Raw genomic sequence first — 71,212 nt, 5'->3', positions numbered from 1 at the left:
TTTTTCATCTGTTTCTTCTAGCTTCTTGCATAAGTAGTTGAGTTTTTCATCTGTTTCTTCTTGCTTCTTGAACATCTGGTGCATGTACTCTAGGAACCTTATTCTGAATTCTTTTTCCGTCATGTTGCATATCTCTGTCTCACTTAGCTGCTTTTCTGGCGAGTCCTCCTTTTCTTTCCTTTGGGGGTTTCTTTGCCTACCCATGTTTGATCTCGCTGACATATGTAGATGTTGAGATGTTCAGTGGCTGCTCCCTGGATGGCAGGGGCTCCTTGGGTTGTGGTTGCTGCTCAGACGGTTGCGGTAGCAGCTGCTTTCCAGTTGGCAGCAGCTCCTCTGGTGGGTGTTGTTCACAGCTGTGTTGGTTCTTCTGGCTGGTGGGGGGAGGCTTCACGTACAGCTGCTGTTCCACAGACAGAGGGTGTGGTGATCAGGAGGCTGCGGTGATCAGGGGGCTGCTGTTGCTTGGATCTGCTGCGTTGATTTAAAGGCACAAAATACAACAGAGCAAGGCACAACGTACCAGGCACTGAACACAAGTATATTCACAATATTAATAACCCCAAATAAAGGTGACCACCCGAATTAAGAGAATTAGGGGATAAGGGAGAAAGAAGAGAAGAAGATAAAAGAGAGAACAGAAAAGAAAAATAAGAAAAAAACAAACAAAAAAGGAGTGCAAAAATAGAATTGGGAAAAAAGAGAGCGAAAAAAGAGAATGAAGTAGAAGCGGGGAAGAGACTATTGGTATGAGGAGCAAACTCCAATAGAACTGCCACTAATCTCAACAAATTCCAGCAACAGATCCCTGGAGATGAATGCAAACTACAAACCACCAATAATATCCAGAGGGGTAAGGGAAAACAGAAGCACAAAAATAACCGGGGTGGGGTGGGGGAGGGAAGGGAAAAACCAGCAGAAAAAAAAAAAAAAAAAGAAAAAGAAAAAGAAAAAGAAAAACAACCTCACAACCAGTCCTAAAAAAGAAGAAAAAACACAAAACAAAACAAACAAACAAATAAAAATAAATAAATAAATAAAAAAAAGCCCAATATATTCAACAATCAAGAAAACAATAGAAAGATAAGAGAGAAAAACATGTTTGGAAAGTGAAGAAGGATAAAGAATAGGTGTATAAAGATTTAGAGCAGTAGATTGGAAATAGGATATATAAGTAGGGTGGAATTAGACAGGGGGTAAAAAGAGGGAATTGGGAAAGTCTGGAGCAGGAATAGGGTAAGAGAAACAGGACACCAAAAGGGGAAAAGTAAGGAAGAGGGTTTTAGCAAAGAGGTGAAATTGAGATAGGGAAAATTAATGCTAAAGGAACGATGAAAATAGAATGGAGAACACTAATCCCAAAAGAAAATAAAGAGAAAATGGCACTTTAAAAAATGGTAAAATGGTAGCAGTAATAATACTGGTTAAAAATAAAAATGTGGTAATTGAAAGGGTAAAATCAGGAGATGGAAAAAGAAGAAAAAGAGAAAAAAAATTGGTTTCTTAGTAAAAAGGTGAAAAAATTAAAAAGAAAAAGAAAAAATTTGCAGTAGTGATGGTCTTTCGGTTCTTCTACTCTTCAGCCTGGTTCGCCTTAGTCCTGCCAGGTATTTAGGAGAGTGTTGAATTTGCCTGCATTACACTGTTCCTCCGTGTTGTAAATCACAGTCCTGATTTTAAAGCAGGCCGTATTTGTGATCCAGTCTGCCTTAATTTGTATTCCCCTAAGAGTCAGTTTGTGGCTCAGCCTCTGGGTGGCAGTGTTTTTGGGTTGGCCTCTGAGGCTATACAGCTTCTCTATCCTTTTTTAATCCTTACCCTGCTCTGTGTTGTTGGTGGGACTGAAAATCCCTCTATAGGCCAGACCCTGGTAACTCCCAGGGACTAATCAGCTTGTTTTAATCCTTTATCTCATACAGGGTGGAATCTGGGTGTGGCTGTGCTCCTTGCCTGGGGGGCTGGGGGGAGGAATTCCACCCTCTGGAGGAATGGCTGCCCCAGTCCTGGGCCCAGGGGGGTCTCAGCACTCAATTCGCTGCCACCTCCTCCGGCTCCCCCTCTTTCCTCAGCCTCTCCCCAGATTCCCCTCGTCTGCACCTTCACCCTCTCTTCAGCACAGGTGAGTGTCTGTATCCGAACTGTCCTATGAGCAGGGTTCAGTGAAAACAAAGAAACAGACAAACGCCGGCCGGCCGGCCGCGGAAACGCTCCTCTCTTACCAGTCTGGGAAACGCTCCTCTCTTACCAGCACTGCATGGTCTGGGAAACGCTCCTCTCTTATGGGCACTGCATGGTCTGATCAGTTCCTCAGGATGCCCCCTTTAGTCTCAGTTCTCCGCAATCACAAAATCCAAATCTCAAATCTCCCGGCGCCAGCAAACCCGCGGAACTCCTTACCCTGGTCAGGGTCTGTGTCTGTCCCAAGAGACGCGGCTGTCTGCCATGCGGTCTCCCTCCGACCCTCTGGGCTCAGGTCTGGCAAACTTTCCTGCCCAGATCCCTGGTTTTTAACCTTTCCAGGGGAGGTCTGCCCTTCCCGGCTGCAAACCGTCTCACCAGCTGAGTAAATTTGCCAATTCGGGGTGGGTGTTATTAGTTTCAGCTGCTTACTCCGTTTGCTCCGGGACAAGACCTGGGACGCGTCTGCCTATATCGCCGCCATCTTGCTTCCTAATCGGAGTCTACATTTTTAACCCAGTGGTTCAATAGGAAATCTGCAAAGTCTGCAACTACAAGATAAACTTACTTTTAAGTAATGTTAGTTACTAAAGGGGTTTTGGCACCAATTCCAACGTGAGGAGGGGATTTCCAAGCAATGCTCTGGACACCAGGTGAGTCTCCAAACAATTCAATTAAATTCTGACACTATATTCCCAGAGATAGCTTCAGTTCCTACAGGTGAAGGGCTCACTCCTGCAAAACTGCCCCACTTCAGACACCGTCACAAGGTTCTCACCTGTACTTCCGACCTACGGGCTACAGATCAGAGGTTCCCACGACCCTGTCCTTGGCTTCAGTTCATTTGCTAGAGTGGCTCACAGAACTCAGGAGACCCGTTTACGCACTAGATTACCGGTTTATTATAAAAGGATATAACTGAGGAACAGCCAGATGGGAGAGATGCATAGGGCAAGGTTTGAGGAAAGAGTGTGGATTGAAGCCCCCAGAAGCAGAGCCTGAGACAGGGGTTCAGGTGTGGGTAGTTTATTGAGGGGGTGCTCTTCAGAAACAAGCAAGCAAACAAACAAATAAAAGAGGCAGGGAGCCCTGGTCAGCATGACTCAGTGCTTAGAGTGCCAGCCTGACACCAAAGGGACTCAGGTTCGAATCCCAGTCAAGGCCACGTATGTACCTGGGTTGCAGGTTTGATCCCTGCCCCAGTTGGGGCCCATGTGGGAGGCAACCAATTGATTTCACTCTCTCTGAAAATCAATGGGAAAAATATCTTTGGGTAAGGATTGAAATTTAAAAAAAAATAATAATAAACGTGAGAGAGGCAGGGAAGCAGGATAGGGAGGGGGGAAGAGTGAGCAAGGACATTGCCTGAGGTAAAACCTTGGCCTCATCCATCGGATGGACCCTGGAGCAGTGCTGTCCAATAGATATTACGGCAGTGATGGACATGTTTGTATAGTTGGCACTGTCCAGTCCAGTGACCACTAGCTACCTCTGGCCATTGAGTGTTCGAAATATGGCAAGCTGACGAACTGAATTTTGAATTCACATAGCTACATACGGCTAATGGCTACCATACCAGACAATTTAGTTCTGGGGTATAAACCTCACGACAGAATTGAGGGGAGGAGGCTGGCCTCTTGTGCTGTCATTGGCTATGGGCCACCCTGGCCTTGGTGGGATTGGGTGGGGCAGGGCACAATTTCCCAGGCAAGGCTGGCAGGACTTCACAGAGTGGAGGGGGGTGTGCACTGGCCAAGTAAAGGGGAAGGAGCGCACCAGAGCGCCCACTACAGGTCGTTCTCACCTGGGTCACCCTGTCATCCTATTTTCATCCAACTTCATAGTTTTCTCCAAGAATTGAATTTTAACCAGAGAATAACTCAAAGCTGACAACTGGCTATGTACCTCATACAGCAGAACAACCTTCCTAACCCTCCACCCCGACCCTGGGCTGTTGGTTCCTCTCCCCACCCCACTCTCAAATCTCTACGGGCAATTCTTCTACTGGTTTGGGAGTTTCGAGGGGAGAGGAGGGTGATGATCTTTTGCATACGTACACAGAAGGAATTTTTCTGTAGACTTATGATTTTTAGCTGTTTCAGCCACAGAGCGGAAATCTTTTGATTTTACAATATCTCCTATAATCTTAGAGACAGCTAGCCCAACAGCGCTAAAAAAAAAAAAAAAAAAAAAAAAAAAAAAAAAAAAAAAAAGAAAGAAAAGAACAAAAACAACTTTGCCTTTTCTACACTGACATGTCTTAGATATGAAGTTATAAATGAGGAAATCCAGGCTCATGTTTTATTTATACCTATTGCACATAATTTATGGTGTTGATACACCCATTCAGCTTAATTTATGCAGAAATTAACTTTGGTAGAGATTAATTTTGAATCTATGGCACCTTCCTAAAGTATATTATCTTTATTCATAATCTTGGCTTGCAGATAGAGATGATAGTGAACAAAAAAAAGAAGTAAAATAAAAACAAGACCATAAATAAAAAAAAGAAATAAAGCCCTTAAAATGAGGATAACAAGTTGTTTTTTAAACTAAGATAGCTTTGAGTTCACTGCCACAGCCAGAATTTAGATTTAATCTAACTGTCCTTTCCATTGAGTTTACGCATTTCAGTAGAGAGTTTTATGTGAAAAGTCATAAAAGAGAAGAAAATAAAAACAAGACCTTGCACATATTAATTAATATATTTATTATTTATTTGTGGGGTTTTTTTAGAGAGTAGAAGGGAAAAGGAGAGAAAGAGAAACATCGATGTAAGAGAAAACATTGAGCCCTAGCCGGTTTGGCTCAGTGGATAGAGTGTTGGCCTGCAGACTGGAGGGTCCTGGGTTCAATTCTGGCCAAGGGCACATGCCTGGGTTTCAGGCTTGACTAGGGGCATGCAGGAGGCAGCCGATCAATGGTTCTCTCTCATGATGTTTCTATCTCTTTCTCCCTCTCCCTTCCTCTCTGAAATGAATAAAAATATATTTTTTAAAAAAGAAACATTGATTGTTGCCTCCTGCATGCACCCCAACCAGGGATCAAACCGCAATCCTGGCATGTGCCCCCACCTGGATCTGCAACTCCTGGGTGCATGGGATGACGCTCCAACCAACTGAGCCACACTGTCCAGGGTACATATTAATATTTAGTAATAATAAATTAAGAACTCTGAAATATTAACCAGTATTATATCTATGTTACCTATGTCACATCTATACAGACTACCAGGCAAGTGTGTGTGTTAAAAAACAAATCAATAATATTGTAGACGTCCTTTTTTCTGATGCTTTTTTTAGACGCCCCCAACCCTGTATTGCCTTACACCTGGTCCGTTTCACTCCCTGACAGCTAGCTGCCTGTGTTTGTGACCTGTGGTCCTGGGGATGCTGTTCAGAGTTTATCTCCTCCCCTCGTCCTCCCCACCCCCACCCCCACCCCCACCCCCCAGCCTCTTCCAGCTGAAGCCTAGGCCGGTCAGAGTGCCTCAGGCAGGCGGAGGAGGAGACCCAGTGAGTTGTCCCTCCCCCACTTCCCATGCAGATGACACTCTCCCCACAGCTATTTGGTTTCCCTGAGGGTTCCCCAGCCCCCAGGCACTGTGGTCCCCCGCAGCAGCCAGCCTGGGCCCAGAGCGCCAGGCCATCTCTAGTGATGGGCTAGGGGTGTCCCAGGAGGGTGACGGAGGGCACCCAAGAGGTCTCCCTCACAGATGGGGTCTTGTCTGTTAGTTTTTACTTGGTAAAAAGGTAGGGGCATTCTACCTGGCCATGCGTTTTGCTGGACAAAAGAGGAGAGTGTAATTTTTTAAAAAATATATTTTTATTGATTTCAGAGAGGAAGGGAGAGGGAGAGAGAGAGAGAGGAACATAAATGATGAGAGAGAATCATGGATCGGCTGCCTCCTGCACTCCCCACACTGGGGATGGAGCCTGCAACCCGGGCATGTGCCCTTGGCAGGCATCAAACCCGGGACTCTGCAGTCCGCAGGTGGGGGTGGGCGCGCTATCCACTGGGCCAAACCCGCTAGTGCCAGAGGGTATAAACCAGCCCAGACTGGTTCATCTGTTTAGTCCATTCTCAATCTCGGCCTCTGGACTCCGCCGGAGGGAGTGATTCCAGTTGGCTTCCAGTGGTTCTCAACCTTCCTAATGCCGCGACCCTTTAATACAGTTCCTCATGTTGTGGTGACCCCCAATTTCATTGTTACAAATTGAACATAATTAAAGCATAGTGATTAATCACAAAAAAATATGTAATTATATATGTGTTTTCCGATGGTCTTAGGCGACCCCTGTGAAAGGGTCGTTCGACCCCCAAAGGGGTGGCGACCCACAGGTTGAGAACCGCTGGCTTAGACGGAGTCCTTCGCGGGGAGAGCGCCCCTTTCCCGCCGGCCAGAGCAGTGCGGGCCGCGGTCGGTGCGGTCAGGCGTGCGAGCCTCTGCTGGGAACTCCCTGCCACGGAGGGGATGGCTGGCCCCTGACAGCTCTCGCACGCGGGTAAGAAGCAGGTGGTAACGCGACTGGACACGGAGGTTCTCGGCCCCGCTCAGAACGGTGCCAAGTGCAGCCTCAAAGGCAGCATGTCAGGAGGTTCGGACTGGAAAACGTGTCGCTTTATGCTGCCGTTTTCCTTTCAGGCTCTTCCTTGGGCCTCGCCATGGCGCCTCTGCCCCGTCCTTTCTCTCCCCGGTGCACACACCAAGGCTGGCAATGCTTCTCGCTTGCAGATTGAGAAGAGCCGAGTGAATTCGGTGTGACCCACGGCATAGTCCCGGCTCCTCGGCATTTGCTTGCTGCGGGAGGAAAGCACGCGAGGAAAAGACGTTGCCCTGAAGGGCTGGGTCTGTCTCAGGGCAATGGCTCACTTTTATCCATCCCTGGGGTCTGAAGGAGTAGGTTACTGAGGAGCTGGCCCTGCGGTGGAAGCCCTCCCTGCAGCAGCCCTGCTGTGGGCCCATCCCGGCCTCCTCCTCTCACCCAGGCTCAGCAGCACAGGCCCCCACGGTCTCCTCTTAACTCCTGACCCTCCCCCCCCAACCCCCCCGCCCCCGCTGAGGTTCTCCCCAGGCTCCAGCCCCTGGGCTCCTGGCGGCTGAAACAAAACCGCAGAGAAATCTGCCTAGCTCTCTGCACAGTGCTGAAAGCCCTCCACAGCGAGGGGCCAACCCCTTCATCTCGGGTCAGGGGGCTGCTGGAGCCACCGGGCGCAGAAGCCTGAGGTCATGGCCCTGGCGAACAGGAGGCCAAAGCCTACATCCAGAAAAAAAGAGCAGATTCAGGCCCCAGCCCAAAGCCGCCTGTTTCCTGAGAGCAACCTCCCATCTCAGACTTCCCAGAGTAATCCTGCTCCAAGCGTCCTTATGTTGGGAGCTCCGAAGGTTCCCCTGCCTTTATTGGAGCACGTGTTCTCACTGTGGCTGGGCGGGTGGAGCGGTTGGGAAAGATGTAGGTCTAGGAGTTAACAGAAATCCAGGTCGCAGTTCATAGTGTGCCTGGGGAGTCCAGCCCAACTGTTAGGTCACTGGGTTACTAAGAAGGGCTGCGGGCTGGGACAGCAGCTTCCGTTTAGCCCACTCTCAGTCTCGGCCATTACACAGAAATTGGGGCTCTGAGGAGTGTAGGAGGATGAAGCCCAGCAGGATGTGGAGCTGGGAGCACTAGGAGGGCCAGGAGCCTCTGGCAGGATTGCATTGGGGCGATTCACAAGCAGAGCGCCCCCCGCCCCCCGGGGGGCCTGGGTACCTGGGATAGAGGCTAAGAGGGAAGGGAGACCCAGGGAAAGGGAGGACTAGGATAAGCTGTGCCTGTTAAGTCATCCTTAACCCCTGGGATTTAACTTTTCATCAGGAATTAAAACTCTTACCACAAACAAATGACCTCAGACTTGGATACCGATGATGTGACACATTGCCAGGGCCATTGGTCAGTTCTTAGCAGTCTTACTGGCATGTGTGTTCGAAGATGAAAAGACACCACTGTGGTGTGTGTGCCCCAAAGGGTTTGGCAATCTGGCCCCAGCCCACCTTTCCCAGTTCATCTTTCCCACCTTCCCATCAACCCCTTGATCTTTTCTTAAAATTATTTTTTATTGATTTCAGAGAGGAAGGGAGAGGGATAGAGATAGAAACATCAACCACAAAAGAGAATCATTGATTGGCTGCCTCCTGCACAGCCCCAGGCTGGGGTGGAGCCCACAACCCCGACATGTGCCCTGACCTGGAATTGGACCGTGACCTCCTGGTTTATAGGTCGATGCTCAACCACTGAGTCACGTCAGCAGGGAACTCTTCCTGGTTCCCATGCACACCTGCACTCGCACTGCTGTGCTGAGAGGTTGTCATGCCTGAGACAAGTCCCTCTGGAAATTTCTACTTTGGAAATTTCTTCTTTTTTTTTTTTTTTTTTAAATATATTTTATTGATTTTTTACAGAGAGGAAGGGAGAGGGATAGAGAGTCAGAGACATCGATGAGAGAGAAACATCGATCAGCTGCCTCCTGCACACCTCCTACTGGGGATGTGCCTGCAACCCAGGTACATGCCCTTGACCGGAATCGAACCTGGGACCTTTCAGTCCGCAGGCTGACGCTCTATCCACTGAGCCAAACCAGTTTCGGTTACTTTGGAAATTTCTTATCTATTCTTCATGTTTCCCATTGAGTTCCTTCTATCATGATTTTTCTAACTCCCCAGACAAAATTAATCCAGTCCTTCTCTGAACTTTCATTTTTATGCTACTTTAGCATATGCAGAATTATAATTATTCTTCATTGCTATTGTTCTGCTAGATCACGTATACTTTAACCAGGGAGACCAAAGTTAAACTGAGCTGCCTTGTCCTTCATTAAACTAAATAAACAGTCTGAGATATGCAAGTGCTCTCTCAGTATTTGGCAGGAGGGGAGAGAAGGGGGGTAGAGAAACTCTATCTCTGCTATCAAGGTTGCATTTGGCATAGACACACACTAATCTAAAAATATTTGTGTGTATACACACATACACACATATATAGATGTATAGAGATACTTACTATGTACCATGTATGCGCTAAGCAATTTTACAGGGACATTTTTATTTAATCCTCACAAGGCAGGAAATAGTACTGCCTCCATTTTAGAGGTGAGGAAATAGAAACCATTAAGGATTTAAGTAATTTGACCAATGTTATATAGACAGTGATAGATACAAATTTAAGTTCAGATAGTCTGGCTCCAGAGCCCAAGACTTAATCTGTTATTATTTACTAGAGGCCTGGTGCACAAAATTCATGCACTGGGGTGGGGGGAGTCCCTCAGCCTGGCCTGTTCCCTCTCACAGTCCAGGAGCCCTTGGGGGATGTCCCACTGATGGCTGCAGAGAGCAGGCTTAAGCTGTCAGTTGGACATCCTTAGTGCTGCTGCAGAGGTGGGAGAGGCTCCTGCCGTGGCAGCTGCACTCACCAGCCATGAGCCCGGCTTCTGGCTGAGCAGTGCTCCCCCTATGGGAGCGCACTAACCATCAGGGGGCAGCTCCTGCGTTGAGTGTCTGCCCCTGGTGGTCAGTACGCATGATAGCGACCAGTCATTCCACTGTTTGGTCGAGTTGCATATTAGCCTTTTATTACATAGGGTTACCTCCCTTAATCACACCTGTAATGGGCAGCTGTCATTTCCTTAGCTGCCTGTCTCCCACTTTAGAAGTTGGAAAATCCAGACATTGTCACAGCCTCCCTTGCAGCTAGGGAGTAGGCATGTGGCTCAGGCTTGACTAAACGGATGTACCTGCTAATGACTTTGGCTTGGGAGCTGGTGACATAAAGAGGCAGAGCCAGTGGGGAATCCAGAAGAACCAAGGTGATGGCAACAGGAACAGCATCTCCCAAAGCTCAGTGCCCGTGTCTGCTGGGCAACCTGCAGCATTCATTGTTCAGTGGTCGGGGCAGTGGTGGTGGTTCCCTCACTAGAGGCATTAGGTGGTATGCTTTTGGCTGGGTTCCACCTGCTGCCCAGTTTTCCTTCTAAGGTCTCTTTTCTAGCCTGGTCTCAAGAATGTTGAACTATTCAACAACAAACACTTTTTTTCTGCTTAATCAGCCAGGTAGTTTCTGGTGCTTGCAGCTAACAACCCCAGCTGCTATAATATTGCATACAAGTTGACCATCACAAACATCATTCCTACCTAGAAGAGAAAACACATATATATCCAGAATTTTACCAAAGTTCAACAGAGTGGAGGGTGAAGGTGGCAGATTGTGTATCACTGGGAACGCCTTCTAGCTCATCTACATGACTACCTATTTATAATTTATATTGCTGTTTGCATGGATGATTACGAGACTTTTCAATATGTTGCAAAACTACTATCCAGACATGGATTTTCACCTTCCAAGTGGAATTTGATCTCCAAGTCTAAAGCTCTGGGCTTTAACATTTTTGTAATGAATTTGGCTTTTACTTTACTAAATCTTGCCTGCTCATTACAGGCAAAACGGCTTCCCAAAATTGTAGTATTTAAAAAACTAAGATCACAGAGACAGTTGAATTGCTGAATTATGTAATATAACCTGACTCATTAGAGCCTTAGCTTCTGAGATGGAAAAGATATGATAGCTTAAATAAAGGTTATCGATAAATTCCAAGATGAAATTCACTTTGAAGAGAATGAAATGTGGTCAGCGGGGTAACTAATCTCTGTGGCCTAATGCGATGAGGGAGTCAAGTTTAGAGTTTGACCAAAGGTTTATAATTACAAGGCATCTCTAAACTTCTGGAAGAAGCTCCTGAATCAGATGGCCAAGTGGTCTACTGAGATGTCAGATAAGAGATAGGAATAAACCTTACAGAAGCCAGGGGTTTGACCTTGGTAAGTCTAGACATGCTAACCTGATTATCATCACTCTAATCAGATTATGAAGTAAACACACACTCTACAAAGCAAAGAATCTCATGAGGTTGTTATTTAGAAAACGATGACAAGCTGCTTTCTATCTCTGTTGAGGACACGGCGAGAGGAATGGGTTGGTTTGCAGCATAAGAAAATCTTGGTTAGATCAATGGCTCCCAACCAGGGGTGATTTGGCAGTGACGGTGGGGGGTGGAAAGGGAAGGCGCTAAACATCCTATAGGGGAACCCCCACCACAAAAAGTTATCTGGCATCCAAAATATCAGTAGTGCCAAGGGTGAGAAACCTCAGGTTAGATGCAAGTAAGGAATTTCTGAATCTGGAGTTATATCAATATCGAAATGGGTTTACGGGTCCAGGGCTAGTGTGAGGTGAGGAAAGCACTTGACTCAGGGTGCCCTGAACTTCAGGATTCCAGATAAATGACATTTTAAAAAATCAAAATCAATGCAAAAAATCCCTTATGAACAACATATCAAAATTTTAAGTAAAGGCAGCATCAACAGAGATGGGGTTTGGGTGGAGGAAGTGAAAATATTATTTATCTTGATTACTAAGGTTTGGGATATCTCCCCTCTGCGCCCCCCCTCCCCCTTAAATTTTGTGCCAGAAGCAAGTGCCTCCATCTCCTCACCCTAGTCCTGGCCTGTTGGATTATGCAGTATGGAATCGTTTCAGCTAAAAGGTGATTTCATGTGATTATTACTAAACTGGGGTAATTAAACCTAGTGAAGGCAAATGAGAAGGTCTTTTTCAGCTCTAGACTTTTAGGCTTTTGTGACTATATTAAGGAAGTGACCCCCGTGTTAACTGCATAGAATTCCCCTAACATGGATTTTTAACTTCTCTGATTTATAGCCTGACTTGATTAGCCAATAACGTCTTCATTGTGGAGGGTAATATATGAATGGCTTCCCAAAGAAATATGTGGCTTTAACTGTGGTCTTTACAGCATTCTTCTATTGTAATTCATACTTCCAGAAAAAGAACCATGGTGTGACTTCTCCACTTTACTTCCCAAGTAAACTAGTCTCACTTCGTTGATATTGACATTATTCCACATGGCTTGCCCCATTTGCCCCCCAAATGCCTTCAATGGAATTTTTTAGGGAGGTATGTGAAATATTTTTTCTTCTAATAGGGTTAGGGAAATCGTCTGTCTATATCTAATTACTAGGTTTATGCATGCGGAATACAGAGTACTTACAGCATAATGCTGACCCCATCAGAAATGTCAGATGAAAGATTCAAAAATAATTTACTATCCTGGGCAAGGCAAGATAGACAGTTATAAAAAATTATAGCAATATTACTGATTAGGAGAAATGTGGTCTTGGATCCATATCAGAGCAAACACTCTAGCTATTATAGATCGCCCTCCATTAATTTCTTGGTTTCCGTCTATGCAAGGCTAGCCGGTTAAAGGACCTGCATTCATTCAGCAAATGCACTTGTGCATAAAGTAACTGGATATGGGACCCACCACTCCCCCACATCCTGCCACTTAATCTGACATACGTACAATTCTTTTTGATCTATGCTAACCATCTTTATCTCAATGCAGATCTCAGCTTCCTATCTGTTACTTTAAAAAATGCTTTAATCAGAGGGTAGTGACAAGTTGGGTTAAATTATAGGGTTCGGGTTTGGGATTTTTTAAAAATCCTGTTAGAAACAAGGCAACATCAAACTTGGATTTCTTCTTCCCAACCTCTTAGTCATTGCTATTTTGATGAACTATTTTGTGTTTATTTCTTTTTTAAAAAGAACAGAAAGAAAGAAAGAAAAGAAAAAGGACCTAAGTGGTAGATGGATGGATGAAGAATAATTCTAATTTAATGTGAATTACCAAAGCTAGACATATCCAAATGATTTCTTCTCTTTTTTTCCTTATTCATTTCCCTTTTTCTCCTCAGTCCAGAGGTGAATGGAAGTTCATGTATGTCTGCCCACTTACTGCTTGAGCAAAGGTTGCATGCAATTGCCTAGGATTTGTGACTCTGAGCTACTTGGATGTGCCCTTTACTTCACCAGGAGAGGGCAGTGAAGAGTACTAAGTGGAAAGACTTAGGGCAGAAGTTCTGTACCCACTTTGAGGATAATGCATTTTGACCAAGGACACGTTATAGGATCTATATTATATTTCCTATTCACAAAATGGTGATGAAAATGCTTAAAGGTTCTTCTACAGTAAACCTTCTACGTGAATATCAGGTTTGTGGGCTGCCTACTGTTCTGTGGCACGAAAGAAACTATGAGCCCTGGAGAATTTCAGTTAGATTTTCAGAAAGATAAAAAAAGACAAATTGGATGTTTGTTCTTGTTTTCTATATTCCTGTCCTCTAAACAGATGTTACTCCACCATTTTATACAATCATATTAATACTAGAGGCCTGGTGCATGAAAATTCATGCACTGGAGTGGGGTGTCCCTCAGCCCGGCCTGCCCCCTCTCACAGTCCAGGAGCCCTCAGGGGTGGGAGGTGACCCGGCGATCAGGGGAAGGCGACGCCCCCATCACACTTCTACTGCTGCCACTGCTGGCAGTGCAAACCTCAGCCGGCCCTGGTTACCTGTGCCTTGGGTCGGCCCTGGGTGGCTGGGGGGCTGAGGGGACTGGGGGACTCCAAAGGTAGGCATACAGCAAGGCCAGGTCCACCTATGGGAGGGCCTGGCCTTGCCACATGCCTGCCACCCTGGAATGGCTAAGGGGACTGAGCGCCACCATCTTATGGCTGTGGTGGCTGCCATCTTTGAGGGTGTGACAGTCAATTAGCATATTCCCTCCCTATTGGCTGTGGGTGACCACCTTTGTGATGGTGTGAGGGTCAATTAGCATATTCCCTCTTTATTAGATAGGATAGACTGAATAAATAAAGGAGCAAGTGAGTAAATCAGAGTTCCTTGTAAATAGTAAGTATTCTTTCATCAAACTGTGGTCTTGGTAATACATAAAGTATGGATCATAAAGTAATATGTGTTTCTTACTGTGGTTCGTGCTAATCACTGCTGATAAGAGAGTATCGTACAACATTTTTAACAGAATCCTAGAACTACAATTATCCCTTAAAGGACACTGGGGGTTAGGAGTGCTATGTCCCCCACAGTAGAAAATACATGTATAATTTTTTTTCCTCAACTGAGGATATGTTTTTATGGATTTTAGAGAGAAATGGAGAGAGAGAGAGAGAGACAGAGAGAGAGAGAGAGAGAGAGAGATCAATGTGAGAGAGAATCATTGATCAGTTACTTCCTGTACACACCTTGACCAGGGATTGAACCTGCAACCTAAGTATGAGCCCTGACCAGGAATCGAACTCGCAACCTCTGGTATATGGGATGACGCTCCAACCAACTCAGCCACCGGCTAGGGCTCCACATATAACTTTTGACTCTCCACTATTAATCTACAAGTGATAGAAGAGTAGTGGTTGCCTAGGACACCAGTAGGGAGATTGACTGGAAAGGAACATGAGTGAACTTTCCCAGAAATGCCTTATAGCTTGATTGGAATGGTCTCACATTTGTCAGAATTAATTGAATCGCACAGTTACAAAGAATACATTTCATTGTATTTAAATTATACCTCGATAAAGTTAATTTGAAAAAAAAATCTTGCCACCTAAAGTACTTTCCCCCTTAGGTGCTCATAATATGTTCTCAGCTTTTGATACATCTTTGCGTGTGGGCAGGCATACACTGGTTTTAGGCCTAAACTTCCTGTTTGGGCCACCTGTGTAGTCCACAAAGAAAAATCATTGTATTCATTTCCTAGGGCTGTGCTAACGAAGTACCACCAACTGGGTGGCTTAAACAACAGAAATCTGTCTCAACTTCTGGGGCCAGAAGTCCAAGAGCCAGATGTTGGCGGGGTTGGCTCCTTCTGAGGCTGTGGGGGAGAATGTGGTCCATCCTCTCCCCTGCCCTCTGGTGACTTTCCGGCAGTCTTCCATGTTCCTTGGCTTCAGGTGCAGCACTCTGATTTCTGCCTCCCCCCTGGCTGTCTCTGTGCCCATTTCCCCCCATTTTATAAGGACACCAGGCATAGTAGATTAGGGTCCACCCTATTGACCTCATCTTAGCTGGATCATCTTTAAAAAGTCTTATTATCAGATAAGGTCACTTTCACAGGTGCTGAGGGTTAGGACTTCAACATCCTTTGGGGGTGAGGGGGCAGGAGGCCACAATTCAACCTGTACCAAGTGCTTACAAATTAATGTAGAGATATGGGATGTGGCCTTATGACTGGTCGTCTCAACTAGTTCACTTTTCCTTAAGCCACAGTCTTTGGAATCTTTGACTGTCTTTTCTGGTTATTACATTATCTTGATCTAGGCCAAGTTCTACAATGTTAGCATAATTGAATTGATTCAGTTTGAGGCAAACATTTAAACAGAGAAAAGGCAAACATAGGTACTCAATGCTCAACTGTACTGTTCATTCATTGATTGGTTTACATTAGGGCTTAATGTAAATACCACCTAGTCTGAAAACTTGCTTTATCTGAAATAGTATGGCTGCAGCTGCAGCTGCCTTTACCAAGTCTATTTTTGAGACCTCTGACACTGTAATATCCCGGACACCCTCCACTGGGGATTGAGCCTGCAACCCGGGCATGTGCTCTTGACTGGAATCAAACTCAGGACCCTTCAGTCCACAGGCTGACGCTCTATCCACTGAGCCAAACTGGCCAAGTCCCTTTATATTTCTTAATTTCGACATAATAGAAAACTCTCAAAGAATATTTGGGAAATAGAATAAAAAATTCATCAAAATGTCATTACATTATAGAACTAGGAATTTTTTCTAAAGTTCTTTGCACATTACATTTAGATGTACTTATTGAACAAAACATATTCTTTTCCTTCATAATATGGATGTACTTCTTCCTGCTAACAACTTTATTAGTATAACGTTTCCACTCTATTTTTGTTCAAGGTGAGGAAAATGATGCCAGGTTTCCTCTTTTATACTAACCAGTTTACACACTTCTTAGTCTTTTCTTTGCATAATAGCTAAAAGGATCAAAATCTAATGGTCAACTAACCAGTCAACAACTAGACGGGATTATAATAATGTAGCAGGTACTGAAAAAGAGAGGCAGAAAGAGGTCACTGTCCTTAAGAACCCCAAATCTAGGTGAGGAGTTTACAAATGAAGCGCCAGATCTGAGCACAGATCGAATTCCCTCCTGTGTTTATCTGCGCATTATACTTTTATGCCACCTGCTCTCAGTTGCTATTAGATGATTGCAGCGATGGCCAAAGACACTGAGGAAAGTGAGAGTGAGAAGGAAGCCATCAAGGAGTCAGCCTGGGGTGGGGGGCAGGCTACCAGAGGAGAAACACTTGACCTTGTCAAGATTTTTTTCTCCGGAGACTAACAGGCACTTGGGGGAATGTAGTGAAAATAGAATTAGGGCCATCTAATTACTTGATATGAAAGGAAAAAATATGCTATTGACATAAGATATAAAAGCAGATATCCTGGCCCAGCCAGTGTGGCTCAGGGGTCGAGTGTTGATCTATGAACCAGGAGGTCATGGCTCCATTCCTGGTCAGGGTACATGCCCAGGCTGAGGGCTTGATCCCTAGTGGGGCATTCAGGAGGCAGCCAATCAATGATTATCTCTCATCATTGATGTTTCTATCTCTCCTTCCCTCTCCCTTCCTCTCTGAAATCAATTAAAAAAAACCCCAAACAGATATTCTACCCCCATTTGGAATTAAAGAAGCAGGATGCTTGCTAGTGAAAATGAGAAATGTCCATTACCCATTCTGTAAAACAAAGCAAAACAAGCAAATAAAGTTACACAACACCCTATTCGTCTTTCGAATTAAATACTTTGTGTCTGAATGTGGAGAGTTAATTATTTTGCTGATAAGATTGAGCCAGTTTTGGTAATTAGAATTTTCAAAACCATTATCTCTGGTATCTAGATGCAAGCATTTTACTCCATGGGATTTTATAGGAGATCTATCAGAGAATGAGGCCCTCTTCATGGATAGCTATTTATTTATTTATTTATTTATTTTATTTTATTTTATTTTTAAAATATATTTTATTGATTTTTTACAGAGAGGAAGGGAGAGAGATAGAGAGTCAGAAACATCGATGAGAGAGAAACATCGATCAGCTGCCTCCTGCACATCTCCTACTGGGGATGTGCCCGCAACCCAGGTACATGCCCTTGACCGGAAATGAACCTGGGACCTTTCAGTCCGCAGGCCGACGCTCTATCCACTGAGCTAAACCGGTTTCGGCAACTATTTATTTTTTAATTAGCAAAAATCATGACTTACAGCAAGTCTGAAATAGTACAAATTACTTCAAATGCCTCTACTCAAACATTTCCAAGGTGAGGAAAATGATGGCAGGTTTCTTTCTTTATACTAACCAGTTTACACACTTCTTAGTCTTTTCTTTGTATAATCGCTAAAAGGACGAATCTAATGATCAACTAACCAATCACCAACTACATGGGATTATAGTAATGTATCAGGTACTGAAAAAGATATTAGAGAGGCAGGAAGAGGTCATTGTCCTTAAGAACAAACATTGTTTGTTACCAGGATAATCATTTCTACAATTTAGTTTATTTTAGCATAAACAGGTTTTTGAGTTTATCTGGATAATTTTTTCAACTTCAAAGTTCCCTGGCTTGTCCGGTCCCAGCCTTTTTCTGGGAAAGGGCACAACCCAGCACTTCTTCAAATATTCATAGTAATTTATGATTCTATAAATTAACTTGCTTGATAAGGGCTACTGGGGCTTGAGTTTCCAGCAAGGGCACCCCAAGTTCCCAATACATTGAAAACATTTGTGTTGACCTGCAGTTTTCCCCTGCTCATTCCCCACGCCCAAGTTTTGGGGTGTGTGAGATTTGCCTCTCAGAGGTTTTCTGTTTTTGTGGAAACTGGCAGATAACCCGTCCCTCCCTTCAACATTAGCCCAGTTACTGAATCACAGTCATAATTAGCAACATACCCATTTTCCCATTTATTTTGAGAACCAGAAGTACTTTGTAATCATGAATTACTGAACCAGGCCAGGTCCTGGTCTTGTTGTCCTATTCCTGCTGCTAAAACTAGCCATACTGAGTCAACTAAGGAGAATATTTAATATATATTATCATTTGCAGATATCTTCTTCCAAACATTTATTGGTAGAGATGTATGTACTACCTCTATGTGCTCTGCAGCACTATTCAAATAGCCAAGGCATGGAAACAACCTAAGTGTCCTTTGGCAGATGATTGGGTAAAGAAGAGGTGATAAAGATGAAATGGTGTCCTACTCAGCCATAAAAAGATGAAATGTTACCATTGGCAACAATATGGATGGATCGTGAGGGTATCATGCTAAGTGAAATACATCAGATGGACAAGGACAGAACAGTATGATTTCACTCATATGTGGGATGTAAAACAAAAAGCAAAAAACAAACCCATAGATGACAGACAACAGAGTGGTGGTTACCAGAGGTGGGGGGAAGAGGAAGAAGATAAAAGGATTCAAATATATATGGTGACGGAAGGAGACTAGACTTTGGTCGGTGAGCACACAATGGAGTATGCAGATGTTGTGTCATAAAGTTGTACACCTGAAATGTATATAATGTTATTAACCGATGTTGCCGAAAGTAAATGAGAAAAAAAACGCCAAAACCGGTTTGGCTCAGTGGATAGAGCGTCGGCCTGCGGACTGAAAGGTCCCAGGTTCGATTCCGGTCAAGGGCATGTACTTGGGTTGCGGGCACATCCCCATTGGGAGATGTGCAGGAGGCGGCTGATCGATGTTTCTCTCTCATCGATGTTTCTAGCTCTCTATCTCTCTCCCTTTCTCTCTGTAAAAAATCAATAAAATATATTAAAAAAAGAAAAAGAAAAAAAGAAAAAAAAGAAAGACCCAGCTTCTTGGTGGTTCTGGAGTCATGGTCACAGACTGCAGCGGGGAGCCTGAGGAACCACGGAACACGTTTGGAAATAGAGCGGTAGAATTCCCTCAGCCTCAGAGAACCTGCTCTGGGGCAAAATCCCCAAACGAAACAATTCCTAACCACCCACTCCTGGAACAAGAAGAAACCCTGCTTTAAGAGACGTTTAATTGAGCCACTAACACGTAGCAAGGAGCAGAAGAAGCTCATTTCAGCCTCTGGACTCACTCACCTGGCAAACTAGGCATAGCCTGTCATAACGGTCTCGTAAAACACACCCAGTTGTCCTTTATTCCTTAAGGAACACCTTAAAAGCTGACAATGTGAAGATGATCGCACCAAACCAGAAAGGAATTGGCATGTTTATCAGCCAACACCACAACTTCCTCACAGAAACAGAAGAAAAGGTGTGGAGAGGAAAAGGGCTGCTGACTAGAGAAGGAAAAGGCAAAAAACAGTGTTATCAGGAGCTCCTTTCAACCTCTGAGGAAGAAAGTAACGAAGTAAACGCAAGTGAATGCTGTCCAGTGGGAAGGAATCTTAGCCCTGTGACCCTTTCGTCGGCTTCCCCTCCTTAGCATAGACTGGCTGAGTGTGGAGCCCTTAGGGGGAGTCGGCAGTGCCTTCCTCTCTTAGATTGTCTCATTTAATCCTGCTAACACCCCATGAGGAAGACGCCATTTCCACCCCCGTTTACAGAGGAGGAAACTGAAACACAGAGAGGGAAAGTAATTTTCAGAAGGTCACACAGCTATTAAGTTCCGTGCCAGGGTTACAAGCCAGGAATTCTGATTTTATAGCTGTGTTTTGTGCCACTACACTATACTGCCTTTTCCTCTGCTACCTCTTCAAGCAATCTTTCTCAACTTGGGAATTAGCACTTAGCGAGCTTTTACCTATTAGGATAATCTGAAAACAAAAACAAACTAACAAAAAAGACAGCGAACACAAGCCTGTTTGGGGGACCGCATTATACCTGGGTATGAGCCTGTGTTGAATTTCCATTTGCCTGTGTGAATTCCTGCCTTCTATGGAGCCATAGCCTTGCAGAGACAGGGATTTGGTTATTGTTGTTATTTGCTTCTGAGAGTCTCATGCCCTAATTCTCCATGGACTGAAGACAATCTCTGAATCTAGCTTTTACCCCTTACTTACATCTCTCCTGGGCCTTTTGCCTTTTTTTTTCATTGGCTGTCAATTCTCATCAGCTGTTTTATTTCCTCAGTTCTTTATGAATTTAAAGTGTAGGGAAAGTGGAGACACAGGGTTCCCTGCCTTCCAAACATTAATTAAGTATCTGTGTTCCTACCGTTTTGAGGTTGTACAAGTCATTTTATAAAAAACTGACCACGTGTAAAATCAGTCTCCTCTCAAATATCCCTCCCTTCTTAACTCTAGGTCCTATCACCTTCCTTCCCAATGCCCTGGAGGAAAACGCAGCATTACTGCAAAGTGCAATCACAAATGTTGCAAAAGATGCTGTATTTTACGTAGTTGAGCAAAGTGATGGGGGAAATGGCAAGTCATGGACAAATGGGGACAGGGCAGAGTTAAACCAGGTATTATTAAAGAGGAGGAAATCTGAGAGAATTAGGACAGATTAATGATTCAAAAGAGAAAGATTTATTTCAAAGGACTAAGAGAGACCCTTGGGAAAACTGCTACACCTTTCACATATATAAAATAAATCTCTTTGTGGTTGTGTGGTTAAAGTAAATGAAGAATGTTATGCCACCAAATAATTTTGAAATGAACTTTTAATTCTGGAATAATGCTATATTTATAGAAACATTCCAACTATAATGCAGAGAATTCTTGTCTACCCCTCACCAGTTTTCCCTAATGTTCCATTAACATGGAACATTTGTTAAAACTAAGACATCTGCATATTATTATTAACTAAGCTGCAAATTTTATTCAGATTTCACCAATTTTTTGTTATAATGCACTTTGGTGTTCCTGGATCCAATTTAGAATACCACACTGCATTTAATATCTAGTAATTTTGTGAGAAAATATAGTTAACAAAAATCCCAACCAGAAATTGATTCTGTTCTGATTCTTTCTAAGAATTAGTGTGCTGCAGTTAAAATCAGAATTATGTTAATATATGATAAAATAAAATTTTAATCCTATTACTTTCTTTCAATTTTAAAACTGGAGTACCAATCAGACCATTTTTACACAATTTACTTCCCATTTGAAGAAATTTAACTTTAATCAGGTTTTTTTTTTATGCTTCTAACTATCGTTAGATAACTACAATAGATGGTTAGCGAGGCTTCCTTAAAATACGCAAAAGAATATGTGATTAGGATCTGTGGATAAAAAAAGTAAGTAACCTTGATGTCTGTATAATCAGTGGAACTGTGTGTAATATGCATATTGTTCCTTTGAGCTACAAGTTAAATAAATGAATAAAGCAAGACTAGTTTTGATACAGTGTGGAACCCACAGATGAAGCAGTGTCAGGTTATTCTTGGGAATGGCGGGAGGCAGTTTTAAAGTCACAGCACAGAGCTACATGCAGTTCATAGGAAGGATTCATTCTGAGTAATAAAAAATGTATTTATTTTAATTATGCCTATAAACATTGAATTTTGAGGGATGGCTACTATTATGTGGCAAGGTTTTAGGGGATTTGAAAGGCATATGACAGGATTTAGTTTCTTAAATAAGCACTGCTTTACCACTATTATTTTTCCAAATGGCTAATTTTAGGAAACTTCAAATTCTATCTTTATTCCATTTTTTGTTGTTGTTAATCATCACCTGAGAATATTTTTCCATTGATTTTTTTAGAAAGAGTGGAAGAGAGAGGAAAATACAGAGAGAAACATCGAGGTGAGAGACACACATGGATTGGTTGCTTTCTGCAGGAGCGGTGACCAGGTCTGGGCCTGCACCCAAGGTACATGCCCTTGACGGGAATCAAACTCGGGACACTTTGGTCCGAAGGCTGTTGCTCTATCCACTGAGCCAAACTGGCTAGAGCCCATTTTTCTAAATCATTTAGGACCATAAAGCACAGTGAAGTGAAGGTGAGTGCTATAGTCTGAATGCTTGTGACTCCCACCATGCCCCAAATTCATAAATTGAAATCCTACTGAACCAGCTAATGGGATTAGGAGCTGGAGCTTTGGGGTGGGATTAGGTCCTGGGGGTGGAGCCCTCATGATGGGATTTGTGCCCTTATAAAGGAGGCCTGAGAGAGCTGCCTGCCACATTCCCCAAGTGAGAATACAAGAAGTCAGAAGTCTGCAATTGGAAGAGGGCCTGCACCGACCGACCGACCGACCATATAGGTACCATTTTAAGATACGATTTTTGCCTTCAGAGTTCATAGTGAGCCCCATGTGGTGTGACTAGTTATGTGCAGGAGGACCACCTTGCACCTTGTCATATTTTAAAATTAGTTTGATTGTAACACTAGCACTGCATAGAATCTTGACTTCATTGCTTTCATCAAAAGATGATTTAATTCTAAGGGTAAGTTGAAAGGATAATTGTTGGAGTTGGCAACTGATGAAAGATTGAAAAAGAATAGTGAAAATATATTATTTGTTTCATTTTAGATAAAAGTTAAAGACGAACATTCGGAGAATTTCACTCTTCTGCTCCTGTGGAGAGGATGTCTCTGAAGACGGTGCCCAAGGACACGTGGCATCTGCGGGCTTGTTTGTTGTGTTCGCTGGTCAAGACTATCGACCAGTTTGAATATGATGGTTGTGATAATTGTGATGCACACCTTCAGATGAAGGGTAACCGAGAGGTGGTGTACAACTGCACCAGCTCTTCCTTTGAAGGAGTCATTGCAATGATAAGTCCAGAGGACAGCTGGGTCTCCAAGTGGCAGCGAGTCAGTACCTTTCAGCCTGGAGTGTATGCAGTGTCAGTCACTGGTCGCCTGCCCCAAGGAATCGTGAGCGAGCTGAGAAGTCGAGGAGTGGCCTACAAATCCAGAGACACAGCTACAAAGACCTAGCAAGATGTATGGCTGCCAGTGTCTTTGCCACCGCCTCCTGCCTCTGCTTATTTATTGTTGTGAAACCAAATGGACAGAGCTTCAAATACTCCTCACTCTCCAATTCTGAGGCTCAACAGACTGAAAAGAGAGCAGCACAGCGTGTTCCTGGGCCATTTTCTCTTTTTGGACTACTAGTTGGGGTAGTCGTCCTGAACCTCAATGAGGGTCAGAGTCGGTTTGAAGTCAATGTGGCAGAGCTTCCTGAAGAAATGGACATCTCCACATACATGGAGCCGAGCCGCTAACCACACACCTGACATCCCGGAGCTGCCCTGCTTCCCACGTGCTGCTTCAACTCACTCCTCTTTCTAGGCGACAGTGGGGCTTTCTTTTTCTGTTCAAACGCTGTACATTTGTGTAACAATAAATTTGTATTATGCAAAAATAAATCAAAATATGGCCTTGTAATTTGCTTCTTCCCCCCACTTTTCAAGTCAGTCAGATATATATATATATATATATATATATAATGCTAGATTTATAGAAACATTCCAACAATTATACCGAGAATTCTGGTCTACCCCTCACCAGTTTTCCCTAACGTTCCAGTAACATGGAACATTTGTTAAAACTAAGACGTCTGCATATTATTATTAACTAAGCTGCAAATTTTATTCAGATTTCACCAATTTTTGTTATAATGCAGTTTGATGTTCCTGGATCCAATTTAGGATACCACACTGCATTTAACATCTAGGAATTTTGTCAGAAAATATAGTTCAACAAAAATCCCAACCAAAATTGGATTCTGTTCGGATTCATTCTAAGAATTAGTGTGCTGCAGTTATAATCAGAATTATGTTACTATATGATAAAATAAAATTTTAATCCTATTACTTTCTTTCAAGTTTCAAACTGAAGAACCAATCAGACCATTTCTTACACAATTTATTACCAAATTTACTTCCCATTTGTAGTAATTTAACTTTAACCAGTTTTTTTTAATGCTTCTAACTATGCTTAGATAACTACAATAGATGGTTAGCGAGGCTTCCCTTAAAATACGCAAAAGAAGATGTGATTAGGATCTGTGGATTAAAAAAGTTAGTAAGTTTGATGTCTCTATAATCAGTGGAACTGTGTGTAATAGGCATATTGTTCCTTTGAGCTACAAGTTAAATAAACGAATAAAGCAAGACAAGTTTTTTTTTTCCAAATGTATTTTATTGTTTTGTGGTTTGTTTTTTTTTGACAGAGAGGAAGGGAGAGAGATAGAGAGGTAGAAACATCGATCAGCTGCCTCCTGCACATCTCCTTCTGGGGATGTGCCCCCAACCCATCCACATGATCTTACTTCGCCAGAGGAGGAAAGCGTGACACAGAGTGATAACCACCTTGCCCCCAGTCACCAACTTGGCTCCTTAATGTCTGGAGAGGGGGGAAAAAGTCAATGATGAGTCTTCTCCGGGATATCCTGCAGGCCTTGCAGTTCTCTAAGCCCCTCTAGCAGCATGTGGATATGGGCTTTGATATTCATCGAGTCCTTGGTGAGTCTGTCGCTGAGCTCTGTGAGGAGATTGCTCTTACGATCAATAAACTTGAGAGCTTCTGCCAGTGTCAACTCCAGGAAGAAACCACATCCAATGGCCACATAGATCCGTGAGGTGTCTGAGACAACTGTGTCAACGAAGAAATTACATCCCAAATCCACCTGCATATGCAACTCTGAGCAGTTAGCTTCCTGGAGATGCTCAATGACATTTCTCAGTTGAAGGTATTTGGACAGCTCCTCATATACCTTGTCACGATGATCCAGTACCTTTTGCAGGTCCCGCTGCAGCACATCAGAGATGAAGGCTTCATAGCGCAGCACTTTCTCCCCCATGGGGTCCAGGGCCTGCCGAGTAGGGGGCGTCGCCATGATGTGCTCCTTAGGGCCCTGGGCAATAAGAAAGCCCCAGCAGGTCCAGGGGTCCCCAAAGGTGTGGACGGAGTCGGCGAAGCAGGATGACACGGAGACAGGGTTCAGTTGATCAGCAGCCTCGCCAGGATCTCTAGCCAAGCTCTGTGTTGGATTGCCTTATTACATGTGTATTTATGCCGGTTGATTTTAATCCTGTCAATCTCTATTGCAAAGGTTAGGGCGTTTCTTATCTCCATTCCAGGGAGTAAAGATTATGTAGCTTAAGCGTGATTGTTCTTAGTTAAAGTGATTAACTACCCGCCTGGCACTTAGTTAAGGGGTTTTATTCCCTCCCTAACTTCAGGGAAAAATCCCTACCTGGGGAAACAACCTTTCTTGGAGAGGTGACCTTGGTTAAAACACATAGTGCCAAGAAGTTGAGCAAACATATTAAGAACAGTATGCCATATACGCCAGGTCCCTTGAAACATATGCTGTGCAGATGTTTCTTCCCTGCAGCGACTGTGTCAAGCAGCAAGGATGGACTGGCTTCCGGTACATAGTGAAGTGAAGATGAGTGCTATGGTCTGAATGGTTGTGACTCCCACCATGCCCCAAATTCATAAATTGAAATCCTATTGGGCCAGCTAATGGGATTAGGAGCTGGAGCTTTGGGATGGGATTAGGTCCTGGGGGTGGAGTCCTCATGATGGGATTTGTGCCCTTATAAAGGAGGCCTGAGAGAGCTGCCTGCCACATTCCCCAAGTGAGAATACAAGAAGTCAGAAGTCTGCAATTGGAAGAGGGCCCGCACGGACCGACCGACCGACCAAATAGGTACCATTTTAACACTTGGATTGCAGGAAACGAGTTAAGTCGGCTCGCGTGAATTGCGCGTACTCCGCGGGAGCCGTCTTAACTCGGTTCATATAGATTTGCGGTGGAGTGCGGGAAACGTGTAAACTCGGGCCGATTGTAACTGCGTATTACCAAATATTTGTTTGTTTGCCGTTCACAAAGATACCTACCTGCGTATGCGAACCGTTTCATACCCATTGGGGTAATAGGTATCATAAAAATCCCTTGTAAGTAGAGAACACTTTATGGCGCTGGTTGAGTACAATACCGTTAGGGTACCAATGTATTGTTTTCTCATTTTATAACCGATATCCCTGGATATCTCACCATGCAAAGAGAATAGTTATTGAGAAATACTTCTTGTGTCCGGACGTCTTTAGTTTTGAGTTTTGTGAATATTATTACGTGTTTAAATATTTAAATATATTGTGATAAAGACATTCATATAGAATTTTTTAACCAAATAAAATAAAATCGTTCCGCAAAGTGTTCGCATAATAATTATTTTTTTATATCAGATATCTATCGGAGTACCGCTATTTTCAGTTAGTATTATTTTTATTTGCTTTAACCTAGAATGTCGCGGCATTCAGACTATAGTGATGATGAGTTTTGTGCAGACAAGTTGTCCAATTATTCTTGTGATAGCGATCTTGAAAATGCGAGTACAAGTGATGAAGATTCTAGTGATGATGAAGTAATGGTGCGTCCCAGGACATTGAGGCGACGAAGAATTTCGAGCTCCAGCTCTGACTCAGGGTCAGATATAGAAGGCGGGAGAGAAGAATGGTCGCATGTTGATAATCCACCGGTCTTAGAAGATTTTTTAGGGCATCAAGGATTAAACACAGATGCTGTTATAAATAATATAGAAGATGCCGTGAAATTATTTATCGGAGATGATTTTTTTGAATTTCTTGTAGAGGAGTCAAACAGGTATTATAATCAAAATAGGAATAATTTCAAACTTTCAAAAAAAAGCCTAAAGTGGAAAGATATAACCCCTCAAGAGATGAAGAAGTTTTTAGGGTTAATTGTTCTCATGGGACAGGTGCGCAAAGATAGAAGAGATGACTATTGGACCACGGAGACATGGACGGAGACGCCATATTTTGGTAAAACGATGACGAGAGACAGATTCCGACAGATATGGAAAGCTTGGCACTTCAATAATAATGCGGATATCGTAAATGAATCAGATAGACTTTGCAAAGTGAGACCAGTACTAGATTATTTTGTGCCGAAATTTATAAATATTTACAAACCTCATCAGCAATTATCACTAGATGAAGGGATCGTACCTTGGAGGGGAAGATTATTCTTTAGGGTATATAATGCAGGCAAGATCGTTAATATGGAATATTGGTTCGTTTGTTGTGCGAAAGTGATACAGGATATATCTGTAACATGGAAATTTATTGCGGCGAAGGAAAGCGATTATTGGAAACAATACAAACAGTAGTGTCTCCATACACTGATTTGTGGTACCATATATATATGGACAATTATTATAATAGCGTCGCAAATTGTGAAGCACTTATGAAAAACAAATTCAGAATATGTGGAACAATCCGGAAAAATCGAGGTATACCTAAAGATTTTCAAACAATTTCTTTGAAAAAAGGTGAAACAAAATTTATAAGGAAAAATGATATATTGTTACAAGTGTGGCAATCAAAAAAGCCTGTATACCTGATTTCTTCGATTCATTCTGCGGAGATGGAAGAAAGTCAGAATATTGACAGAACATCAAAAAAGAAAATTGTCAAACCGAATGCACTCATTGACTACAATAAACATATGAAAGGTGTTGACTGGGCCGACCAATACCTTTCATATTATTCGATATTGTGGAGGACGGTCAAATGGACAAAAAGGTTGGCAATGTATATGATAAATTGCGCATTATTTAATTCTTATGCAGTTTACAAATCAGTGAGGCAAAGAAAAATGGGTTTTAAAATGTTTTTGAAACAAACAGCTATCCACTGGTTGACGGATGATATTCCAGAGGACATGGACATTGTTCCAGACCTTCAACCAGTACCGTCTACTTCTGGAATGCGGGCTAAACCACCTACATCTGATCCACCATGCAGGCTATCGATGGACATGAGAAAGCATACGTTACAGGCAATTGTCGGAAGTGGAAAAAAGAAAAACATTTTGAGAAGGTGTCGCGTATGTTCCGTTCATAAATTGCGCAGTGAGACACGCTACATGTGCAAATTTTGCAATATACCTCTACATAAAGGGGCGTGTTTTGAAAAATATCATACGCTAAAAAACTATTAATTTCTATTTGTTTTGATTTATTATGAAAATTTTATTTTAAACTTTAAAAATATGTGTATATTTTTAGGTAATAAGTATTTTTTGGGTTTTTCGTATTTAGTTTATATATATCGAATTATTTATGTACTGAATAGATAAAAAAATGTCTGTGATTGAATAAATTTTCATTTTTTACACAAGAAACCGAAAATTTCATTTCAATCGAACCCATACTTCAAAAGATATAGGCATTTTAAACTAACTCTGATTTTGCGCGGGAAACCTAAATAATTGCCCGCGCCATCTTATATTTTGGCGGGAAATTCACCCGACACCGTAGTGTTAAGATACGATTTTTGCCTTCATAGTTCATAGTGAGTCCCATGTGGTGTGAACTGTTCTAATCATGTGCAGGAGGACCACCTTGCACCTGGTAATATTTTAAAATTAGTTTGATTGGGTGACGTCATTCTCCCGCGCCAGTGCCGGCTCGGAGGTTCGGCGGAGCGGTCCCTCTCTGGCTTGGCTTTCTAGGACAGTCCGCAGTTGCCAAGGCCTCTGACCTGAGAGCGAGGAGGAAAGCGGCGAGATGACGGACCGCTACACCATCCACAGCCAGCTGGAGCACCTGCAGTCCAAGTACATCGGCACGGGCCACGCCGACACCACCAAGTGGGAATGGCTGGTGAACCAGCACCGCGACTCCTACTGCTCCTACCTGGGCCACTTCGACCTCCTCAACTACTTCTCGGTTGCAGAGAACGAGAGCAAAGCTCGAGTCCCCTTCAACGTGATGGAGAAGATGCTGCAGCCCTGCGGACCGCTGGCCGATAAGCCCGAGGAGAACTGAGGTCCCGCCGGTCCGCGCTGTGCGGGAGAGCACCCGTGTTCCGCCGGTGTGCCGACCTCCGCGTGCCCTGACCCGGGGGACCGGTTCTGTGTGCCTCCGGCATCTCCCCGAACAGACGTGCTTCCTGCGGGCGCCTCTCCTGACCTGCCTTCCTGTGGACCCTCGGAAAACAGCGTTGGGGCCCCTGAGAACTGTGACCTTGGTGACCCTAAAGCCAGCGAGCATCAGGGGAGATGGCACTGGAGTGAGACGGAATAGGGAGGCTCGCTTTTAGCCAGTTGATCGTCGCTGTTGGTTTTCCCATAAAGTTCAGAAAATGTTCCCCCCCCAAAAAAATCAATGAAATTAGTTTGATTGTGACACTAGCACTGTATAGAATCTTGAATTCATTGCTTTCATCAAAAGATGATTTAATCTTAAGGGTAACTTGAAAGGATAATTGTTGGAGTTGGCAACTGATGAAAGATTGAAAAAGAATAGTGAAAATATATTATTTGTTTCATTTTAGATAAAAGTTAAAAACGAATATTCGGAGAATTTCACTCTTCTGCTCCTGTGGAGAGGATGTCTCTGAAGATGGTGCCCAAGGACACGTGGCATCTGCGGGCTTGTTTGTTGTGTTCGCTGGTCAAGACTATAGACCAGTTTGAATATGATGGTTGTGATAATTGTGATGCACACCTTCAGATGAAGGGTAACCGAGAGGTGGTGTACGACTGCACCAGCTCTTCCTTTGATGGAGTCATTGCAATGATGAGTCCAGAGGACAGCTGGGTCTCCAGGTGGCAGCGAGTCAGTACCTTTCAGCCTGGAGTGTATGCAGTGTCAGTCACTGGTCGCCTGCCCCAAGGAATCGTGAGCGAGCTGAGAAGTCGAGGAGTGGCCTACAAATCCAGAGACACAGCTACAAAGACCTAGCAAGATGTATGGCTGCCAGTGTCTTTGCCACCGCCTCCTGCCTCTGCTTATTGTTTGTTGTGAAACTAAATGGACAGAGCTTCAAATACTCCTCACTCTCCAATTCTGAGGCTCAACAGACTGAAAAGAGAGCAGCACAGCGTGTTCCTGGGCCATTTTCTTTTCTTTGGACTACTAGCTGGGGTAGTCGTCGTGAACCTCATTGAGGTTCAGGGTCGGTTTGAAGTCAATGTGGCAGAGCTTCCTGAAGAAATGGACATCTCCACATACATGGAGCCGAGCCGCTAACCACACACCTGACATCCCGGAGCTGCCCTGCTTCCCACGTGCTGCTTCAACTCACTCCTCTTTCTAGGCGACAGTTGGGCTTTCTTTTTCTGTTCAAACACTGAACATTTGTGTCAAAATAAACTTGTATTATGCAAAAATAAATCAAAATATGGCCTTGTAATTTGCTTCTTCCCCCCACTTTTCAAATCAGTCATATATATATATAATATAATAATGCTAGATTGATAGAAACATTCCAACTATTATACCGAGAATTCTGGTCTACCCCTCACCAGTTTTTCCCTAATGTTCCAGTAACATGGAACATTTGTTAAAACTAAGACGTCTGCATATTATTATTAACTAAGCTGCAAATTTTATTCAGATTTCACCAATTTTTTGTCATAACGCACTTTGGTGTTCCTGGATCCAAGTTAGGATACCACACTGCATTTAACATCTAGGAATTTTGTCAGAAAATATAGTTAGACAAAAATCCAAACCAAAACTGGATTCTGTTCAGATTCTTTCTAAGAATTAGTGTGCTGCAGTTATACTCAGAATTATGTTAACATATGATAAAATAAAATTTTAATCCTATTACTTTCAAGTCTCAAACTGGAGGACCAATCAGACCATTTCTTACACAATTTACTACCAAATGTACTTCCCATTTGTAGAAATTTAACTTTAACCAGTTTTTTTTATGCCTCTAACTATGCTTAGATAACTACAATAGATGGTTAGCGAGGCTTCCTTAAAATACGCAATAGAATTTGTGATCAGGATCTGTGGATTAAAAAAGTAAGTAAGTTTGATGTCTGTATAATCAGTGGAACTGTGCATAATAGGCATATTGTTCCTTTGAGTTATGAGTTAAATAAATGAATAAAGCAAGACAAGTTTTGATACAGTGTGGAACCCACAGATGAAGCACTTTCAGATGTTAATTATTCTCTGCCTGCCTCTTGTTGCACAAAGATATACTTTCAAACAGATATGCAGCACTGTAGTGGAAAAAAAAAAGGTTTTCACTGATTTTAGGAGTATTCTATTTCACCCAGATCACTTTTATAATGTTAAAAAATGAGCCCCAATGGATATGCAGCTTATACATCGGGGGTAAGGCACCTTTATGTTATTTGTTTCAACAAATAACTCTCTTAATATCTAGGAGAATTAACATTTTTCAAAAAGCCAAATTCACTCTTTTCTTTTACTGAACTGTGGCAGTTAGCTAGTGTCACAAAATTGCTGTGTGGCACACAATACTGCACATTTATTTCTCAGGGGCCTGAAGGCTTCGGCTAGGTTGGCCAACATGCGATCTTGACTGGGCTTACTCATGTGTCTGGGTATTGGGCTTGGAGGCAGCTGGTTTAGGCGGGGCTGGCTGGTGACTGGGCTCTGCTCTGGGTGACCCTCCTCCTCCTCCTCCTCTTCTTCCTCCTCCTCCTCCTGGGACAGTGGGCTAGCTGGACCCATCCTCCTTGTGATGGCAGAAGCACAGCAGAGCAAGCCCAGATTGTCAAGCCTCCTCTTGCATCACATCCGTTCTTATCCCATCAGCTAATACAAATCAGATTCTAAAACACTCAGAATCAAGGGGTTGGAAGGTGTACTCTGCTTCCTGATGGGAGGAACAGCAAAGTCACACGGGCAAAGGCACAGGCACAGAGAGGGCTGGAGACTCATGGATCTGTTTGTTGAAACTCTTTAGCCGGGCGGGCTGGTGTGGCTCAGCGGCTGAGCATCAACCCAGGAACCAAGAGGTTGCTGGTTCCATTCCCAACCAGGTCAGGGCATGTGTCTGGTTTCTGAAGATCCCCAGTAGTGGGCATGCAAGAGGCAGTCAGCCAAGAGAGGATGTTCCTCTCTTTCCTATGTTTCTATCTCTCTAGCCCTCTCCCATCCTCTCTCTCTAATAATCAACAAAAGCATATTTAAAAAAAACACAACCCCAACATGATTTAGCCTTCTCATAATAGCAGCCTGTCCCACAATGCTAAAAATTCAGTAGGGCTGGGCCTTTTAAGGGTTACATATAGGAACAATCTCAAAGCCTTAAAATGCAAATTTTAACACCCAATTTCTATCATTAGATTTAGAAAAATAATTAATAGCTTGGGAGTCATAATTTTACAGATTCTACAGGTTAGATTCAGTGCACTTAACTGACTCATCTATGTCCATTCCTTGGATGAGGATTCATCTCTGAGTCTCGGACCAACGTCTCTTCCCTTTACACCTTGAGCATTAGCCCAGGAAACTCAGGTTATTCTTGGGAATGGCGGAAGGCAGTTTTAAAGTCAAAGCACAGAGCTACATGCAGTTCATAGGAAGGATTCATTCTGAGTAATAAATAAGTGTATTTATTTTAATTATGCCTATAAACATTGATGTTTGAGGGATGGCTACTATTATGTGGCAAGGTTTTAGGGGATTTGACAGGAATATGACAGGATTTAATTTCTTAAATAAGCACTGCTTTATCACAATTATTTTTCCAAATGGCTAATTTTAGGAAACTTTTCAAATTCCATCTTTATTCCATTTTGTTGTTGTTGTTGTTAATCCTCACCTGAGGATATTTTTCCATTGACTTTTAGAATGAGTGGAAGAGAGAGGAAAATACAGAGAGAAACATCGAGGTGAGAGACACACATGGATTGGTTGCTTTCTGCAGGAGCGGTGACCAGGTCTGGGCCTGCACCCAAGGTACATGCCCTTGACCGGAATCAAACTCGGGACAGTTTGGTCCGAAGGCTGATGCTCTATCCACTGAGCCAAGCTGGTTAGAGCATATTTTTCCAAAAAAATGTAAATCATATAGGACAATAAAGCATAGAAGTGAAGTTGAGTGCTATGGTCTGAATGCTTGTGACTCCCACCATCCCCAGAATTCATAACTTGAGATCCTATTGCCACAGCAAATGGGGCTAGGACAGCCGTGGGCAAACTAAGGCCCGCGGGCTGGATCCGGCCCCTTTGAAATGAATAAAACTAATAATAAAAAAAAAAGACCGTACCCTTTTATGTAATGATGTTTACTTTGAATTTATATTAGTTCACACAAACACTCCATCCATGCTTTTGTTCTGGCCCTCCAGTCCAGTTTAAGAACCCATTGTGGCCCTCGAGTCAAAAAGTTTGCCCACCCCTGGACTAGGAGCTGGAGCTTTGGGATGGGATTAGGTCCTGGGGGTGGAGCCCTCACGATGAGATTGGTGCCCTTATAAAGGAGGCCTGAGAAAGCTGCCTGCCACATTCCCCAAGTGAGAACACAAGAAGTCAGAAACCTGCAATTGAAAGAGGGCCCGCATGGACCGACCGACCATACAGGTACCACTGTAAGATAGGATTTATGTTTTCTGCAGCTAATAATGAAAAATAGGGGCTTGTGGTCCAATGCAGGAGGCAGGAAGCGCTCTAGCTCTAGTCGACTCTCGGAGCTCGCAGAGGCGAACGGGGAACCAGTATGATTGTTCATCCATCCTTGGGCTTGACACAGTCGCTGCAGGGAAGAAACATCTGCACAACATATGTTTCAAGGGACCTGGCGTATATGGCATACTGTTCTTAATATGTTTGCTCCCCTTCTTGGTGCTATGTGTTTTAACCAAAGTCACCTCTCGGAGAAAAGGTTGTTTCCCCAGGTAGGGATTTTCCCCTGAAGTTAGGGAGGGAATAAAACCCCTTAACTAAATGCCAGGCGGGTAGTTAATCACCTGAACTATGAACAATCACCCTTAAGCTACATAATCTTCACTCCCTGGAATGGAGATAAGAAACGCCCTAACCTTTGGAATAGAAATTGACAGGATTAAAATCAACTGGTATAAATACAGATGTAACAAGACAATAAAAGACAGAACTTGGTTGGAGAGCCTAGACAGAACTTGGCTGGAGGTCTTGGCTAGAGATCCTGGCTAAGCTGCGGATCAACTGAACACTGCCTCCGGGTCATTCCTTCTTCGCCGACTCCGTCCACACCTTTGCGGACCCCTGGACCTGCTGGGGCTGGACCCCAACAAGTATGATGGCGGAACAGGATGTGGAAAACGAGCTCCTGGACTATGAGGAAGATGAAGAGCCCCAGGCTCCTACAGAGAGCACCCCAGTACCCCCCAAGAAAGATGTCAAGGGGTCCTACGTTTCCATCCACAGCTCTGGTTTCCGGGACTTTCTGCTGAAGCCTGAGCTCCTGAGGGCCGTAGGGGACTGTGGCTTTGAGCATCCATCTGAGGTTCAGCACCAGTGTATTCCCCAAGCCATCTTGGGCATGGATGTCCTGTGCCAGGCCAAGTCTGGAATGGGCAAGACTGCAGTCTTCGTGCTGGCCACCCTACAGCAGATCGAGCCCGTCAATGGACAGGTGGCCGTCCTGGTCATGTGCCACACTCGGGAGCTGGCCTTTCAGATCATGAAGGAGTATGAGCGCTTCTCCAAGTACATGCCCAGTGTCAAGGTGTCCGTGTTCTTCGGGGGTCTCTCCATCAAGAAGGACGAAGAGGTGTTGAAGAAGAACTGTCCCCACGTCGTGGTGGGGACTCCAGGTCGCATCTTGGCACTCGTGCGAAACAGGAGCCTCAACCTGAGAAACGTGAAGCACTTCGTGCTGGACGAGTGTGACAAGATGCTGGAGCAGCTGGACATGCGGCGGGATGTACAGGAGATCTTTCGTCTGACGCCACGCGAGAAGCAGTGCATGATGTTCAGTGCCACGCTGAGCGAGGAGATCCGGCCCGTCTGCAGGAAGTTCATGCAAGATCCCATGGAGGTGTCGGTGGACGACGACACCAAGCTCACGCTGCATGGGCTGCAGCAGTACTACGTCAAGCTCAACAAGAGAGAAAAGAACCGTAAACTCCTCGACCTCCTGGACGTGCTAGAGTTTAACCAGGTGGTGATCTTCGTGAGGTCGGTGCAGCGCTGCATGGCCCTGGCCCAGCTACTCGTGCAACAGAACTTCCCAGCCACCGCCATCCACAGGGCCATGGCCCAGGAGGAGCGCCTAGCACGCTATCAGCAGTTCAAGGACTTTCAGCGGCGGATGCTGGTGGCCACCGATCTGTTTGGCCGAGGGATGGACATTGAGCGAGTCAACATCGTCTTCAATTATGACATGCCTGGGGACTCGGACACCTACCTCCACCGGGTGGCCCGGGCCGGTCGCTTTGGCACCAAAGGCCTGGCTATCACTTTTGTGTCTCATGACAATGATGCCAAAATCCTCAATGAGGTTCAGGGTCGGTTTGAAGTCAATGTGGCGGAGCTTCCTGAAGAAATGGACATCTCCACATACATGGAGCCGAGCCACTAACCACACACCTGACATCCCGGACCCGCCCTGCTTCCCACGTGCTGCTTCAACTCCTCTTTCTAGGCGACAGCGGGGCTTTCTTTTTCTGTTCAAACACCGTACATTTGTGTAACAATAAATTTGTATTATGCAAAAGTAAATAAAAATATGGGCTTGTATTTTGCTTTCTTCACCCCATTTTTCAAGTCAGTCATATATATATTAAAGTACATTTTTATTGATTTCAGAGAAGGGGGAGAGGGAGAGAGAGAGAGAGAGAGAGAGAGACATCAATGATGAGAGATTCTCATTGATTAGCTGCCTCCTGCATGCCCCCTATGAGGATTGAGTCTGCTACCCAGGCACGTGCCCTTGTCCGGAATCGAACCTGGGACCCTTCAGTCCACAGGCTGATGCTCTATCCACTGAGCCGAAGCAGCTAGTCCCATATATACATTTTTAATGACCACCAAGACAGGTGTTCAGATCCGATGGGAAAGAAAACCGGCTCATTTTTCCCTGTATTTTACAAAAGTACCTCCTAGCGATGTATTGGAAAAATAAAAACTTGTCCTTCACCATGGATAATTTGGGAGGCTGCTTTTTCGAGCCTCATTTTGTGGGATCAATGGGAGAGTAGTAGGAATCCGGGCCCTGGAATGAGGTCCAGTGAAAAGCAAAAAAAAAAATGAACAAAGCTTTGGGAAGTAACATTTTTTCTAGCTCAATACGCTCAACTTCTATTAGAGCTCTTGGCCGAAGACAAATCTAGAAAAAGGTGCCCAGCACCTCACCCCAAATTCCTTCCACAACGTTGGCCAGGAGCACTGCGGGACCCCGCCTTCGGGAGCAGGAGGAAAGGAGCCGGGGGGCGGGGCAAGCAGCGTGAGGTCATCGCCGAGCGACGCTGGCGCCGCAGGCAGCGCCGGCGCCTCGTGACGTCATCGCCGCCCGACTGCTTTCCGGAAGACGGCGTGGCAGGCCAGTGAGGTACTCTTGAAAGCTGGGGTTCGCGTTTTTCTGTTACTGACTGCAGCCCTGCTCTCTTGTCCTGGGTTTCCCCCGCCGCTGGCTGCGAGGAGCGAGGCCGGGACTCGCAGTCCCCCGCGAGGGCGAGCTCGCCCCCCTGCGCGTGGGGCACAGCGTGGTTGCGGGACGCCCGCGTCGCCAGTCCTGGGGCTGTTGGCAGGTCCGGGCCTACCTGGCTCCCTCTCGCCTCTTTCAGTCCAGCGTTTGGCCTTTTATACGCTCCTTAGCTCCGCCTCCCGCAGGTTGGAAGGCGGAGAGTGTAAGGACACAGGACTTCACGGTTGATTTTCGGCCGCCTTCAGCCCTCGTTGCAGGAAGGAAGGCCGAAGGGAGAGCTGGAGGGGAGGGAGTAGCTTTCCCCAGAGGATGGGCTCCTTCCACCTTCAGCTGAAATCGGTCCCAGGAGTGGATGCTCTCAAGGAAATAGTTGTGCTTCGTGGCCCAGGAACGTTCAGTGTGATTCAGACTTCTGTTCGCAGGGACCCTCAGCGTCGCCCTGTTTGTTGGCCGATGGGCAGCTGGGTTTGAGGAAGATGCAGCTCCCAGTGAGGTGTTTGCTGCCCGCGGTGGAGCCTGTCGGGACCGTCTGATGGTAGATGGAACCGAGGCTTCACCGTTATGTTGAGGCTGGTCCTGAAAATCATTAGCCCCTGTGGAAATTCAGAGAGCCGTCTGTGATCGTTTGAAACGATAGATCTCATTGTTTTGTTGAGAGATAAAATAATGGCAGTGCGGAAAATGGTTTTTCAAAATAAAACAGTTCTCAGTCAAGCCCTAACCGGTTTGGCTCAGTGGATAGAGCGTCGGCCTGGGACTCAAGGGTCCCAGGTTCAATTCCGGTCAAGGGCATGTACCTTGGCTGCGGGCACATCCCCAATGGGGGCGTGCAGGAGGCAGCTGATCGATGTTTCTCTCTCATCGATGTTTCTAGCTCTCTGTCCCTCTCCCTTGCTCTCTGTAAAAAAACAAAACAAAAACAAACAAAAACAAAAACAATTCTCAGTCAAAAGATGTTACGGCTGATTTTAAATAACCGTGTTGTATTACAGTTGAGGAGTGATGGTTTCTCATGACCTTTTACATGGCTCTTTAGAAAATAAATATATATCTTTATCGATTTCAGAGAGGAAGGGAGAGGGAGAGAGAGAGAGAGAGAAGCATGAATGGGAGAGGGAAACATGGATGGGTTGCTTTCCGCTTGCAGCTGAACCCGGGATGGAGCCTGCACCGGGGCCTGCGCCCTGACCCGGAATCAGACAGGCGACCTGTCAGTGCACCGGAGGAGGCTCACCCAACTGAGCCACACGGCCAGGGCATGATTATGTCAGAGATGAGGAAAATGTCATAAGCAAACCTCATGGTTTTAGAAGGCAACTTTGCTGCTTTATAATTTTGGAAACACTTCACATTCAACATTAGAATTAAACACTATAAGTAACTTCTTTGTAATCTGACGTGATCATTCATCTCCATCTCCATCTTTACAATGTACTTCTTACTCTGTTATCAGGCTTTGTGATAAATTTTTTAGAGGTTAACATTTTTAAAAGAGACGAAGCCTTATTTTTTTCGCAGTAAAATCTTGTCAGGAGAATTACAGGTAACACTAACATTGACTGACTGCCAAAGATAGCAATGTTTATTGAGAGATTGTATGTACATTGCACTATTATTCTCTAAGATAATGCAGTGCAACAAAATCATTACGGTAATAGAATTTTGGTGCAACATCTGCAGAAGTCTCTCTAGTTCCAAAAAAATTTAGATACTGGCTTTGGTCTCTCACTTAGTTCACAATTATGTGTACCTCTGCTTGGCATAGGGATGGAAGCAGACCCAGAATGTACATTATATTTTTTTCCTTTTGGTCCATGTGGTGACTTGCTAATATTTAGAAGTCCAAATTCAAATATGATATTGAGATTCTCCAAAATTTGGTTCCAGTTTACTTACATTGGTTTTAGTCAGTTAACAAAATGTTACTAAATACCTAAGGTGGGGCAAGACCTGTTAGTCCTGAGGGAGTGGCCAACACTTTGCATTACAAGCCTCTCCTCAGCCCAGTCAGCATGGCTCAGTTAGGTGAGACTACTTTGGGAGATGTGGAAACCTTTATAGAGGAGCATGCATTTGATTGGGTTTCAAAGGATTAGTAGGTTTTATTAAGCCCAGAAGATCGGGGAGGGGTTATTCCAAACAGAGGAAAAACCCTCACTTCTCTCCCTTCAAGACCATTACCTCCCAGTCAGCTGTTTTAAAGGTTCTTTTGCACTTCCTTAGCTTTCTTCTGTGCCTACTATCCAATTCCTCATTCTGGGCAACCATTCTTCTTGTAGGCCTGTTGAATATTGCTAAAGAAATTCACGGAAGACAGAAGTTAATACTATTTAACCTTCACTGAGTCATCTCAGTTGCCTGACTTTACCTGGATCCTCTCAGCTTCCTGACAATTCCTTTATTTACCCCTGTTCTTTTCTATCTGTGAAGAAGACTGATAGCAAAAAATTGATTCATTTGAAATATGGTATTGGAAGAGAGGTCTACAAATACCGTGGATCATTAGACAAGCTGGTCCTAGAGCAAATTAAGCCTGAAACATTGCTGGAGCCAAAAATGACAAAATTGAAACTGTCCTACTTTGGACACATCTTGAGAAGGCAAGATTCTTTGGAAAAGACAGTAATGTTGGAAAAATAGGAGGTAGCAGGAAAAGAGGAAGATCAAACATGAGATGGATTGGCTCCATAAAAGAAGCCATAGGCAGGAGTCTGTAGGAGCTGAGAAGGGCAGTTGAGGACAGGACATGGTGGACATCACCCATTCATAGGGTCCCCAGGAGTTGAGCATTGAGAAAACTTACATGCATATTTAAGTATCTCAAAGATAAATATATATCTTATTCTTCAGTTTTTGTTCACTTTAATATATCTCAGGACTCTGAGCTCTACTTCATACTTTTTCAATGCTGCAGAGTTTCTTATTGAATGAATAGATCATAATTTATTCAACTAGTTCTTGTTAATGGGTACATAGGTTGTTCCCTGCTTTAAAGTATTTTAAAAAGTGTTGCAGTGGATGTCCTTGTGTGAAAATACATATTTTGAGAAGTAAAATAGTGGGGGTCAAAGAATTTGTACATACATAATTTTGAAGCATAGTGCCAAATTGCCTAAAAAAAAAAAACCGCTCAGTTTACGCTCCAATTAATAGTGAACGAGTGGCTGTTTCTCCTCCCCTTTGCCCATACTAGGTATTATCAATCTTTTAAATTTTTGCTTGTTTGACATTAAAAATAGCATCTTGTTTTGTTGATTTATGCTTCTTTAATTAGGAGTAAGATTGAATAACTTCATGCTTATTAGTCATCTGGATTCCTTTACTTGTGAACTGCAGGTTTTCTTTGTTCATTTTTCTTTTGGGTTGTAGGTGTGTGTGTGTTTGTTAAATTGAATTGTAGAGGCTCCTTTTATCTCTATGCTGCAAATATTTTTCCCTAGTTTTTCATTTGACTAAACTTTTTTGGTCTGTTTATTTTCTAATGCATATATTTTTTATAAGATGTAAGATACTAGGATTTCTTTTAAGAGGAAATTTGTGACATTCATAAAATAATTAGAGATACCTTGAAATGTCAGCTTTTGTTGGGAATGTTGGCAACACTAACCTCATTTGAAGCCACAGTCTCTGTCTTGTTTTAATGAGTTTTATTTAGCAACTGTCACAGATCTGGTAGCACTCAGTAACCCCCCTTCCCCTCACCTTCAATTATATTTGGAATTGAGATGAGATGTAATAGAGCTGCTTAGTATTCTAGAGCAGCGGTTGCCAATCTTCCGGACCTCACGGACAACAGGTGGTCCGCGGACCACTGGTTGGCGACCTCTGTTCTAGGGTATACTTCATTTTAGGTTTCCCCCAATTTCTGAACTGAATTGTATTCTAAAAGTTAATTTATGAGTTAGCTATCTAATTTCACTATCGATATAATGTACAGAGGGTTTGTTATTCTTGCTCTCAAAGTGTAATTACTCCATGAAGACTAGCTTTTTTTTTTATAAAGCAAATTTAAGATGTTATGCTATTTTACCCAGGGAGATATATATATATATATATATATATATATATATATATATATATATATATATATGGAGAGGGAGAGAGAGAAACATCAATGATGAGACGGAATCATTGATTGGCTGCTTCCTGCGTGCCCCACACTGGGGGATCGAGCCCACAACCTGGGCATGTGCCCCGACTGGGAATCGAACCATGACCTCCTGGTTAATAGGTCGACGCTCAACCACTGAGCACCACCGGCTGGGCAACCGAGGGACATTTTTCTGACATAACTATAATGCTATTTTCATAGATGACAAAATTATCAGTAATTTCTTGGTGTCATCTAATGCCCAATCTATGTTCCTATTTCTTTCTCTCAAAAATATCTTTTTACACTTGGTTTATTTGAATCAAGATCCAAACAAGATCTATACATTCCATTTGGTTGTTATATCTCCTAAGTTTCTTTTATCTCTTCTTTATCTACCACTGTTCCCTTTTCTTTCTTTATTTTTTTTCTTCATGCCATTTACTTGTTGCAGAAACCAGGTCAGTTATTCTACAGTGCATTTCTCATTTCAGATTTGTCTTTTTGCTTTCTGGTGGTAACTTATTTTTCTGTCCTCCATATTTCCTGTAAATGGAAGTTAGCTCTAAAGGCTCAATTAAATTCAGATTCAACTCTTTTGGGGAGTTGGAAATGAAACATAGATGATGCTGTGTACATCATATTCACATCAGGAGGTTCATAATATGTTTGTCAAACTTTTAGTAAAGTGAGGACAGATCTGTGTTCAGGGAGTGTTAGTCTCACCCCTCCGTTGTAAATTTCCTCATTATCCTTTTATTTGTTGTTGATCATTGCCCGAATCTATCATTTCATTAGGGGTTGCAAAATGGTATTTTGAGGGAAAAAAAAGTTGTCATTTCTTTCACATTTGTTAGCTGGAATTTGAAATCTAGTTTTATTACCCGGGAGCCTGACAGTCAAGAATAACAAAGGTGCTGTGGGAAAATGCTGTCAGAATAGCATCTTGAGATGCCAGGAGTATACCTTTCTTTGCTGTAGTTCTGGTGGTTTAAAGGAGTGTGGTGGTCTTCTTGCTGTGCTAGCGTGGCTGGGCTGCTGTCCCCAGAATTTCAGTAAAACACCAATCTAGGTATTTGTAGATGTGATTAAAATCCACAGTCAGTTGACTTTACATTAGGGAAGATTGTTCTAGATCAGCGGTTCTCAACCTGTGGTCGCGACCCTTTGGGGGTCGAATGACCCTTTCACAGGGGTCGCCTAAAACCATCGGAAAACACATATATAATTACATATTGTTTTTGTGATTAATCACTATGCTTTAATTATGTTCAATTTGTAACAATGAAAATACATCCTGCATATCAGATATTTACATTACAATTCATAGTAGTAGCAAAATTACAGTTATGAAGTAGCAACGAAAATAATTTTATGGTTGGGGGTCACCACAACATGAGGAACTGTATTAAAGGGTCACGGCATTAGGAAGGTTGAGAACCACTGTTCTAGATCATTAAACTGAATCGTTGAAAGGCTTTCAAAGCAGAGCTGAGACTTCTCTGACAGAAGAGAAATTTCCACCTGTGGACAGCAGCTCCAGCTTGTGGCTGAGAGTTCCAGCATGCTCTTCCTTGGAGGCCTGTCCTGCAGATTTTGACTTTCTTAGCCAGCCCCCACAGTTACACAAAACCATTTCTTGTAATAGCTCTCTTCATATACTCATATCAGCTACTCTTCTGACTCTTGTTCTCTGATAAAATGGGGTGGTAAGAGTCAGAGGATCTACTTAGGGTTACCATATAATGAATTGCCCCGACTGGGACCTTTGAGAGAGAGATGAGCATGTGGCGGGCTGGACTGACCTCCCTGAAGTAGAGAGTCAGGGGAAAGGGAGGTGGATGACTTCAGTTCTGTGTGTGATGCTGTGCGCCCCTCCTTTTCTCCTGTGGGTGCTATGGCTTCCATAACCAGTGACAGGAGGGAAGGAGCAGCAGCATTCCAGTACTCAGGAACTATCTATATAAGATGTTAGAAGAAATCATTTGAATTTGGGGGAAAATTCTAATAGTAAAAGAACCTTTTTTTTTTTTTTTTTAGACTGCCCCCCCCCCTTTTAAAATTTTTTTAGTTAAGTAAAAAATAAGTGGTTCCGTTCAGATTTAATGAGGGTAATTATTCTTACTTACTGCCTTGCTTTCAGTGTTCACCCTAACCCATTTTAACAATAAATAACTACTTGTTTATTGGGGCTTAGGGACAGGGAATAATTGCAGGAAAAAATCTCCATTATGATTCTAAAGAGGGAAAATATTTTCTTATAGAAAAATTGGATGAAAAATGTACATTTAAATAAAGGCTTTAAAAAATATACTTGCAGTATTTGTTAAAAGCCAAAATACTTTATTAGAATATGCCTTTATTCAAATGTAATGATTATTTTTATTACAAATTTAACATGCTTTTTGAAGTAACAAAACTTAAACAATGAAGAATGAAGAGTTAAAAGAATGAGCTTGCCTTGATCGTACTCCCTAATCCCTGCCCTTTCTCTGAGAGAATTGTCTTTTTTTTTTTGTCTCCTTCAAATCTTTTCCTACATACTAGTAACTACAGATACAGGTTTTGAAAAACAAGTGGCACATACATTATGTGTTATATACTATAGAGCGTTCTATGACATTTTTTCACCATTTCTCATTATGTGTTACTACATAGGGATTTACTTCTTTCTTTTTTTTTTTTTACTTGAACAATAATTTTTTTAGTCATTTTTGTTTACAACTGAAGCAATGGGAATTCAAAATTAACATCCTTGCCTGTGATATTCTTATAGGTATCAGAAAAGTTTCAACCTTGTGCTCCACGTTGTTCTGCTGGGCTTTATCCAAGTGAACTTGCTTAATTATAATATTCTCTTGGATGGATGTGCTACAATTTAGTTAGCTGTTTCTGTATTGGTGAATAGATTATTTCCAGGATTTTGTTATAGGTTATTTATTGAACACATGTTTATTGACTGTCAGGCTGTGCTAGTGAACAAAACCCCCAAAATTCTGTTCTCATGTAATTACCATTCTTTAAGATGGACAGACAATAAATGAATTAAATATGTCAGATGTTAATTGAGGACTGTAAGGTAATTGAGGAGATTGGAAGTGTAGGGCCCAAGGGGTGGGGTGTAGTGGGTGGGGCAAGCATTTTAAAGAAGGTGTTCAAGAAAGGCTTATCAGTAGGAGACATTTGAGTAAAGATCTGGCAGGTAAAGTAGTAAGCTCTGAAGCTGTCGGTAGGGGAGGAGAGGAGGAACCGGACATTCTAGGAAGGGAGAAGAAGTACAAAGGCCCTGAGGTAGGGCCAGGCCTGCTGTCATGGGGAAGAGCAGTGATGCTGTCCTGGCTAGAGTGGAATGAGCAAGGGCTAGAGTGGGAGAAGCTGAGGTCACAGAAGGCTGCAGAGAGGGCAGATTGTGTTGGGCTTTTTAGGGCCTTGTAAGGACTTTGTCTTTTACTCTGAGTGAGGTGGTAAGCCTTTGGAAGTTTCCAAGCAGAGGTATGACATAGATTTAGAATGACCACTCTGCTTTTTCTTGATGATAAACTACTGGGTTGTAAATAAGGAAGCCATTTAAGAGGTTATTGCAGCAATCTAGACAAGGCATAACGATGGCTTAGACTGGCTTGGACCAGGTTGGTAGCAGTAGAGGTGGGAGGATAAGGTTAGATTCTGAATATGCCTTAAAGGTAGGGTGAGAGAGGAAAGAGTCCAGGACTTCTCTAAAATTTAGGGCTGAACAGTTGAAAAGGTGGAGTTACCATGAAATGAAGCAAGGAAGACTATAGTGGGCAAGATTAGGAATTAGGCTTTGGGTACATAATACTTAAGGATCTATTAAAATATCCAACAGAGATATTGAGTAAGCAGTTGGAAATGTAGATTTAGAATTCAATAGGGAGGTCAGGGCTGGAGATACAAACCTGGGAGTCATCAGTTTATTAATGCAATTTAATTAAGGACAGTCCTTGGGACACTTCAAGGTTAAGAGGCTGAGGATATGAGAAGGATACTGCAAAGGACGCCAAAAAAGCAGCCAGAGAGGTAGGAGGGAAACCAAGAAAATGTGATGCCCTTGGAAACCAAATGAAGGGAGTCAATGAAGTCAAATGACTGAGACTTGACCATTGAACTTAACAGTGTGGCTGTGTGGGTGATCTTGATGAGCAATTTTGAGTGAGAAGTAGAGGGCCTGTTTGTAGTAGATTCAAGAAAGAATGGAAGGAGAGGAATTAGACTGTTAATATAAGCAGCTCTTTTGAGGAGCCCTGAAAGGGAGATAGAAAATGGAGCCTTAGCTGGAGTAGGATATGAAGTCAAGATGTTTTGTTCCTTGTATGAGATGGAGAAATAAAATGTTTTAAGATTTATGGTTAATTGATCCAGCAGAGGGAAAAACTGATGCAAGAGAAAGTGCGGAAATTCGGAGAAGAGTTTGAAGAGTCTATTTTGCTAAATTTGTATGCATGTATACAAGGATTTCCTTAAGAGGATTTCCTGAATCAAAATTCAGTGTGCCAAAGTTGTGGGTTGGATCCCAATCAGGGCACCCACAGGAGTCAACTAATGAATGCATCGATAGGTGCAGCAACATGTTTCTTTCTCTTTTCCTTTCTCTGAAATCAATAAAAAAAAATGTTTTTAAAAAAGAGTATGTACATTTAAAAAATCTGTGCCAATTTATATTTTACTTTCAGTATATACCCTTGTTAACATTGACCTTCGATAATCTTTAAAATTATTACCAATCTGATAGGTGATAAGATATCTTCATTATTTTAATTTGTTTTAATGCTTTGTAGGAACTCAATGTAATCTAATTAATTCTTTGTTATATTTTGACAGATATTTTCTCCCAGGCTGTTTCTTTTATATTGCTTATGTTGTACTTTTACCATAAAGATTTTGTTTTCTTTTTAGTGTTTATGTCGTTAAACCCATCATCCTTTTCCTTTTTTTAAAATATATTTTTATTGATTTGAGAGAAGAAGGGAGAGGGAGAGAGAGAGAAACATCAATGAGAGAGAATCATTGATTGGCTGCCTCCTGCACACCCCACACTGGGGATCGAACCCACAACTCAGGCATGTGCCCTTGACCGGCATTGAACCCGGGACCCTTCAGTCCATAGGCTGATGCTCTATCCACTGAGCCAAATCAGCCAGGGCCTCTTTTTCCTTTTATAGCACTTGGGTTTCATTTGGATTACATATATATTTTATATAATCTTGTAATATATTTATTCATTTACCTTTTAGATTCATGTGGAATTTATTTTTGTGTATGTTATGAAAAAGGTGTGTAAGTTTTCCATCTTTTTCTACATTCTAACCAGTTAAATACTAGAAGAATTAACTATTTCTTGAAGGTTTGGTAGAACTTACCTGTAATATCTTGTAGGCTTGTATCCCTTTTGGAGGGCAGATCTTTGACTTTCTATAAATTTTTCCTTTAAGGCTCATGATCTGTTTGTTTATATACTTCTTTTAGGTTAGTTTTGATAATTGATTTTTCCCCCTATTATCTCATTCTTTTTATTCACATTTTCAAATATATTGGTTTAAGATTTTACATGAAGAGAAGAAACACTGAGTCTTCTCTCTATTTGCAGTGTATCCCTTGTACTTGTATCTTTATTTGGACAGTAGGTGCTGGAGCCATACTTTGACAGTGCTAGGGACTGCGGCAGCTGTTTTCAGCCCTTGTGGCCCAGCTCTTACTGCCCTTCGTCTTGGGGTTATTCCTAGATTCTCCCATTTGGTTTCTAAGGGATTGTAGGCTTTTTTCTGTTTCCTATCAGTCTGATCCCATTTGCTCTTTAGCTTCAGGAATTTATACTGTTGGATTTGCTGATGGGCATGTGCCTCTTGGTTTCCAGCATTACTGTGGACTTATTTTTATGTTTCTTCTATCATTTTAGAGGGATTTTTTGGAGGGATGAGAGACAAGTATGTGTTTTTAGTTAGTCTTTTGAAATAGGAAGTCACAAGTTTTTCCCCAGTGTTTTTCTTTTACCATAGTTCTTTGTTTATTTTTATTTTATATATTTTATTTTGTTAATCCTCACCCGAGGATATTTTTCCATTGATTTTTAGGGAGAGTGGAAGAGACAGGGAAAGACAGAGAGCAACAGCAATGTGAGAGAAACACACCGATTGGTTGCCTCCCTCACAAACCAGGACCTAGGCTGGGGAGGAGCCTGCAACCAAGGTACTTGCCCTTACCTGGGACATTTTGGTCTATAGGCCAATGCTCTACCCACTGAGCCAAACCGGCTAGGGCAGTTCTTTGTTGAATTGCTGGTTGCACAGTAGTTAGTAACTTTACAGCATAAGAAGTGATAGTCAGTTGGACTTCACTTTTTTTTTTTAATGAATGCAGATATCTCAGTAGAATATATACTTATTGAATAGAAATGTTGATATATTATGACTAAATATTCAAATAGCACTTTTTAAAGTTAAATGATATAGTCATAACATTTAGAACTATAAGGGTCTTTTACATATCATTAGACCATTTTATGGATGAGGTATTTGAGGCCTAGAGAGATTCAGTAATTTATCTAAGGTGACAAAGTTAGTGATCAAGCAAGATGGAAAGCCCAAGTCTTTTTACTTCAATTCTGCTATGCTATGTGCCATTTTACCACATTCTTGCTGTTCTCTTTAGCTATGTAATGAATGAGGTATTTTCAGCTAATAAAAAATTGTTTTAAAACATAAGAGGTATGTATGGCTTAGAACTGCTTCTGAAATTTGGTCTTAGATACCATGTGAAATACATTGATGTGTATTTTTCATTTTCTCACATAGATATTAAATATTATGATATAAATGTGAATTTTAAAAGAATGGGCTGTCAGGGTATGCTCTAGCCTAAATGAAAACCATACAGTTTATTTCTCCCAAGTTTCCTCTTTTCTGCTTTATGTGATTTATGGGCTTTTTGCCTTTCTTCTTATTTTAAAGAAGCTTAAGGAATATATACATATATATAGGCTTGAAAATGGTTTTAGTGATAAATAATCTTAAGATATTTCAGATTTAGCATTTCTCATTTTGTAGTTTAATATACCATGCTGCTAGATCAACTCCTAGGTTTGGAAGGACTAAAATATATATTTTTGGGGAAAAAAAAGATTATTTTTTTTCAGCAAGCATTAGGGGATATACTTATCACACTTTCATTGCTTTGCTTTGTCTTTAACTTCAACAGAAAGTTTTTTAAATGTAGGATTTTGATTATTGATATTCTATGTTTGGTAGTCATTACTTTAGCTCTTGAAAAGCACTCAGAGTTTGATGAACTTGGGTGGGTCTGTCCCCTGCTCTCCGCTCCATCCCCCTTCCTGAGCAACTTAAGAAGAGGGGAAGTTCGTAGTTGCTCTATAATTATTTTCTAAGATTTGTTTAATTATCTTCAGGTTTTAACTCCTAGCACTTTTGAAGTACATGGTATGACCTATTGATTTTTTTTTTAACCTAAAGAACAATCTCTGTCTCTATTTTGAATTCTAAGAATTTACTTTTTTTTTTTTCAGTAGGTCATAATGGCAGAAGAAGAAATTAATGAAGACTATCCAGCAGAAATCCATGAGTATTTATCAGCATTTGAGAATTCCATTGGTGCTGTAGATGACATGCTGAAGACCATGATGTCTGTTTCTAGAAATGAGTTGTTGCAGAAGGTACTTTAAAAATGTAATTCAGAAAATAATGTTGTGCTAAGAAATAGATTAATGATATATGCATGCTCCTTTCCCTCTTTATTTCAATTTCATAAGTGTTTGGATGTTTTTAGGGGATAAAAACAAAACTCCAACCTTAGGAAATACCTCTTAATTATATTTTTATTTTGACTTGGTTTTGGAAACAAAAAGGAACACTCACAGCATTCTTTTCTATAGACTCTATCTTTGACCTTTTAAGTATTACAATGATGTTATCAGGGTTTCTGGAAACCCTATAGGACAAAAAGAGTAAATTGACTTTGACAGTCTAAAACAAATCTCATTATGTTTCTTCTGTCTTTGGTATTGCCTAAGCATTTTAGCCTGCTTCTTATACATAAATGCATCATGTACTATGTTTATATTGATAAATTACTTTTGACATACAAAGCCCAGATCGTAACTCCTGAAATTAAAATAATTCAAAAGAATTTTTCTTGGATTATACACATTCCTTGTCTAACTAAAGATGATACTCTGAATTGAAAATTTTGGGGCAAAAATCACTGGTTAACAAACCTTTTTCTTTTTGCAAATTATTTCCAGATCATTTGATTATTGGATTATAAAACGTGAAAAAAACATTTCTTTGAAACATTGTGCTCGGTGAAAATTTAAAATATATGATGGTTCTCAAAGTTTGAATTTATTTTCTCTCTCTTTCTAATAGTTGGACCCACTTGAACAAGCAAAAGTGGATTTAGTTTCTGCTTACACATTAAATTCAATGTTTTGGGGTATGTATATTTGGAATTAATTACAAAACAAATTATTTATTGAGTCAAGGGTGATTTATTTTTTAAATGCTAGCACTTTATATGTAGTTATACTTTATGACAATTTTAATAGTCAGATACAGTATTTATTTCTTTTAAATAAAAATGCCATATGCTTGTGAGCCACACACATATTTATTATTACATAGAGGTTGAATAATCTAAGATTTAGTCAGTCATTTGTGTGACATTTCTTTGTTTCTTTAATTACTGCTCTTCATTAATATATACACCATTTTATTTCATGAAATCTTTCTCTTGTAGTTTATTTGGCAACTCAGGGAGTTAATCCTAAGGAGCACCCAGTAAAGCAGGAATTGGTAAGATTGCAGTGGATTTCTTTTTACTTTACATGGCTGTTTGTTGTAGTATTCCTGAAGTTAAACTCACAGCACCTTTATCCACTAATTGCAGAGAATAAAATTAGTCAGAGTTTAAATTATGAAAGTTAGTCCAGATTTCAGCATGTCTTTAGTTTTTCATTTTCTTACCTTTGTCAGAGAATTGGTGCTTCATATACATTATATAAATCTCTGGATGAGAAAAATATGTTATGATTCTAGTAATTATTTATAACTTCATATTATTTTTCCTATAAATTCTTGAAATCTTGTTCATCTCTACAACTGCCTTTTATTTTTTTAAACTCTTACACAATTCTTAAAAGTATATTCTAGTTGATTTACTAGCAAAGACGGGAAAGTTTCTCCCCCACCTTTTCAATTCTTCCATTAATTCATTTTCTCAGCAGTAAAGAATCCAGTTCAGCAACAAAGCTAAAAGCTTTTTTGGCACCAGTTGTATGTGTACTGTCCAGTAATTCTGCATTAGTGACATATTTACAACCTGTAATAAATCTTCTAGGTTTGTCTTTGTATTCCATTTAGATGTATAAGTACTGTATATAAGGTCTGGTATCTTAGAGGTTTTGCTGACTTCAAAAATTAAATCATTCAATTTAAAAGAGAAAAATCAGAAATCAAACTTATGGTTACCTTCTTAACTTCGTTTTATGAATAAGAATATTAATTTAATCTTTGTTTATAAAATATAAGGTAAATATAAATGTGAATACACTTGACACTATATGATTGTCCTAAAGTCTTATGGTAGTTGATATATATGTTACATACCACTTAATAAAGCATAGACAGCAGTAAAGTACATGGTCATTTACTTTTAAAAAATGAATAAACCAGATCTGTTGTCTTCATTTTGTTAATGTGTGGACTAGGATATTTTCTTCTTTTAAAGTTCTTGAGGGAAAATAAATATATTTTTAAATACAGAAATTGTGAAAAAAATATTTAAAGCAAAATATAAAGCAATATGATACACAGATCTTGATCTGAGCAGTGATATTGACTTTAAATCCTAAGAAGTATGCATTTTACCATCTGTTTTCAACCCTCTAATATGGACTGCACCTTTATAAAATTTCTCTTTTTCTTTTAACACAAAGTTATTTGGAGTATTTTAATACTTGGTTCTGTCATTGGAAAAAGATAAAATCATCTGTCTTCTTTCACTCTCAGAACCCACTTTTTGGAGGAGTACATTCATATTCTGGACAAGGGCTGACAAATAAAAAATATATAAACCTTTTTTTCCTTCTGTGGCCTTGTGACAGACGTCACTCATTGATCATAGAGTTAGTATATGAGAGTTATATCATGAATGGGAAAGGCATTAAAACTGGTGAATTTATTCATTCAACAAATATTTGAGTGCCTGGGAGCAGCCAGGTATTATTTTCGAGTGAGGTGATTCCTCAGTGAATAAAGCTCATGAATATCCTTACCCTGTGGCAGATGTCAGCCTACGGAGTGGAAAGAGACAAACAATTAACATAATAAATTAACAAACAAATATTAAATATATATTAATACATGGTATGTTAGGGGATATATAATATATATTATGGGAAGAAATTAAAAATAGCACCAGGCTGGACTTTTGCTTTTATTCTGAGAGAAATAGGGGCCATGAGAGGGTTTTGAGCAGAGCTGTCTTTTTTAATAAAAAAATTTTATGGTTCTACATTTTTCTGTGTCAGAAAAACAAAACTCCAACCTTTATGTCACTGTTTTGATTATTTTCATGAAACTTGCTTTTAAGCAGTGATTAATCATTACCTCTATTTTATGACTCTCGTACCTTCATTTCTCCATTTGAACTATAGAATAGTCCTTCATTCTGATTAATGATCTCAGAACATTTTCATGCTATGACAACGTATTGTGTTTCTCACCTTGTTAAGTCTGATTAGAACTATACTAGTATATGTCGTTAGAAAATATGTGCTTATCAATCAAAACTATGAAATTGAATAAAAGATTGTATATTTTCATTCTTCTTATTTTAATTGTGACACTCCAAGGTAACATTAAAAAAAGAAATCAATCCTGCCTTACCCATTTTCTGCTTGGAAAATTTTTAGGAGAGTTTAGTTTGTATGTTAGAAGTATATGAGGTTTCTATTTTAGATTATAGACTTCAGGTAAATAAGAGCTAATATGTGGATTTAGGTTAATGCTATCTAAGAATGTATAACTACATATAAACACTTCAGTGTTTACCTCTGGAGTGATGTCAGTATAGTTTCTCCTCTTTTGAAATGACTTTGTGATGCCTATATTTCCCTAGACTATGAACTCCAGGAGAGCACGGGTATGTTTATCCTGCTCACGCGCACTTGCTAGCTCCACCTCATAGGCAATAAATACATGTCTATTGAATTTAACTGAGGTATAGCATAAAAACTTACTGGTGGTAAATCTTTTGCCTTTCTCTCTCTTTTTATCTTTAAGGAAAGAATCAGAGTGTACATGAACAGAGTCAAGGAAATAACTGACAAGAAGAAGGCTGCCAAGCTGGACAAAGGTGCAGCTTCAAGATTCGTGAAAAATGCCCTCTGGGAACCAAAACCTAAAAATGCATCCAAAGTTGCCAGTAAAGGAAAAAGTAAAAAATAACCTTTTGGTTTTGATGTACACATGTTCAAAGAGTACATCATTTTTATTCTTTAACAGGTGGTTATGTGGCAATGCACGGTTTAAATGTATTCCTTATTGAATTCATATATAAAATTTACATTTGAATTTGTAATGCTAAATACATTTCCCCCCAGAAAGATGAAGTTATCTTTATTGATTTTCCTCTAGTGTACTGTGAGGTTTTTAACATTGTGGTGTATTTTATATTTATAGTTTACCATCTCTCTTGACAGGACTCTTGTTTCCTTATATAGGTCAACCTTTCAAGTACTATTTTATAAGCAACTATGAAATTTAAGTTAAATGTTCTCTGTAAACATTTGTCTATTTTAAATGAATAATGACTTTATGAAGTATGCTTTCTGAAGTCTGAAGTTATAAATACATCTGTTTTCACTATATACAAGAAAAAGTGAAATGACTTAAATGTGTTTTTTTTATGTGTAGTTACTTCATCATGTTTTCATGATTTTGGGAATTGCTTCTTTTGATATTTGAAGTGTGAATTTAAGACTTTAAGGTTATACTTTAACTTTTGGCACTCTGCCTATATGTCCCATTTGAAGTAAAATATATTCTCATTAATTGTGGATGGGAAATGAAGTTGTAATTGATGGCTGAATTTGGGCATAATGGCTACATCCTATCAATAAAGGCTGTAAGTGTTGTATAGCTGACCTATTTATTCTCTTTTGAGTAAACTTGCCCTTGAAAGTAGGAAGTTAGATTTTAGAAATCATTAGGAATAGAAAGATTCATGAGTTTTGTTCCTGATGTATAGTGCCCACAGTTCTATCAGTCTCACTTTTCATGTTTGATTACATGTTTTTGAGGTCATGTCAAATACATGCAAGCATTTTGGAACAACTTTCTATGTTAACTTCCACTTAAGCAGAGGAGAAAGCTAAAATGATATTTTATTGTGTTTATATTCTGATTTATTTTCTTGAAATATTTGTTACAGATAATTCTAATATTAAAATTATTTTTATGGCTAAGCCTTATGAATTTTAATTATATTCCCTTAATGTTTTCAGTCTTTGAATTCACATCATGTGTAGGAATGCCAAGTACAATAAAGTACTTTAATTTTTGAAAAAGAAGTTAAAATTTTCTGTGTGATTAATTTTCCATAACTAACCTTGAATAAATGGATTTCTTGATTTATGGTAGCAGATATTGGAAATGGTCTTAAAAACTAATGGATTTTGTAAAGCATGTTGAACTCTTTCTGTGACATGAAGAGGAAGTCTCTGATAGATACTGAGAGTCTTCTGGCTCAGATGCCAGACAATTTTTGAAGTGGAAGAACATTTATAGTTATTTCATTATTTTTTTCTCCTTCATTCAAGTTTTAGTTGTTTATTTTTAAACAACTTCTTTATGAAAGATGTTATTAAAATTAAGTGCAGTGTACATGTGTGGCCTTATTTATTGCAAAGAAACTTATAACTTGCATTTCTGTATGTTTCTAATTTCATAAAGAAAAAAATATACAATTATAGAAAATCATTAGCCAAATTATAGGTTTGTAAATGTCCAACTTTATATTCTGTCAAATTGGAGATTCTTAGGTGAATAATTTTTTCACTGTTTACTAGTAGAAATAAAAAACAGTTTGAGCTTTGCCCAGTGTGGCTCAGTTGGTTGGAGCATTGTTCCATACACAAAAGGTCATGGGTTTAATTTCAGGTCAGGGCGCATACCTAGGTATCAGGTTTGATCCTTGGTCAGGGTGCTTACGAGAGTGTGTATGGGAGGTAACTGGTCCATGGCTTTTTCTTTTACATCAGTGTTTCTCTCTATCTCCTTTCTTCTCTCTCTAAAATCAATAAAAACATCCTCAGGTGAAGATTAAAGAAACCAGTTTGAGTATATCTCACTTTATTATATGTAATTTTAAATATTTAGCATATAAAAAGGAGCTGAATGGTGGTAGTGCACTGGGTTGCTTATTTGTTTATTCATTTCTCATATACTTAATGATATTTCCATTGCCAAACACTGCTGGGTTCTAAATAAGACAATTTCAGCCTTTATTCTATTTTTATAGAGTGTTTGAAAAAAGTAGTCTTTTTGTTCAATTCAGATTTTCAGTTACTGGAAAATAATGACAAATTGTGCTCATTAACCTTAGTCAGAACCATAAAGGGTGAGGGGTTGATCTCTTTGACTCTGGTACCATTATTGTTAACACAGTTTGTTCCAAATGGCAGTCTGCTCCAAGTTTAGATGTTAATTACACCTTTTATTAATCTCTGGGAATTAATAAGTTGGGGAGGTTATAGCTATAGATATTTTTAAGGCTAGAATTATAGACCATTAATTTAATACTAAATAATGAGATTTTGTCTTTTAATATTATTTTAAGTACAATTTTCTTGTTCATAGTTGCAGGATGAGAATTCATTTTAGTAAAGTAGAATATGTTAAGAGGAAAATCGAAGCTTGAATTATGGTTTACATTCCTGGAATTAGGAGGTTATGGCAAATTGATTGGTTTTTAAAATACCCTATAGATTAAAAAATTGTTCTACTTAGCTGTTAAGAGGGGGTTGGCATTATTTCTAAATAAAGCTTTGAAAATTAGCTACAAATGTAGCCAGAAAATGCTTTAAAACTAAACCATGCATTGAATACAGATACTGTTTTCTTTTTAAAAAATATATTTTTTTATTGATTTCAGAGAGGAGGGGAGAGGGGGAGAGATATAGAAACATCAATGATGAGAGAGAATCATTGATTGGTTGCCTCCTGCATGACCCCATGGGACTGAGCCCACAACTCGGACATGTATCCTGACCGGGAATCGAACTATGACCTAGTTTGTGGGTCGATGCTCAACCACTGAGCCTTGTTAGCTAGGCCAGATACTGTTTTCTTAAGTAGGTCATTGGAGTAAAAGATGTTTTAGGAATCACTCAGTTATGATACAGTTAAACTATAATTTTATGCAAAAAATGATCAAATTTTGACTTGACAAAGTGATATTAACTGAGAAAGATTTGAACAGTGATTCTGATCCTTATGTAATAGCTAAGTTTGATGTGTAAAGGGAAGAAAAAAAGCACCGTCATCTCATTTTTTCCCTCCTTAGCATACTTACTAAACTTGCTCAGATAAATTCAGTGGCTCTTGGGCCAAATGAGCTTGGTAGCAACCTATTTTATATAAATGTGGTGTACTTTCCTAATAAAACATTTCCTTTCCCCTATATCCTCATCTGAAAGTCTTTTGTTTTAGAAGTACAAACCATATTTTGTTTATATATTAATATTCCATAGTTGTCCTTCACAATTATGGGGAAAGGTGTACAGGTTTTATTACAGAATTCTGTAGACTTGCTCTTCATTAATTTGCTATATATTGCTTGTGAGCAGTAGTTTAAGGAAATGCTTAGAATGTGTTCAGTTTGCAGATTTGTTCTCTTATCAGAGTGAGCTGTCATAGACCCGCCACTCCATGTGCCTTTTTAAAGTGTTTATTTTATTGCATAATTTGTAATATAACCTGGAAGATAGTGCAGCTATCCAGAAAAGGAGACAGTTATAGTGATACCTATTACCAATGGAGGCTTGCTTTTAATTCCTCCCCACAAAGGCCCAAACCCAGACTATCCTGACTGTCACTCCTCTGTTCACAAAGGGTTGAAAAAATGCTAGTTCCCGCCACCCGCCTCCCCCATCCTTGAAGCTGAGCAAATGTACCAGGGCAGAATAACTGCATGCAAGTTGTCTATTTTGCAAAGTGATATATTTCAGACAGTATACAAAATTTGATGGTGGGAAAAATAAGCTTTTATAAATGAAACATTTAAGAGACTCTTTTTATTACTTGCTTTCAGTTTAGTGTTGCCTTTAAGGCATACCATTTCAGTTTGGCAGCTACAATAAATGACTGAGGGAAATTGAAGATGATAATTCAACATTTCAAGATGCTTCTGCTGAAATGAATGTAGACCTACCCAGAGCTTGAGTTTAAAGTTGATAGTAATACAGTATTTTAAAGCCAAGCACCCAGGAAATTCATGGTGATAAGATCTGAATGAGATGATTAGGAGAAATAGAGAAGAATACCTTCAGTTCCTTGTTATGTAGGTATCATCTATTGAGGCTATGTTGAAAAATGTCATGGGTTAAAAGAATAGAGGCTTGTTATAGTACGCAATTTGCTATAGTATACAATTCATCTTGGACTTTGTCTAAGGTTTAGTTATTAAAATGAGAGAATTATAACAAGGAATCATCTCTGATGTAGTGCTATAGCGTGAACTACCTATAGACTATGTTGTAATGTATCTGGCCAAGACTGTCTCATTTAGTGATCTTTGCTCTCTCAATAATGCATTTCTTGACTTATTTAAACAAATCATTTGATACCCTCTTTCTGATACTGTATTATTTTTCCCTTAAGAAATAAATTATTATTAAAAGAATATGCCTGTATAATAGTTTCTGAGTTGACATTTGTGAGTTATCACATGGACCTTAGAGATTCATGGGGCATAGAGTGTTTTGCAGTTTTGCCGTGGCACATGTTAAGTCCTGCTAAATTCCATGCTGGAAGGCATTACTCAGCTATTGAGTTAGCTGAGCTCAACTCTGAGCATCCACAGTTGTTTTTTTTCTCACTTGCAGTCTCATTTATTCACTTGTTCATTCAAAAAGTGTTTATTGAGCTCCTCCTGTATTCCAGGTTCTGTTGCAGACATGGCAAATCCAGCAGTTATTCAAACAATATGCAGTGATTGGAAAATGTCAAACTTTATCATGTGAAAAATGGCCGCTATGGGTTGAGTTGTGTTTCCCTCTCCAAAAATACATATGTTGAAGCCCTAACACTCAATACCTTGTAATGTAACCCTATTTAGAAGTAGTGTCTTTGCAGCTGTAGTTAGTGAAGGTGAGATCATTAGGGTGGGCCCTAATCCAATATGACAGGTATCTCTTATAAAAAGAGGGCATCTGAACATAGACAAGCACAGAGGGAGAACGTTACATGAAGGTGAAGGCAGAGATTGCTGATGCTTCAAGCCAAGGGATGCCAGGGATTAAGTAAGCTAGGGGGAAAGGCATGGAATAGATTCTGTCTCTCACAGCCTTCAAGGAGGAACCAACCCTGCCAACACTTTGATGTTAGACTTCTGCTCTCCGGAACGGTGAGACAATACATTTCCATTGTGTAAGCCACCCAGTTTGTGGTACTTTGTTTTGGCTGATACAATGGCCGTTAATTGTTAAATGAGAGGAGCTAAAGAGAATAATAACCTGGGTGTGAAAACGTGTAAGAAACTATGACACAAGATAAAATGGGATTCTACAGAAAACCAGGGACTTGTGTCAACTTATCCAGGAGCAGTTTTGAATTTGGGCAAAGATCTCAAGACTTAGACCTTGAGATGTTAAGGGTCTGTTCCTTTTAAGACAAAACATTCGAACCTCTCTAGCTGACATTGTCAGTGACAATGGAGGTTGCCAACTTTTAAGATTTGTTTTCTGGGTTTGAAGAAACTAATTTCCCTGAAAGAAAGAACACCTTGTCAGGTTTCCATGAAGAGTAGCTTTTCCCCAAGCCTATATTATGTGCCATGTGGTGTTTTCCTAATAAATGCAGCAGTCAAGTTTAAATAATGGAAATAAATACGTAAAATATTTGACATAAGTTGTATGTAATTTATGCTCTTGGATGAGGCCATTCCACTAAAAAAATTCATATTGAATTCATCTGGATAGATTTTTAAAAGTATCTTAATATTTTTTTCAAATTCTTTATAGTGTGCTATTCAGTTTTCTTTTATTTATTTTTAAAATGTTTTTATTGACTTCAGAGAGGAAGGGAGAGATAGAAACATCAATGATGAGAGAGAATCATTGGCTGGCTGCCTCCTGCATGCCCCACACTGGGGATTGAGCCTACAACCTGGGCATGTGCCCTAACTGGGAATTGAACCATGACCTCCTGGTTCAGAGGTCGATGCTCAACCACTGAGCCACGCCAGCTGAGCCAGTTTTCTTCTTTTAAAGTTATGTATCAGAGAACTCAAGTGGGTTTCTTACTGTTAATGATTTAGGCTCAGTGTAATTTTCTCTTCCAAATGTTGCTTATTGGTTTTTAGCTATTAGAATCCACCAGTGGATTACATTGAATATGAGAATGTAAACAAAATTAACCTTGACAATGTATAGAGCAGGGGGCATCCTCAGAGGGCGAGAAATGCAGGCACCACACAACATTGGTGGATGGATATGGTCATAAGTTTAAGTTGTAAAGGTAATAGCTATATTATTCTTTTTAAATCTTCCGTCAAAAGCTGGAAGGGGGATTAGTATAAATTAAACCCTCATTTTCAGGGTGAGGAGTCAGTAAAATATCAATGTCGGTATGCGTTATTGAAGTAACCATCAGAATTAAAGACAGAAATGATGTAAAAGTGATAATCCCTCACATGAGCAGCAGTTAAGTGGGATCACTGTTTTTGTTTTTTTTTTTGTCATCACGTAATTTCTTTAGTAAAAAACAAGAAATTTGTTCAAAGCAACAGTATGACACCCAGATAACCCAGTGAGTGCCAGTTATTTAGTTTTTGGAATGCTAGGTAATAAAATACTTCAGTGATGGGGACATAACATAAAAATGCTAAGTGTAGTAGCAATTATTTCATTGTATAAAAAATACTGTGTAAAAATGTCTGCAGGCATTTAATCATTTTCCTAAATTTGGGCCCAGTTTACTTTTTCATTTTAATTTTAGACAAGTTACATTCCAGAGATCGCCAGAAAATAAGAATTCTTATTTGGAAGTGGCTCTCTTTCTAATCTGCTTTCCATTCTTTTTAGCTCTGGCTGGGTAGCTCATCAGTTGGCTAGAGAGTCATCCTGACACCAAAGTTTCAGGTTCCATCTCCGGTCACGCATAAATAAGTGGAACAACAAATCTCTCCCCTTCCTCTCTCTCTCTAAATCAATATAATTTTTTTAACTTCCTAAAGTTATTTAAGATAAGGTTAGAGACACTGCAGTAGGATTATATGTCAGTGATAGTGTGTGTGATCTTTGCTTGAATGTCTTAATACTGAACTGGAGGACGGATTTTACTGTACCTACTTTTCACAAAAAGATACTAGTTCATAGCAAACATGCTTATATATTTTTTCAAGATCAGTTTTCTCACTGCTATCTGACTAGATTATAATGAAAATTGATTGTTCAGTATCAGAAGTTATATACTTCAGAAGTGTAGCAAAATGTAAAATCTTTAGAACTTGTTCTGAGAACAATTAAAATTAGGGTTTAAGGAGTTGGAATTCCTAGATTTTTTATCAATTTTTTTAATTTGTAGAGAACACTAGTAAAGACTAAACTAATAGTGTTTTCTTAATTATGGACACGGAAATTTTTATTTTAACACCAGTTATTTGAAGTTACCCAGCTACACTATGTTGCCTAAATGCATATCATTGGAAGTCAGTTGCCTTTGTATGTGCCCTGACTGGGAATGGAACCAGCGGCCTTGTGGTGCACAGGATGACTTTCAATCAACTGAGCTACTCCAGGTGGGCCCCTTACATGTAATTTTAAATAAATAAATCGGCTTTTTTAAGAGCAGTTTTAGATTCCCAGTAGAAAAGTACAGAGATCCTGTATAGGCCCCTGGCCACCCCCACAGGCATAACCTCTGCCACCATCAACATCACTGCAGAGTAACATGCACAGTTGATGGACCTGCACTGACACATCATTATCGCCCAGACTTCATTGTTTACATTAGGGTTTACTCTTTTTTTAAAGTTAAAGTATAACTGACATAGGGTTCACTCTTGGTGTTGTATACTCTATGTGTTTGGACAAATTTCTCCATCATTATCGTATCATCCAAAATACAGTAGTTCCACTAACCCCCAGATCCTCTTTGTTATGCCTGTTCATCCCTCCTGCCTCCAACCCCTGGCCACCACTGTCTCCATAGTTTTGCCTTTTCCAGAATGTATCATATACTTGAAATCATGCAAACATATAGTTTTTTCAGATTGGCGTTTGTTCACTTAGCAATATGCCTTTAAAGTTCCTTCATGACTTTTCACGGCTTTGCTAGCTTTATTTCTTTTTAGTGCTGAGTACTATTCCATTGTCTGGATGTACCACAGTTTATTTATCCATTCGCCTACCGAAGGGTATCTTGGTTACTTCCAAGTTTGGGCAGTTATGGATACATCTACTATACACATCTGTGTGCAGGTTTTTGTGTGGGCATAAGTTTTCAATTCATTTGGATAAATACCAAGGGGTGTGATTGCTGGATCATATGGCTAGAGAATACTTAGTTTTACAAGAAACCACCAAACTGTTTTCCAAAGCGGCTGTACCAGTTTGTATCTTCACCAGCAACGAACGAGAGTTCTTGTTTTACATCCTTGCCAGCATTTGGTGGTAATATAATTTATTTTAAAAGCTTTTATTCGTAGTTCTGCCACATTTTTTTTGTAGAAGTTTAAAGCAAAAATGATTTAAGTGACCAAAGGATATATAGAAAAAAATTATTAGTGATAAAATTGGTGTGTAACTAGGCACTGCACCTGAGAAGCTAGCAACTAGAACACTTTATTCAGAATAAGACATGGGCTTTAATTTAAAATGCATCTTCAAATTCCTTAAATTTCCATGCACCTTGGAAGACATCTTCAATACATTCACATTTCTACAAGGCCAAGTATTGGAATATTTTTTTCACAAATACATATATTTTTTGTCAGAGATAAGTAAGAAATGTTTGTGCATATGTGAGTTGGGAAGCACAATTGAATGTATTAAGACATTGTTTTAATGCTCTCCTTACCAATTGTTTTAAATGTTTTTGCCTTGTATCAAGATAAAGTGACTAAAGTGGAATAAGTAATATCTTAATATTCCCACTGGATTGTCATTTTTATAGCTGGAATCTAGGCTTAATGTTACTCTTTTTTCCCCCTGTACTGGTATTTTCAAGCATAGATTATTCTATTTTAAATGTTATTTACTACTGAATAAAAAGGTTCTTCAGTCATCCCTCCCTCTCTGAATGGTAATTGCTCTTGTGTGTGTATTAATGTCAGGCATTGTCTCTGTGTGAGGATCTGTGCATTTATGGCAGCCAACACCAGTCATAACTGGGAATGATCCAGGCCTTGAGTAACCTCAGTTGTGATCTACATGAGCAGATGGAGGTGGGCACTTACTATTTTCATTTTACAAGGTTACCGAGGCTCGGGAGGTTAGGCCTTGTGGGGATGACACAGGGAGGCTTCACCCTCGGCGTCTCTCCCGCCCAGGGATGGAGGAGGCTTCGCAGAAGGGAAGGATGGGTCAGCCCGGTGCTGTTTGCCATTGGCTAACATGCACTGAATTCTCACATCCTGTAGCTGTGTTCAGTTTTGGTTTATGTGGTGTCAGTGGTAACTGTGCACACGACAGTAAAGCAGGATTTGGAGCCAGATCCCGTTTCTGATGGGCTGCTCTATTGCTAGTGTTGGCCGTGGGCAAGTCATCCTGGCCATTCTGATCAGGTTTGACAAGTTACCCTGCAACTCAGACCATCTTTAAATTATTTAAGAAGTGCGCTGTTGATACACCTAGGTATATTCCTCAAAAAGAATTCTTTCCTCAAGTTACTTGATTTAATTTATTGATTACTCTTCCTCCTGGCCATGTAAAACATGCTCTTTATAGGAAATAAGGAGAAGAAACTCTCCCCACCTGGTGATAACTCATTAATATTTAAAATATGTTCTTTTAGCCTATGATTGATCCGTTTATATGCTCAAGAGCAAATACGTTGTTTGTATTGCTTCTCTTGATTATAATAGACATTTTAATGAAACAGTTTGAAGATATAGTTGGTTGAAATAAATAAGTGTTATTGAGTGCCTACTATGTGCTGATCCCCAGCCAGCCTCTGAGACTATGAAAAGTGAAGTGTGGTGCTCCCATTCTTGCTTGAATTATAATTTGTGGTGGGGGTGGGGGAATGGACACCTTTGTTCAGTATTTATCAAAACGAAGTAAACTTTTATAGTATAACTACTCGCTTAAAATTTATCACTTTTAATAATTTGAATTTTCATACAGTGGATTTTCTTAAAGGTATGCTTATGTCTCTTCCATGCTAGATTTGTTATTATTGTATTTACTAATTTGAACCACTGGGTGGCAGCAAGAGAACATAGAAGATTTTCTAGTTTTGCTTTTGTGTATACAAAAAAGTGAAAGCTATTCTAGATTTAATGGGTGATGGGGAGAAAAAAAGCGATTAAAGCTTGACATTTAACTAAAGCAGATGAGACCTCAACACAACTCATCACTAAGTGTATGTTACCCTAGTGTCAAAATTAAATTTATGCTTTACTATTACCAAAACCATATTGTAAAGTGCTCTTTCAGTTTCTTTTAGTTCAGTTTCTTTAGTCAAGGTTCCTTCAATTACTTTCCTATTTATAAAGGTTAAATAAAAAAAAAGACTCGAGCCAGATACTAAGAAAACCTTGTTTAGTAAGAAACTTGTGAACGGAGATTTTAAATGTCATGGAACAATGGAAAGGAGTTGTCCTCTTGAGATAGCCTGTTTCAAAGGGCATTCTTAGGGAAAAATTGAGTTTGGAGATCTTGTCCATAGACAAGAGTTTGTTTTCCTTTTTCTTTTAAAACATCACTTGCAAGCAGATTTTAAGTAATGTGAGTCTCTTTGAAGATTTCATCCCATTCCTATAAAGTTACAATGGCTTAGTTCCAAGCTGATACTTTATGTGATATACAGCTCCAACTAAAAATGTGAAATAATCATGAGGTAGTGATTTGGTAACAAAAATTTGTCATTTTATTATTTTGTATAAATATTTGAAATCTGTTTAGGAGAAAACACAGCTTCCCCTTTCTCTCAAATATGTTTCAACACAATACTTAAAAATATTTTCTTTTGATTTTTAGAAAAAATATATTTAGCCTATCTGGAAACTTCTAAAGGTTGCTTTTTTTTAAAAAAAAGCTTTTTTATTGATTTTTTTTTTTTTTTTGGATTGTGGAAGGGAGAGGGAGAGAGAGAGAAACATCAATGACTGGCAATCTTTCTGTGTTCTGGACGACACCAAACCCATTGAGCTACACTGGCCAGGTCTGGCTGGGAAGGTTGCTTTTGCCCAGAGTGCTGAGTGTTAGGCAAAGCCAGGATCTTGTTCTTATTCCTGGAGGGTTATTCTTATGGAAGAACTGCATTTGTGTTTCTTTCCCTGTTGAGCTGGGGACCTACCAGTTGTACTTGGAGCCTCAGCCCTTCTTGTTTTCATTTATTTTTAAAAAAAATATTTTTATGGATTTCAGAGAGGAAGGGAGAGGGAAAGAGATGTAGAAACATCAATGATGAGAGAGAATCATTGATCAGCTGCCTCCTGCATGCTCCCTACCGGGGATCAACGAGAATTGACCAGTGACCTCCTGGTTCATAGGTCGACGCTCAACCACTGAGCCACACCAGCCAGGTTTGATTTTATTTCTTGTTGGCAACATTATCATTGCTTTTAGATATATGTGCAAACCTTATGTTACTTGACTCTTAGTGGAAAAGAATGTTTTGAAAATAGGGAAGTTTTTTTGCTCATAATGAGGTGTATGGCCACTTTCCGTTAACAGTACTCAAATAAGATGTTCCAGCAGTATTGATAGGAACCGAGATCTGGAACATAGCTGATAACCTTCCTGGGCTTGGACTCTGGCTGCCAGTGTCTGCTGTAAATGAAGAACAAGGGGAGAAAAATTATTTCCACCATTCCCTCCCTTTGAAACATTTTTTTGGGGAAGAGCGGGGAAGCATTTTTGTTGTTCCCAATGCAAGGGAGGTTTATGTGAGATGTATTTAGTTTCTTCTTTAGAAACTATATAGCCTGGCCAGTGTGGCTCAGCGTTTGAGCATTGACCTATGAACCTTAAACATTTCTTTTATTCTCACTCAACTTTAGTTTCCTCATTTATAAAAAGGGGTTGCATCTGTGACTTTATCTAATACTATGATGCTCATTCAGTGTCATTCCTGCTATAGAGATTTGAAGTTCCAATTAGTCCTAGACCTGCTTTAGAAACATTTTGGCCACAGGTGATAATTTTTACTGGGTGAATAAAAAAGAATGTTCATGTCATTTACTATCAGTTGTATTTGTTCCTTTTTTATGAAGAAGATAATGCAGATATTGAAATTTCAAAGATGTCTTAGACACATTACACGGAGAGCTGGGAAATAACCTTTTCACTGATTATGTTGTAGACACTAATGTTTAATATGACACATAAATCAGCAAACTACATGAACAAGAGTTTGACATATTTTTAAAAGGAACCTAGCAATATACTTATGTGTTTGACATATAGTTGGTGCTCAACAAAAGTTTGTTAAATGGTGAATAGATTTAAAAGGTTCAAAAGCAGTTTCTCAGTCTCAAATGCTAGTTTAAAGAGGTTTAAAAAAATCAGTATTTTTCAGTAAAATATATACTTTTTCATTTAGATTGGATTTCTTTAAATGGTTAAAATTTGAATCCAGTAAAAATGGAAAAATTATCATGGGAGAAAAATGACAATTTTTATTTAGATAGCGCTTGGGCTAATAAACTTACATAATGATTTTGAAAAGTTTACAAAAGTTATAGCAAACTTTGAAATATTTTTAACCCATTTTAAAAACTCTTTAACCCATTTTTAAAAAATCATAATCTCAATGAAAAAACTACAAGGGTGTACATCTATAGTTATATCAACTATGATAAACTTTGTGGCTATGAAACACAGTTTTAAGATTTTGAAGAATATGGAAGTTATAGTCTGATATAACCATTTACCTAAATCAACATTTTTAAAAGACATTATTTTGGTCAAATGAGTATTTTGTTACTTTAGATTAGCTAATTATAAATCGAGAAACCACTTAGGAAAACCTTTTGTTTTCCTAATTCCTTTTATTTAAGATTGAAAAGAAAGGAGGAAATTATATTTGTCTTTTGCTTTTAATAATGGTAGACACAGCCACTTGGACTGTCCCTCTTGCTGAGTCCAATTTGAAGAGCTGAACCAAAACTAGCAAACGAATAGTCAAGAATAGTTTAAAGATCCTAGAAAGTGAACAACGTAGTAATGAATTCCAAGGCGAGGATTTATAGATAAAGCAAGACTCAGAGAGGTGATCCTGGATCTGAGGTTGCTTTTTCCTTTTCTTGGAGACAAAGTCTGGGGTGTCAAGTGATCATGCATTCATTGGTTGATTCTTGTAAGTACCCTGACTGGGGATTGAACCCACAACATTGGTGTAACTGGATGATGCTCTAAACCACTGAGCTACCTGCCCTGGGCCTCATGCAATAGTTTTGATGTTCCATGAAACTAACACAACAGGGATTGTTGTCCAGGGCCCACCAAGGTGGAGAAGAGTTCTAGTACTTCACTCCCCGACTTTGAGTTGGGACTCCAAAGGGTTGCAATCTGGGCGCAGAGAAAGGTGGATGGGAAGTGGATCCAGAGTATTTCTAGGCACCCAGTGAAGAAAACATAAATCCCCCCTGCAGAAACATCATTATGCAAGGCCTCAAATTATCTCTACAAGGAATTTTACAAATATAATATTTAGGGCATAATAAAAAATATCCAGACAGGAGACGTGAATGAAAGCCAACAGAAACAACACACTGGGAATAGATCACAGGGCTCCAGATGTTAGAATTATCAGCTGTAGAATTCAAAGCAAACATATTTACTTTGGTAAAGATAGTAAAGGGCAAGATAGAGAAATTTGGCCAATGTGGAAACTAAAAAAAAAAAAAAAAAAAAAAATAGAAATCTAGAACAGGACATTTAATGATGACATTGGAAGATCTCAGTAGTTGGGTTTAACTGCAGATTGACTCAGCTGTTGTGAGAATTAGTAAACTGCCTGATGGGTTAAAGAAAATATCCAGAATGAAACGTGGAGAAACAAAAAGGATAATCAGAATAGAGGGTAAAAGACAGGAAAGGTGAAGTGAAAAGCTCTAACTTAATTGCAGTTCTATAAGGAGAGGAGAAATAATGAAATTCATCAAGCCCCAAAGAATACCTACAAATCTGAAACAAGATAGATATAAATAAAATTAGAGGCCCGGTGCATGAAATTCATGCCCTTGGGGGATGGGTGTGCCTCAGCCTGGTATGTGCCCTCTTGCAGTCTGGGAGCTCTCAGGGGATGTCCAACTGATGGCTTAGGCCTGCTCCCCAGGCCTAAGCCAGCAGTCGGACATCCTTAGTGCTGCTGTGGAGTGGGAGAGGCTCCTGCCACTGCTGTTGCGCTTGCCAACCATGAGCCCAGCTTCTGGCTGAGCAGCACTCCCCCTGTGGGAGTGCACTGACCATCAGGGGGCAGCTCCTGCATTGAGTGTCTGCCCGCTGGTGGTCAGTGTGTGTGATAGCAACTGGACATTCTGCTGTTAGGTTGATTTGCATATTAGTCTTTTATGCTGCGGGATTGGGCTAAAACTGGCTCTTTGACATCCCCAAAGGGGTCCTGGTTGCGAAAGGGCGCAGGCCAGGTTGAGGGACCCCACTGGTGCATGATCAGGGCTGGCCAGCTGGGGAGAGACAGCGGTAGGGCTCCAGGGCATGTCCGGCCCATCTCACTCAGTCCTGACTGGCTGGACCCCATCAGCAAGCTAACCTATTGGTCGAAGTGTCTGCCCCCTGGTGGTCAGTGCACGGCATAGTGAGCAGTTGAGGGACCTTAGCATATCATTAGCATATTATGCTTTGATTGGTTGAACAGACGACCGGACAATTAACATATTAGGCTTTTATTATATAGGATTATATTTAGGCACATTATGGTAATATTACTGAAATTAAGGTTAAAAAACAGGCTTAAAAAATAGATTGCCTTCAAAGAAGTAATAAACTGACAGAAATGATTTAACTAGAAAGCAATTAAATAATATTTTAAAGTCCTGAAAAAAGATGATTACCAACCTAAAATTCTAAGCCTGTTGAAATACCCTTCAGGAATGAAGATAAAGACATTTTGGGCAAGCACTAAATTTAGAAAATCGTCATTAGCAGACTCCCACAGAACAAAATCCTAAAGGTTTTTCTTTACACAAAAGGAAAATGAATCCAGATGTAAGTCTGGAGATGAAGGGAAGAATGAAGACCTTCTCCCCATCCCCAAAGAAATTATATGAGTAAATGTAAGTTAATAGTCATTGTATAAGACAACAATAATAACAATAATGCATTGTGAGGTTTCTTAAAAATAGTTTTTGATTTTTAGAGAGAAAGAAAGGGAGAGACAGAGAAACACTGACGTGAGAGCAAAACATTGATCAGTTGCCCCCAACCGGACTGAGCTCAAAACCTGGGCATATGCCCCCACCAGGAATTGAACTATCACCCCTCGGTGCATGGGACAATACCCAACCAACTGAGCCATAATAGCCGGAGCTGTCTTGTGAGGTTTTAAGTGAATGAATAAGTGAGTGAATGAATTAATAAAATATGTAAATTAGATAACAAAATGTCACACAAGTTGTTAGGGACAGATACATGCAGTTAAACTGTTCTGCCCGGCTGGTAGTTGGTTGAGCATCATCCCATGTACCAAGAGGTCCCCAGTTTGATTTCTGGGTCAGAGCACATTCCCGGGTTGCAGGCTTGATCCCTGGTAAAGGGCGTGCAGGAGGCTGCCGATCATCAATGTTTCTATCTCTTCTTCTCCCGTCTCTCTCTCTAAAACCAATAAAAAACATTTTTAAAAAAGTATTCTAAGGCCTTTTGTTCATCAGAGAATAATTTTGATAGGTGTTGCTATCCAAAATCACTGCTAAAAGAGTATATAACTTCTAATGGGAGAGAAACAAAATCATAAATGTTGTTTAATTAAACCAGAAAGGTAGGAAAGAAAAGAACCATAGCATAGGCAGGACAGGTAGAGTACTGAGTATGACAGTAGACTTTAAAAGAATCAGGCATTAGATAAACTATAAATGGACTAAAATGGTCAATTGTATGAAAACTTCACGAGATTCATCTAAAACAGAAGGATACAGAAAAGTTGACAGTAAAAGGATGCTAAAGTGTTTGAGACACAGGAAGATGTGACAATTCTACTTTTGTATGTAATAACATAATCTCAAATGTATAAAGCAAAATTGACAGGAACTAAAAGTAATAGAGAAATGGACACTTTTAGTTGCTGTTGACACACCTCTCTCAGTAAGTGATAGAACAAGCCGAAAAACAACTGCAAAGGTGTTGTGATTTTGAGTAACATAATTAATAAACTTGACCTAATTGACATAGAATTCTGCACCAAATACCTGTGGAATTCTTTTCAACCACATATGGGAAAGTATCTTTAAAATTAATAGTGGGCCATAAAAGCTAATTTCAGGTACTTGAAATGAAACAGAAGATATATTCTCTTATCACAACTACAGAGATTACCAGATAATTAACTACAGAGATTACCAGAAAATTCCCATATACTTGGAAATTAAGAAATGTATTTCTAAATAATCCATGAGACGAAGAAGAAATAACAATAAAAATCAGAAAATATTTTCCACTGAATGACAGCCTTTAGGGTAGACCTAAATAAATGGAGTTCATGGATTGGAGGATAATAATTTTCTTCAAAGTGACCTACAAAAGAACTTCTTAAACTTTACGTCGTACACAAATTACCAAAGAGTCTTGTTCAATGCAGTTTCTGATTGAGGAGGTTCGATGCGTGGCCTGAGATTCCACATTTGTAACAAGCAGGCAGGTGATCCTTGTACTTGAACTACACTATGAAATCCCTCTTGTGTCTGAGCAGTCTCTCCCTGCCCCCCAACTATCTCTCTATATCAACTAGTGATGTAACTTCTGCAATTCTCAGCATATGACTGTCTCAATCCCTCCCAATGGATTATTTTGAAGTAAAATTAGACATTGCATCATTTCATCTTTAAATACTTTAGTAGGAACCTTTTTCAAGCATAAGCACTACATCTCAAAACCATCAAATATATAAAAAGTTTTGACATTTCCCTTTCTTATAATTTGTTTATCAAGAAAACTGATGTACTGAAAAGTTTCTCTTTTTCTCCATGATATGGTTTAATATGTTCTTTCACCTCCTTTATTACCTGTAAAATGGTCATAGATTTGACATGATTTGACGAGATTCGGGTTTGACTCTTTGTTTTTGGCAAGAACACTTCATAGGTGGGAATTTTCCCTCTTCAATGATTGTTACCTTGAGGTACAGTTTGTATAGGAATAGCTGAATAAGTACTTGACTTTTTTCTTTTGTTTTCCAGCCTTCAGAATATTGAGTTGGGTTCTTTAGCATTCTCAAAAGGTGACTAAACTTTCTAAGTATTATTTTTTCAGCATTTTAAAATTACCTTTTCATTAATTTTTACCTTTTAAATTCATAATTTAAAAATTTTTTTATATGAACTCTGTGTTTCAAATTTTGGAGATATTATGTTTTTGGATGTCCTAACTGTCCCTTCTTTGGCCAGTGGGGGCCTTTTCAAGTTGTCTGTGGCATTACTTCTGACACAACCCCAATGGGTCGGCAGCTTCAGTCCAGCTCACTGCTTCGCATTTATGTTCTTTTCTGGCCCACAGAGATTTTTATCTGGGTTTTGAGCTCAAGTTTTTATTTTTGTTTTTCTGTCTTTACGCTTTACCATTGCTTTCTTTCTTTTTTAAAAAAATATATATTTTGCCCTAACCTGTTTGGCTCAGTGGATGGAGCGTCGGCCTGTGGACTGAAGGGTCCTGGGTTCGATTCTGGTCAAGGGCATGTACCTTGGTTGCGGGCACATCCCCAGTGGGGAGTGTGCAGGAGGCGGCTGATCGATGTTTCTCTCTCATCGATGTTTCTGACTCTGTCCCTCTCCCTTCCTCTCTGTAAAAAATCAATAAAAAAATATATTTTATTGATTTTTTACAGAGAGGAAGGGAGAGGGATAGAGAGTTAGAAACATCGATCCACTGCCTCCTGCACACCCCCTTACTGGGGATGTGCCTGCAACCAAGGTAGATGCCCTTGACCAGAATCGAACATGGGACCCTTCAGTCCACAGGCCAACGCTCTATCCACTGAGCCAAACCATAGGTTAGGGCTACCATTGCTTTCTTTATGGGGCAGGGTGTTGAGTCAAAGCATTGCCTCACTGTACCACCTTGAATGAAAAGGCTAAAAGAATTTTTGAAATAGTCACCTATTTGTAAGATGTTTTAAACAAACTGACATTTCAGTGATGATGATGGTCAAATGTTTCATGATCACAAGACACACGTAAGGAGACTGAGTGCCCAGAGAGGGTCGGGCTGGGACCTTGACCGCAGCGGGGGAGGAGCTGGCTGTCAGAACGCCACGCTTGCTGTGTGCCTTTCGCCCCAGGTCAGCTGGAGAAGATGTGCACCGTTCTCGTTCTACAACGTGAGTTAGCTCCTCTCACAGGTTTGTTGCTTTCATTACGTTTTGGCTCAAAAGACTCTCCCAGGTAATGCCCATAGATTCTTGGATGGGGTGACCTGTACATCTGGTGCTGGGAACAAGCAGAAGCAGGTACAGTGCTTCCAAATTGTCCTATGAGGCTAGATTTTGCTGAAATCGGCTTTACTTTGTAATGACATACCCAGAATTTTAAGTTCTCCAGTTGATGTAGAAATAATCTATGCGTGCTCTATTTTTTAGTAGAGCACATTTTATTATTTAGCTTCCATGAATTATTGAATAGTTAATATTTCAAAAGGATGTGTGTTTCTAGTTAAAATGATACATATTTTATGCTGAATGAAAGTGTCTGAAATGTGTTTATTAATTCAAAAAGATGTGTGGGTGTGTGTTTAAAGTATTGTTTTGAATTTTAGGACTACCATCCTTATCTGGCATCACAAAAAATCTCCATACTTTCTCCTTCCCAGATCTTCATGATTCATCTTTTAAATTGAGGCTAAATGGCAAATAAACAAATAGATACATCAATAAATACTATTTTCTGAGGTACTTTTGAAATCTGAAAAATTTCTTTAAATTGACTTTAAGTTATTTCTATTAAGTTTAGAATAACTCAAAACTTTCTTTTGGTAAGAAAGATGCTAAAATTAATCCTAGGTGGATATTGAATTTTTCTGAATAGTGCTGTAATTTAAATTAGTTCAATC

General features: G+C 40.3%; 5 protein-coding genes and 1 pseudogene across 6 annotated transcripts; 5 read left to right on the top strand and 1 right to left on the bottom strand.

Moving 5' to 3' along the window:
* The first annotated feature begins 22,631 nt into the window (after positions 1-22,631).
* LOC139019441 (transcription elongation factor SPT4-A-like) lies at positions 22,632-23,097 on the top strand. The gene has a single exon (XM_070428452.1). It carries the CDS (start codon positions 22,632-22,634, stop codon positions 22,983-22,985), a length of 354 nt encoding a protein of 117 aa, XP_070284553.1. The 3' UTR covers positions 22,986-23,097.
* A 1,297-nt stretch (positions 23,098-24,394) lies between these two features.
* On the bottom strand, positions 24,395-24,897 carry UXT (ubiquitously expressed prefoldin like chaperone). The gene has a single exon (XM_070428451.1). The coding sequence runs from the start codon at positions 24,886-24,888 to the stop codon at positions 24,415-24,417; it is 474 nt and encodes a 157-aa protein (XP_070284552.1). The 5' UTR covers positions 24,889-24,897; the 3' UTR covers positions 24,395-24,414.
* Positions 24,898-28,577: 3,680 nt separating this feature from the next.
* On the top strand, positions 28,578-28,852 carry LOC139019439 (splicing factor 3B subunit 5-like). Its single transcript, XM_070428450.1, has one exon. It carries the CDS (start codon positions 28,592-28,594, stop codon positions 28,850-28,852), a length of 261 nt encoding a protein of 86 aa, XP_070284551.1. The 5' UTR covers positions 28,578-28,591.
* A 564-nt stretch (positions 28,853-29,416) lies between these two features.
* On the top strand, positions 29,417-29,883 carry LOC139019438 (transcription elongation factor SPT4-A-like). Its single transcript, XM_070428449.1, has one exon. It carries the CDS (start codon positions 29,417-29,419, stop codon positions 29,768-29,770), a length of 354 nt encoding a protein of 117 aa, XP_070284550.1. The 3' UTR covers positions 29,771-29,883.
* Positions 29,884-34,076: 4,193 nt separating this feature from the next.
* Positions 34,077-35,363, top strand: LOC139019648 (ATP-dependent RNA helicase DDX39A pseudogene; annotated as a pseudogene).
* A 910-nt stretch (positions 35,364-36,273) lies between these two features.
* C1D (C1D nuclear receptor corepressor) lies at positions 36,274-53,432 on the top strand. 2 transcript variants are annotated; one of them, XM_070429363.1, is made up of 5 exons: positions 36,274-36,332; positions 48,056-48,202; positions 48,915-48,981; positions 49,285-49,340; positions 51,831-53,432. In XM_070429363.1, exons 2-5 carry the CDS (start codon positions 48,065-48,067, stop codon positions 51,993-51,995), a joined length of 426 nt encoding a protein of 141 aa, XP_070285464.1. In that variant the 5' UTR covers positions 36,274-36,332; positions 48,056-48,064; the 3' UTR covers positions 51,996-53,432. The 2 variants fall into 2 exon arrangements, with proteins under 2 accessions (XP_070285464.1, XP_070285465.1); XM_070429364.1 differs by having other exon boundaries at positions 36,306-36,332; positions 48,059-48,202.
* Positions 53,433-71,212: the final 17,780 nt, after the last annotated feature.

This window comes from Myotis yumanensis, unplaced genomic scaffold (genome assembly GCF_028538775.1).
Source record: "Myotis yumanensis isolate MYYU_CA2020_CCGP unplaced genomic scaffold, mMyoYum1.0.hap1 SCAF_11, whole genome shotgun sequence".
Classification (NCBI taxonomy): domain Eukaryota; kingdom Metazoa; phylum Chordata; class Mammalia; order Chiroptera; family Vespertilionidae; genus Myotis; species Myotis yumanensis.
Note: the sequence above shows the minus strand (reverse complement) of the source record. Positions and strands in the feature narration are given on the sequence as shown.

What these genes read in the sequence shown, in the direction of transcription:
- C1D (XM_070429363.1), top strand. Translation starts at nt 48,065, where the DNA reads ATGGCAGAAGAAGAAATTAATGAAGACTATCCAGCAGAAATCCATGAG. An exon ending in GAAATGAGTTGTTGCAGAAG is followed by an intron (nt 48,203 to 48,914) that starts GTACTTTAAAAA and finishes TCTTTCTAATAG; the next exon opens with TTGGACCCACTTGAACAAGC. An exon ending in ATTAAATTCAATGTTTTGGG is followed by an intron (nt 48,982 to 49,284) that starts GTATGTATATTT and finishes TTTCTCTTGTAG; the next exon opens with TTTATTTGGCAACTCAGGGA.
- LOC139019439 (XM_070428450.1), top strand. Translation starts at nt 28,592, where the DNA reads ATGACGGACCGCTACACCATCCACAGCCAGCTGGAGCACCTGCAGTCC.
- LOC139019441 (XM_070428452.1), top strand. Translation starts at nt 22,632, where the DNA reads ATGTCTCTGAAGACGGTGCCCAAGGACACGTGGCATCTGCGGGCTTGT.
- LOC139019438 (XM_070428449.1), top strand. Translation starts at nt 29,417, where the DNA reads ATGTCTCTGAAGATGGTGCCCAAGGACACGTGGCATCTGCGGGCTTGT.
- UXT (XM_070428451.1), bottom strand. Translation starts at nt 24,888, where the DNA reads ATGGCGACGCCCCCTACTCGGCAGGCCCTGGACCCCATGGGGGAGAAA.